General features: G+C 45.5%; 1 protein-coding gene and 1 long non-coding RNA gene across 2 annotated transcripts; one reads left to right on the forward strand and one right to left on the reverse strand.

Moving 5' to 3' along the window:
- Positions 1 to 2,429: 2,429 nt before the first annotated feature.
- On the forward strand, positions 2,430 to 46,914 carry Myh13 (myosin, heavy polypeptide 13, skeletal muscle). The gene is made up of 39 exons (NM_001081250.2): positions 2,430 to 2,633; positions 4,277 to 4,420; positions 4,502 to 4,658; positions 6,193 to 6,220; positions 6,311 to 6,422; positions 7,828 to 7,920; positions 9,876 to 9,939; positions 10,030 to 10,128; positions 10,226 to 10,329; positions 12,968 to 13,106; positions 15,650 to 15,768; positions 16,486 to 16,635; positions 16,742 to 16,912; positions 17,568 to 17,877; positions 20,132 to 20,205; positions 20,308 to 20,395; positions 23,216 to 23,333; positions 24,127 to 24,250; positions 24,897 to 25,033; positions 25,561 to 25,816; positions 27,281 to 27,523; positions 28,900 to 29,076; positions 29,974 to 30,119; positions 30,229 to 30,319; positions 31,130 to 31,519; positions 33,435 to 33,561; positions 33,648 to 33,766; positions 35,608 to 35,804; positions 36,576 to 36,759; positions 37,732 to 37,897; positions 38,514 to 38,638; positions 39,789 to 40,097; positions 40,179 to 40,382; positions 42,480 to 42,605; positions 42,884 to 43,054; positions 44,432 to 44,536; positions 44,636 to 44,731; positions 46,247 to 46,381; positions 46,815 to 46,914. The coding sequence occupies exons 1-39, from the start codon at positions 2,430 to 2,432 to the stop codon at positions 46,827 to 46,829; spliced, it is 5,817 nt and encodes a 1,938-aa protein (NP_001074719.1). The 3' UTR covers positions 46,830 to 46,914.
- Positions 24,098 to 25,779, reverse strand: Gm40029. The gene is made up of 3 exons (XR_879955.3): positions 25,332 to 25,779; positions 24,796 to 24,926; positions 24,098 to 24,388 (listed from the first exon to the last, which is right to left on the reverse strand). It is a non-coding gene; the product is annotated as a predicted gene, 40029 (long non-coding RNA).
- Positions 46,915 to 71,712: the final 24,798 nt, after the last annotated feature.

The following is a 71,712-nucleotide window of genomic DNA, read 5'->3' on the forward strand; positions in this document are numbered from 1 at the left end:
CATATATTACCACCTAGGCAACAAACATAGAAGACCTATAAAATCAATTAAATAAAAATTCAAGGGCTAGAGAGATTGCTCGGTGGTAATGCACTTGCCACACAGGCATGATACTAGCCTGGGCTACTCTGATTCAAAACAAAGTAAAATTAAATTAAAGTGCAAGCTAGACAAATGTGTTATAATGTAATCAAATAAAAATATTGATGTTTTCAGGTTCCACATTGCAAGTAGCCTTTGAGACTCTACATTTTGTCAAGTTTAAAGCAGTAAGTATCTAAGCATGATAAGCTACATTATTTGAATAGATAATTAAAAGATGGTTTGATGAGCCCAATCACTTATTGTTTCTTTCCTTCTCTAAATTATACTACTGTATAAAGAGACAATCTTCATTTTTAGATATAGATATATAGAGAGATAGATAGATAGATTTGCTTTAACCAATCTGACAGTAGACATGGCAATTAAGCAGACGTTGAAGAGATTGCAAAAACCAGAGTGCTGTTCTCTGCAATTTCTTAGTCTTCAAAAGTTATGTTTCAAAACTGTGTTACTTATGAGGAATTTGATAGTAACTTTTAAAGAATTCGTGCTTTTTCTCAATTCTAATTTCTCATCGGGTACACACTGGAAGTGCCACTGCCTTGCATTTTCATTTAAAGAATGCGTAGGGGTCCAACGCCTGCTAAGCCAGAGAACTGCGACCCCCTTAAGCCAGAACCAGGGCGACCCCCTTCAGGGAGATGGAAGGGAAAAAAGATGATTCTTTTCATTCTCTAGGAAATAACCAAGACATTTTAAAGCAGTGTGATGGCTGGCAGCCCTCTTTGAGGACACTATATTAAATCCCAGGGTGTTTTTTTTCCATTAAATCTTAAGCACGATCCATAGCTCACTTACAGGAGCCACTGGCCAAAATAAAACTGAAATGAAGCCATCAGAATAAGGCCCAGAGCTAAGGAAATCTGTCTCCCCATAGAAGGTGTCATCTGCAGCATGGCAGAAAAGATATTTTAACAGCGACTAATGGACAGCAGTTCCCAAAAGGCCAGATGGGGAGAGAGAACTAGAATGGGCTTGTCCTTGCTTTTAAACATAGAGTTTGAGAGATATTCAAATATTAGCTGTTTAAGAGAATACATGAAGATGAGTATGGATACTGTGTGTGTGAGCTTTAATTCCGTTTTATTTTAATTATATTTTATTTCAGTTACAGGAGAATGGGCAGAAAGAAAACGAGGAGAGAAAGGAAAGGAAGGTTGATGTGTTGGGGAAACACAAGGAGAAGATGAGGGAAAAATGCAAAGAGGGAAGAGAGCAGACAGGAGGAAGGGGAGTCACAGGTCCATGGTCCACACTTGGATGTGGTAGGCAGGAATTGTGTCTTCATTTTAAATAGGATGAGGCAGGAGCCCAGACAAGTGGCTGAACAAGGTCACCGCTGCAGGGACTTTAAAATGAGTTTTCTAGCTTGTAAGCAGAGAAAATACACACATAAAGAGAAAGGCCAAGAAACTGAGATGACTGCTAGAAAGCATGACAGAGGGGCTGGAGGGGTTACCCACACAGTGTGCAGTGTGTTCTGAGACAAGTGTTGATTAAACACTATCTCAATCTGGTACTACTATTCCCAAGTGGGTTTTGTAAGCAGTTGTTCTAGGCCCAGTATTATTCTCTCTGTAAGTCCAGAACTCTCCCTGAGAATCCTAATACCATGCAAATTCTGTCTTAGTTGTCTTACGGTCTGAGAGTCCATATTTTCTGACACCCCCCAACCCTGCCATGGGATAGCTTAAACCAAGAGGATGAAGTGACAGTGTCTATCAGAGAAAGCACTCTGGATTAACAGCAGCCACATCACCTGGAAACTTGCTAGAATGCCAGTTTTCAGCTCACCATATCCTCATGTAGCTGGCTGAGGCCCAGCTAGCTGCTTTCACTGGTCCCTAGAGGGATCCAACACATGTTGAGGTTTGAACTGCTTGCACTGGGTCAGCATGTCTTCCGTTAGTTACATTGTTACCTAAACAAGTGCAATGAATCTTTATGTTCCTGTCAGTGTGTGAGCACTGAGCTGTGTGAACTTTCTATTAGGTATCATTGGCACTCCAAAAGCTATTCCCTAATTTACATAACGGCCTGGGGTAGCACTGAAGTCACACAGTTCAAGCAGGATGAATCATTCATGAGGTGCTTTGCCTTCTTCACTGAACACTTGCCTGCCTTGAACTGGCCAACTGATGTTCCCCTAGACCTGGCTGTAGATCTCTCAGCCAGGTTTGCTCCAAGAGCTCCTGAGTCTTCACCCCCCCACACACACACACTGAATAGGAATAGGGGAGGGGCAAATAAAGTACTTACCCAAGCTCAAGCCTCAGAAGTCCCCATCTTTTCAGTCCCCATCCCTCCCTCCGCCCCCTGCAGTCATGAGTTCAGACGCAGAGATGGCCATATTTGGAGAAGCCGCTCCCTACCTCCGAAAACCAGAGAAGGAGAGGATCGAGGCTCAGAACCGCCCATTCGACTCGAAGAAAGCCTGCTTTGCTGTGGATGATAAAGAAATGTACGTGAAAGGCATGATCCAAAGCAGGGAAAATGACAAAGTCATTGTCAAGACCCTAGACGACCGGGTGAGTGTTGATCTTTAATAATGTAGGCATCGAAGCTTTCCTCTGGAATGGACTGGCTAGGCTTGCATGCTGGGCCAGAACCATCTGGAGACAGGATACAACTTAGGTTTTGCCATTCTGTGGTGGAGGAGCTAGAGAAGGCTGCCAGTGCCATGCCTTTCCTTCTGCCTCTTCCCTTTGAGGATTTGGGCTGTGAGGATTTGGTGGTGTTTGCTTTGGTGGAATAGAGAAGGTAACAGTAGAAGAGCCTGGACTACTTAAAAGAGAGTGGTGCTGGTTGCTGGGCCCACTCAGTACAAGCTCTGGCTGAAGAGGGAGTCCTACAGGGCAAGCTCAAAGGAGTGGATAATCACAGCACACTCTTTGGTTCAATCCTTATTGGACATCCACCAGATCTCAGCTGTGGTGTCAGTCACTCTGTAAATCTATGTCAGTTGTGGAACCCACTTCTTCCAAGTTTACAGTCTGATGTAAGAGATGTGGGTTGGGAACGAACACCAGTTTTAATGCTAGTACAGCAAACAGATCTCATTTATAGGTTTTATCATTGAAGTTAACCTCTGATTCTAACTCTTTTCACTGAACTGGGGGGAAAATAACCCTGGTCTTTGAGTCATTTTGGGGCTGTCCCCAGCTTCAGAGCTGTGCCCCATTTTCATAACCTTACAGAGAGTCACCCTGGACCCACTGCCTTTCTGGTGGATCACCCAGAAATGAGTGTCAGTTCCGAAACTATCAGAATAGAGAGGCCTCCTTTCTCTCCACTGTGGGCCATCTTAGGTGTCTCTCTGTAGGCTCAGATAGGATAGAAGGGCCTTCCTTCCTCATGAACTTTAACCTACACCAGCCAGTCTCCTTCCATTAACCTCAAAGCTCTTCTAAGGGCTTCAGTTTTAGGAGAATAAAAGCCAGAAAACCTTCTTGGCTCTCTCTTTTGCCCTACTTTCTGTGTCTCCCGAGAATGAAGTGCGGAGCCAATTATATGCTTCAGTAGGAAGGAAAGGTGGGAGAAACTCGGAGAGGTGAAATTCAGTAATTGTCTCCAAATACTTTTCAACCACGAACCATCGTACCTGTCCAAATGTTTAACGATGACAGGCAGAGATACAAGCAATTATCAGAGCTTTGAAGAAACAGGTGAAAGGAAATGGGGCATGAGATTGGGCACCTGAGTGGAGCTCTGAGGGTTTCTTTCTAGAGAAAACATCAATGAAGATATTCTAAAGAAGCCGATATGAACAGGACACAGAGGCAGGAAAGCCCAGAACACATGAGAAAGAAAAGTTCCTTAACATTTGTCTTGTCACAGCACTCAGAGCAACAGGTTAAACCAAGACAACGTCCCTTGACTTTAGCTATCCTAAGATCTATCTGGCAATTCTGAAGGCCAACTACTCTTTAGCTTTACATACCAGATATTCCTTCTGGGCACACACAATGCCAGGCTGGTCTGGGAGGCACCAGACTAGAATCAGGTTAACCAAGGGGAGTTATTGCTAGGTCATCTCCAGGCACAGAAATGATCCATTAAGTTGTGGCAACGCCCTCACTCTGCTGCAGTATCTCACTATGCCGCGCCTACCCCAGGAGAGAACAGGTCAGTGACGCTGCACCCTCGCCTTGCTTTTCCTCGTTCTACCCAGGAGCTCACTCTGAACAGTGACCAAGTCTTCCCCATGAACCCCCCTAAGTTTGACAAGATCGAGGACATGGCCATGATGACCCACCTGCACGAGCCCGCTGTGCTGTACAATCTCAAAGAGCGTTATGCAGCCTGGATGATCTATGTGAGAGCCTTTTGACCTCTTTCTATTTTGCTGCCTCTCTGAGGAAAAAACAAGATCCTTAATCTTTTGAATTTCCCACAGACCTACTCAGGCCTCTTCTGTGTCACCGTCAACCCCTACAAGTGGCTGCCGGTGTACAACCCTGAGGTGGTGGCGGCCTACCGAGGCAAAAAGCGCCAGGAGGCCCCACCCCACATCTTCTCCATCTCTGACAATGCCTACCAGTTCATGCTAACAGGTAAGTGAAGCCTTTGATTTGTATGATTGTAAGGCATTATTGGCCTAGTGTTTGGGCCCTTATATACCCCACACATCTAAACAATACAGTAGCAGCCAGCATGAACTTGGGAGCCTCAGATGACTTGGGGGTGAATATTCCAAGCCATGGCACTTTTATTATAGTAGTCATGGTGAAGGGCAAAGCCAGGGGTTCTTTCTGAAGCATTCTAAACCCATGCTCATTTCTGGGGGTGGGGGTGCATTGTAGAACACAAGGACACTGCTCTTCTATATTCCCAACTTACCCTGCTATGGGTACATTTAGACGAGACTCCCCAAACACTCGGGGAATGCAAAGTTGGAGAGATGCATAGAGCAGACTTCTCTGACCTTCCCAAGAAGTAGGTACGTGGTGACATTGTCACATCACTATGCCCAACGCCACTTGTCTGCTCAACTTTCACCCGAATTGACTTGCCACAAACAGAGGAAGTGAGCTGTTACGATCAGCTGTTACCTTAAGAAGCAAATGGCACCTTTACAGTCCTCACCATTTCTCCAATGCCTTTCTTCTACACGAATCGAATTTACACTGTTAAAGGGAAGAGTCACATCGTTGTTCGTATCGGCTTTGCTTTGGCCACTGTGATACAAAGCTACAGGCTGGGCATCTTAATGAGAAATACATTTGCCTCACTGTTGCAGAAGCTAATGGTCTGAAATCAAAGACATCATTGGGGTTGGTTCTTTGTAAGGATCATGAGAGAAGATATGTTCGACTTGTTCACCCTGCTTCTGTGCTTTGTAGGTGACTTTTGGTGTTGCTTGGCTTGTAGAGATGTCCCCTTCCTCTCTGCCTTCCCTTGCCCCGGTGTTCTCTCCATGTGCATACGCCTTCATTTTTTCTCATTCTTCAGAGACACAGTGATGTGGTGTTGTCTTTATGAGCACATGTCTTCATTTGTTCCCGTGTTACAAGGACACAGTGATATGGATCAGGTCTCAGCCTGTGCCAGTCTGACCCCATCTTTAATAACATCGGAGTCTCATTTATATTTTATTTCCAAATGAGGTCATGTTCTGAGGTCCTGAGGGTTAGATCTTCAATATAAAAATTTTTGAGTGCTACAATTTGGCTCACATGCTCTCATAAATGAAAAAAATCACTTTATGCAGGTAGAAAACCTAGACCAAAAAATTGAAATGGCATTCAATCAGCTAAAACGTGTGGCCTCTCAATAGCTCATATTGCTTCCCTTGTTAAAAGCAATATGAGAACACTCCAGCAAGGAGTGCAGATCTACAGACATAAATACCCTTTACACGGTGGGGCTCCATATTCATTTCCAGGCTCCTGCCCATGTCCAGCATCCCACTTTCAAGGAATCTGCATAAACTCCCCCATGATGCTTTGACATGCCTATGCCTCACCCCTAGCAGACAGCAAAGTCAGAGCTTGTGTTCTGGGAGTCCTGGAAGGGTTGCCTGTTTCTTAATCTACCTGTTCTGTTACTTATGCGATTGATTTGTTTTTTTTTTTTCTGTTTCTCTAGATCGAGATAACCAATCCATCTTGATCACGTGAGTTAGCCCATGTTCACACCACAATGGTTTTAGAGCCCGCACCTCCTCTTCTACTTCTTTTTAATCCCATTTATTTTTAATTGACAGTGGAGAATCTGGGGCTGGAAAGACAGTGAACACGAAGCGTGTCATCCAATACTTTGCAACAATTGCAGTCACCGGGGACAAGAAGAAAGAGCAGCAGCCGGGCAAAATGCAGGTAAGGAGTACTATGGTACCAAAGGCTTGTTAGAATAAATATACCTGAAATATTAGGTGCATATCAAAGGTATGAGAGATGCACACTCAAAAGAGATAGCTCAATAGGACCAGATTTTTTTTGGTCCCTTTGTGGTTTTATATAGAAAAACTTTCATACCATTGTGTACACATTTTTCTATAACTGAAGTATCCTCCAGTTCTCTGAAAATGCCAACCAAGATCCTACAGCTCAATTTAATTCTGACACTACCTTCAGGGACATAACATCACATCCCACAAGTTAAAGGCTCAGACTCCCAAGCCCCAGTTCCTACAACCTGTACTTCTAGCCAACTTCTTAAAAGTCAAGAGTTCCTGCCATCTTCTCTGTGGCTAAAGTGGCTCACAGAATGGGAGCTATGTTCCTTACATTGATTAATTTATCATAAAGGATAAAACTCAGGAACACTCAGAGGGAAGAGATGCACAGATTACTATATTGGAAGAGAAGTCAGGAGTTGCAATGCCCTTTATAGGCCTGTCACCTTCCAGGCCCTCCCTTGGTTCATCAATCTAGAATCTCTCTAAACCCCTCTGGTTAAGGATCCTCACAGGGGTTCCATTAGCTAGCGATCAGTGACCAGCTCAGACTTCACTCTCTCTCCCCCTAAACCTCCAAGCCTCTAATCATGTGAAGCCCTTGTCCTGAGGCTTCAGCTCAGCTGCAACACATATAACACCATATCATATCATTACTATACCACACCACACCACATAACTTCAGAAACCCCAAAGGTTTTAGGCGTGCCGGGAAACTGAACAAAGACCAAGATACATGTCTAAGTCACAGTCACATATGAGGTGGTCCTGTCTGTGCAGACCTGTGTCTACCTAGCACCAACTCCATGAGCAACAGCTGAGTGGTCTTGAACAACTTCACAGCGCCCTTTAAGGGAATGATTAGGAGAACCATGGGTTTTCAAAAGGGGACACACTCCAGAATCACCGAGAGGACTTCTTAACAAGGCTCGTGAGACTCTAGACTTAGGATTCCTTGCTGACTAGGTCTCAGGTGCACCTTCTCCTGTTTTACTGATGTGCATGTTCACAAAACAAAACAAAACAAAACATGATTTATGATGAAGCATCACTAGAAAAGGAAGCTTGTGGAAACAGAGGGAACAATGTTCCAGCCTGGAGTCTGCCACAGCCAGAAGTCACTCCAAGGCTACCCTAACAAAAGACTCTCCAGGAGGGGAACCCTGAAACTCCTCTGGAGGGCTATCCACACATCAGAACTGACAACTAGTCAGGGGTGATATCCCTCTTAGGACTCTGCCCAGAGCACGCAGTTTCCATCCACCAAACACCCATCCCAGAAGATAGCCCAGGTTCTCCCCATTCCTCTCTTGACTTGTTACTAGGGAACGCTGGAGGATCAGATCATCCAAGCCAACCCCCTGCTGGAGGCCTTTGGAAACGCCAAGACCGTGAGGAACGACAACTCCTCCAGATTTGTAAGTCCCAGATGGGTTTTCAACTCCCAACCCAATTACACCCATCTGTTAAATTCTAGACAGGAAAATTTGCTACAGATGCTAAGATACACTGAGCCTTGGTCTACCCTTACAAAATTCAGATCAATTGATCCAAGAGGAGTTAGAAAGGTTTTGGCTTATTCCTGGCCAAAAAAAAAAAAAAAAAGATTTAACCAACTCCCTTTAGCTAGTGAACACCCCTTCACAGTAGGCTGAAGTCACTGAGACTCAGTCAGGCTCCACAAGTAAGGAGAAATCATTTATATCAAATTGGCCTCTGTAGGTGGAAGAGTGTATTTTCTTTTTAAATTTCTCTGCAAGTGTCCATATGCACATTTGAGGAGGCTACAACAAGATATCATCTTTATCACTTTCTATTTCCCTCGAGATAGGGTTTCTCACTGAACTGGATGCTTTTGGTTTCAGCCACAGTCCTAGGCAGCAACCTCTCAGGATCATCTTGGCGGTGTTCTATGTATTACCCATGATGCTGGGGTAACAGGCAATTGGAGTCATGCTTTGTGATTTGAAGTATTTTTTTTTTAACGAAAAAGTTGGTTGACTTAGCCACAGAAACTTCAGTATGACTTAAATTAGCAAACTTGACCTCCTCCATCCAGGTCAGGAGACCCTGGGAGGAGGGGCCAGTGAGTGAGGGCAGGAAAGGAGACTAGAAACTAGAATGGCTTGGTATTACCAATACTGAAAGATATAGTCCAACGTCCAGAATTTCATTTAAGATGAGCTCAACTTATTTACTCCCATGCTTGCACATTAATAAACACTCATTCCTCTATTTAACTGTCCTAGCCAAAGGAACGAGCAGTCAGAGGGTGGCTGTTCTACACACCCAGGTCAGGTTGCTTATTGTGTGGACCTTTAGTGAAGGCAATGCCTTTGGGAACTTTGCATCAGTACACTCTTAGTCATGAGGCCTTTTCATCTGACTCAGAGTCACAATCACATCTGTCTACTCTCATCCAGACTAACCATTCCAGGCTAAGGGGTGACATCCATTGTCCTTTTCTGAGGACTTCTCTAGCTTTTCATAGATTATTCATGAAACTCTGAAAAACTTTTAAGAACTGAACACATTGCAGAATGTATAAGGAAATAAAAACGGCAAGACTTTTGCCCTCAGATGAACTCACAGTATAGGAGAGGGCCAGTTAAGTGCACCAGTGTAAGAAAAAAGTACATACAATGTGCATGCTACTCTTCTAAATTATACATCGATACAATTTTACAACTATGTCATATAAATAACACATAAATAGTTTGTTTATTTCACATTTTGCATATAGTGTTTTATATACGCGTGTGTGTTTGAAAGAGAGAGAGAGAGAGAGAGAGAGAGAGAGAGAGAGAGAGAGAGAGAGAGAAAGAAGGGATAACACGGAACCTGAGTTGTTCATTTGGGAGATAGGGAGACTGGCCTGGGGCTGAGCCTGGAAGATGGATTTGCCATTAGGAAATAGCATGTAAAACTGAGGTGAGAAATCTTAGAAGTAGCCTCTAGAGGCAAAACAGAAACCAGGAAGACAGCTTTTATGGATTCTAAGGTGTTAGGAAGAGTGTGAGAACACAGAGATGAGACAATTAACACAGACACAGTTCCAAGCAGAGAGTCAGCGAGTGAAGGAGGCAATCCATCAATCCTTGATGTGACCCAAGCAGAGAAATCAGAAAATGAGCCTGCAGGCTTCCCCACAGTTGCAGGAGCAGGGTCAGCACTTTGAGCAGAATTCTCAGAACCTTGGAGGACCCAGTCTGGGAACATGGGTGTCAGGGAACCAGAGAGGAAGAAAGTATCTGTGCTTCTGCCATCTCTCCCAGCCATGCCCCTCTACCCACTTCCTACTCATGGATGGTAGCATCTCTCAGAGAATCAGAGGCAGCAAAAGTAACTTGTTCGTCAACCTGTTGTTGGACAGGGGAAGTTCATTCGGATCCACTTTGGAGCCACAGGGAAGCTAGCATCAGCGGACATCGAAACCTGTGAGTCTACACAATGCACAAAAACAATGCTTAGCTAAATGTGCCTCTAAAGATTTTGCAATCATATGATTGTTGTTGTTGTTACCTTAGATCTCCTGGAAAAATCCAGAGTGACATTCCAGTTATCCAGTGAAAGAAGCTATCACATTTTTTATCAAATCATGTCAAATAAGAAGCCAGAACTAATTGGTAAGCTCAGAGGTGTTCTTAGCTTCTTGACCAGTAGTGAGAATGGTACCCAGACTTAACACTGCCTGAGGTGTTAAAGGCTCTCTATCTTTTACAGACTTGCTTCTGATTTCAACCAACCCCTTCGACTTCCCTTTCGTGAGCCAAGGAGAGGTCACAGTAGCTAGCATCGATGACAGCGAGGAATTGTTGGCCACTGATGTAAGCACGTATTTATTTGTTTGCATAGAGTAATACAGAGTTTGTGAGCTGAGGGGCATCTTAGCAAGCTCATGGGAAAATGGGGAATGCAGAGATACTAACCTGATTGGACTCACAGATTGCCCCCCCCCCCACCAAATTGCAATGCTTCAAAATGGGATCCACAAAGTTCTACAAGGCAGGCTACCAGTTCTACTCTCTACCATTTTGATATAAATCTCTTTTGCATTCATAATGTGTGTGGACATCTGTTGGAAGTCTTCATATTGCAGAAAAGTACAAAAAGGGCAAAAAGAGACCCTCCACTCTGCAGTGGAATCTTCATTTTCCTTTCTACCTTTATCCTAGACTCATCCCAGGCACCATCCTCAGCACACGGGGCAGACATGTAAGCTTTATCTGTAGGGATGCCCTGCAGATCTAATCACGTTAACAGTAATAACTAAATGTGTCGAGCACATCACAGAGACAACTAGCTTTACTTTTACAATTCAGTTAAGTCCTAAAAGCATCTTTGACATGTATATCACCATTTCCCCATTTTATGGATGTGGAAAACTGACTCTTAGAGTCCTAAAAGAAACTACACAACTTGCCTGAAGGTCTGTCTGTAAATGGAAACATGTCTAAACCCAAGTGTGCCCAACCAGGAGTGGAGTTCATCTCCGCTTTTCTTGGCTCCACTCTCATAGAAGCTTCAGAGGCTACAGAAATGAATCTTATCCTTCAGCAGGGCCCATCTAGCACCCGTCATCCTTAGCTTTATTCTGTGATGTTTCCAGGTAGAACTCATTGTCTAAAGCAAGTAGAAAATGTTCATGATCGAATAAGCCAAAGATAATGGTTTCCCCAGGCTTCAGTGTGTGAACACGAAGAAGAATCAGATTAAAAACTGGTGCTTCAGCCCCAGAGGAAGGATCTCCTACGGTGTCGATGGCAAATTAGTTTTCTGCCAATCCTTGCATCTTGATCCTTGGACACTCACATTCTTTCTGTGGAGTGTCATACTCTTTGCCCTCGCTCACCTGTGTACTTTAAGGACTCTTATAGACTACACTGCTTAAGTCAGTGTAAATGATACACAGTTGCATTGTATAGGCATGAGCGTAGATCATGCATGTGGCCAAAGGCAGCTGTGGATATGACCCAACACAAAAGCATAAACTTACTCTTAAAATTATCAGGTTGTTTTGCCTTTAAAAAAATTTCCCAGTTCTCAAACATGAACTTTATAGATTACAACATCATATCCAACATCAAAATATCTGGAAAATAGAAAAGCTTGTATAACATGCTTAGTGCAGTGAACTTTCCCCTCAAATAGTTTTAGTTGTTGTTGGTTGAATCCACAGATGAGGGCCCATCACACCAAAGGTCTCTCATGTCTACACCTTCACTCTTCCACTGTTCTCACTATTGGTGGCATTTCTCTTGAGTGGCAGTTAATAGCCTAGGAGAAGAATGCCTTTTGGGGATTGTGTTCCCAAGAGGTTCCCCAAAAAGTAACACTTTCTACTCATCCCTTCTAGAAATTAATGAAAGGGCCTCTCAATCTCCTGCAACAGCTCAATAAAACTTGCTAGGGACCACTGAGGTAAGATGTGAACTCAAGGATGACTACCATGGCCCCATGACCCTTCATTTTTTGCTAGATCCTTTCACGGGCTCTTCATCCCCACAGTGGAGTGTCATTCTAGGAGTGTCTCACTTCTTCAGTATCATCCCCCTGACTCATTTGGTCTATCCTACCAATTCAGACATGTCCAGATGTGTTTCAGCTCCACCAAAGGACATGTGTGGGCTGAAAACCTACTACATAATCAATGTGCACACCCCAGAGAAGAACATTTTTAAAAATCATTTATTACTTATCATTTTATTAGGCTTTATAGTAAGAAGATGGGCAAAATAGTTTTGAAACCAAGTCAGCAAAATCTGGATCCAGACTAGCTCTAGCCCCCATCCCATGGCATCCTCTCTGTAGGACCCTGGGTAGGTTCTCACCCTCAGAGAACCCTACTTCTTCACCCATAAGCCTGCATATCTACAAAGTATGTGGACATGAAGGGTGTACATACACACATATAGTTATACTTCCACATATACATAATATAAACCTACAAGGTATTCATGCAGACTTTATAACATATGGATAGCACCTCACCCAATATCTTATATAAAAGAGGGGTTCTACAAAAATGTGTCCTTAGATCATCTGGAAGTTGGTAATATCTCTGCTGACCTTCCCTTCCAGGTTTTAATATTCTGCAGTAAATTTATTAAATGACTGGCCATACTGGGATTCCCATGTTATAACAACAAACTGAAACTTTTGGAAATATCCCTCTATCACTGCAATTTTCTTCCTTCAGTATCATACGGTGGCTTCAATACCCTCATCCAGAAAATCACCTCATTTATATGTAGTGGGAGAGGTTACAGCTAGTTCTTATCTAATAAAAGAAAATAAATACTCCATTTTCTTCCCGTAATCTCCACTCACCTAAACAAACATATTTATAAAACCAGATTTTAGCTCTAAACTTGACACATCACACACATTCACCCACTCGTGTGAGCAAATGCTGTCTCGTCTGATACACAGTACGGATCCTTGAGCCCCTTCTCTTCCTTTTAGAATGCCATTGACATCCTGGGCTTTAGCCCGGAGGAGAAAGTTGGGATCTACAAGCTGACAGGGGCTGTGATGCATTATGGGAACATGAAGTTCAAACAGAAGCAGAGAGAGGAGCAGGCTGAGCCAGATGGCACGGAAGGTAACTGCCTCTGAGCAGGGAGAGAGGGGGGATTTGATTCCTTACCCATGTTCACGTGTGTCCCAAGCCTAGGCTGTGTGAGATACATGTTGCTGCTCTTCCAAAATTATATGCCCTGCATTTGAGTTGTCCAAGGTTTGTCCTGAATTCATGTCTTAAACCAGTCCACTCATTTCATTAAGATTTATGGTGTCAAATCATCATCTACTCTCAAGACATGCCTGATCTTTGAGGTGGACTTGAGCAGAAGACTATGGCTAAGTGAACTTCACTTTCTCTCTGTGCATACTAACACCAATGCCCAGAATACTGTCCTGATAATGTGAGCTTAATATGAACAACCTCCGCTAAAAAGAGTGTCGAGTTGTCTCCCTCTTATTGCTCCCACCCTGACATCTGCTGAACTTGACCCTGAAGCAAAAACTGGTGACCAAATCTCCCGCTTAGTAATTCTCAACCTGGCTGATGAAACACACACTCTTCATTACACGTAAAGCCACACCCTGCCATACCCACTGAAATCCTAGAAGTAAAATTGAGAGAAATAGGAAGAAAAGAAAGGCAACAGAACTCTTACCACACTGTACGGCCTATTCTTTGGACCTCTCTTCTCTCACATGCAACCTAAAATATTCCTTTACAAAGAGTGAATAATTGTGGGTCAACCTTACAAATTCTTCCTGTTGATTCTATCCCCAAAGTGTAAGGTTCAGGATTGGTTAAGTCTGGAGGCATCAAGAAGGCTCTCTAGCCATGGCTTAACTGTTAGGAAGATCTAAATGACCTTATCAGCATGCTGTTGAGTCTCACCTGATTGGTTTCTATCTGCCTGAATTTATCTCCCATTTGTCAACTTAAAGCCATCTGATGAGCAGCATTACCATGGGTATAATAGCCCACCATATTCCTAGATCCCACCTACACTCAATAGAGGATTATACAAGATGTGCTCCAGGGACACATGTCTTGGGAGCCATCAGTGGTACATGATGGGAAGAGATACTGAGTTCAGAACAGGAATCATGCCTGCCCCAAGATAACGGTGAAAAGCTTCTTGGAGTAGGGGACAGTGAATTGGGCTGTGAAGGATGGGTAGGATTCTGAAAGATGTGGAGAAAGAGGGACACACTGAGGTAAGTAAGGATACAAGAGAAATAATGTGGTGGGAACTGAGGAAGAGGGCTGGTCCACTTTGGCTACAGGGGAAAGAAAAGGATGTGGAAGATTTGCATTTGGAAAACTATATAAGCCACAGACACTCTTCATCAGTTTGTAATCAAGCAAATGCCCCATCCCATGACTGATCTGACAAAGGCAAAGCCTCCTTTGAGGTAACTACTTCCAAGGAGTTTCTAGTTTGTGTCAAGCTAACAGAAACTAACCGGCACATACAAAAGCCATCTGTAGGTGAACTCTCCTGTATAAACGGTGGTAGTTTCTGTGCACTGATGTATACCCTCCAATGTACTGTAAATTATCTCCAGATAACTTTGACATCTACTACCATGTAAATAGTCATGCTATATTGCTCAGGACAGATGCAATGCTGCTGCTGCTGCTGCTGCTGCTGTTGTTGTTGTTGTTGTTGTTGTTGTTGTTGTTGTTGTTGTTGTTGTTTTGAGACAGGATCCCTGGCTAGTCTAGAACTCACTCTATAGACCATGGTGGTCTGAAGTTAACAGTGCTCCACCTGGCTCCTAGGTGCTGGGATTAAAGGTGTGAGTCACTGTCACTGGCAATGCATGGTTTCTTAAGTATTACATTTATTTGGGGGGATGTGAGGAAGTTGTACTCCAGGGTCCATGTGGTGAGGTTTGAGAACAACTTGCAGAATTCAGTTCTCTCCTTTTATTGTGTGAGTCCTAGGGCTCAAATTCAGGTTATTGGGTCTGGAGCAAACACCCTTACCTGCTAGGCAATCTAACAAGCTCAGACTTAATTCTTTCTCTTAGCATTTTCAACTCATGGTTGGTGGGATCTACAGGTGTTACAATATAACTAATATGCTTTTTGGTTTGGGTTTTGTTGTTGTTGTTGTTGTTTTGAGACAGGCTCTCTCTATGTAGTCCTACCAGTCCTGGAACTTGCTATATAGACCAGGCTGACCTTGAACTCAGAGGTTTGCCCGTCATTTACTCCCAAGTGCTGAGATTAAAGGAGTGTACCACTGTTCCCAGATGACAAATGTGTTTATGAAGTTGAAAATTAGTAGGTAAAAAAATCAGTCAAGATGCATATTGTCTGGGCATGTAGCTCAGTAGTAGAGCATAGTAGACATCCTCGACACCATAGGAAATAGAAAAAGGAAGAAAAAATGCCAAGCTTACTATTTACAAAGCTTGCATCTAGTTTAGAAGCTCTTGATAGCAAAAGACCCCTGTTTGATGGGATGAGGTTTTACAGACAAGTCCATGCCTGTTACAGAAAGAAGAATACAGAGACATCACAAATGATTGAAAGACATTTTTCTGGGAGGAGCCTGGGCTAGCTGGACAGCCTAATGGCTTCTGTTTTCTATAACACCATGTCTCCTCTTCCTTCAGTGGCTGACAAAGCTGGATACCTGATGGGACTGAATTCTGCAGAGATGCTGAAAGGCCTGTGCTGTCCAAGAGTGAAGGTTGGAAATGAGTATGTCACCAAAGGACAGAATGTCCAGCAGGTAATAGAGTCTCAGCATCCGTTTTACTAGGACAGCCTGCTAGTCTAACCATGTCTGCAGCTGTCTTCTGGTTACATTCAGAAAGTTGTATGAAACTGCTTCAGCATCAAGGTGGAAATTATCCTTAGATCTCAGGGGGGACCCAAGGAATGCAAATGCATGCGTGCACACTCCTGCTAGGGGGGCAGGCAACCAGGAAATGAAGGCGAAGCAGCCTCTCTCTGACTCCTTTGCAGCTACAAATGCTATTATCTCTCTCCTCTAATGTGTCTTTGCTAAATAAAGTTTCTTTGCCCCTCCTGCCTGAGACCTCCCTCAGATTTCTCAAATTAACACTTCCATATTTCTACTCTCAACCTGAGATTCAGATCAGCAGCTTTTAATTCCAATTTCAAATCCTATAAGGGGATACTAATTCATCCAATCTACATCAAGGCTTCTCCTCTGATTGGAACTTGACAATGCCTGGAGTCATGTGCTATGGCCATGGCTGTTAAGAAACTATGTTTTTAGTGGAATTGTTATCAGAGAAAGAATAATATCACAAGGAAGACAGATGTTTTAAAAATAGTTAATAAGATACCGCATGATGTGAAATTGGCAACACTCAATTACTTTTGACCATCATGATGTCAATTTGATGCTTCAACTTAACAAAACTAATGAGTGTGGACTAATGATTTAATGTGAACATTAAGTGGATGGTCCTTTCTCAAGGTGACCAACTCAGTGGGTGCCCTGGCCAAGGCTGTCTATGAGAAGATGTTCCTATGGATGGTCACCCGCATCAACCAGCAGCTGGACACCAAGCAGCCCCGGCAGTACTTCATCGGGGTCTTGGACATCGCTGGCTTTGAGATCTTTGATGTGAGCTGTTTGGGCAAATGACTGGCTTTTTCTGTCTGCTTAGCTCTGGTCCCAAATTCATTCCCATAGATTTCTCAGACTTAAACTCTTTCATATTTGCACCCAGTTCAACAGCCTGGAGCAGCTGTGCATCAACTTCACCAATGAGAAACTGCAACAGTTTTTCAACCACCACATGTTCGTGCTGGAGCAGGAGGAGTACAAGAAGGAAGGCATCGAGTGGGAGTTCATTGACTTCGGGATGGACCTGGCGGCCTGCATCGAGCTCATTGAGAAGGTAGGGGTTGCTTCCTCCGTGGTTGGTACCCTCACATTCTTCTCTGCCTCTTCTCTGCTCATAGATGCTCATAGATGGGCATCTCTAATCCCTCTCCCTTTCAGACAGCTGAATTCCTCTTTGCAGAGAGAGTAAGATTGGAAAGAGGGAGACTCAGAAAGCACTCAGAACTGTTCTAACACCTAAGGAGGTGACTGAGGGGTTAAAATATAAAACCACAAGCATGTCAGTGGATTCTGCACATGCATTGTGGCATCTCTTACCTACTGACATGCTCTAAAATTCAAAGAGCAGAGACCAGGGGCATTGCTATTCTTAGTGGAAAGTTACTGTGAAAAGAAGGAATGATGTTAACTTTTATTAAGGACTTTGATACTGGGTCAGGGGATACATTCCTGTAATTCCAATGCTTGAGGGTCTAAAACAGAATGATTATTAGTTTTAGATTAATCTACCCAATAAGAGCCTGCTCTTTGTATCTACCTCTGTCCTGTTACTACATCATACCAGGAACCTTGTTCTCATGGCTCACAGTCCAGTGCTCCCAGCAGCACAGTGGTGGCACCAAAAGATTTCTCTTTGCTTTCTCCATCCTTGGAGCCACTAGCCTCACTTCTCGACTGTAAAGATACCATCTCTGTCATCCTCCTTCTAGCCAATGGGCATCTTCTCCATCCTGGAAGAGGAGTGCATGTTCCCTAAGGCCACAGACACCTCCTTCAAGAACAAGTTGTATGACCAGCACCTGGGAAAGTCCAACAACTTCCAGAAGCCTAAACCCACCAAAGGCAAGGCCGAAGCCCACTTCTCCCTGGTGCACTATGCGGGCACTGTGGATTACAACATCGCTGGCTGGCTGGATAAGAACAAGGACCCACTGAATGAGACCGTGGTGGGGCTGTACCAGAAGTCCTCCCTGAAGTTGTTGTCCTTCCTCTTTTCCAACTACGCAGGAGCAGAAGCAGGTAAGGTTCTCTTTCTCTCATGGAAGCTCTGTGCAATCACTCACACCCTAAAGCTGCTCATACATCAGACGGCCCAACATGAGCTTTAGGCTCTCGCCTCTATTTTCCTTCCTCCTACTCTCAGTGCTCCTCTTGAAGCTCCATGGAGGTAAGATGGACCCTAAGTGGACAAGGTAGTCAGTAACTCATTGTTCAATGATTTTCTTTAAATTAAGATGTAATTGAAATGCAATAAAATTAGTACTTAAAAATCCAGTGGGTATGTATGTTTGTAATGCTGGGCAATCATCACTACTATCTAATTTAAGAACATCTTATCACCCCCGTAATCCATAAGCAGTCTCTCACCATTCCTGTCCCCAGAGCCTGGCAACCTCTGATCTACCTTCCATCTCTGTGGACTATTTTCTTGAAGCTGGCCAGGGTTTCTGTAACCTTGGTATAACTTAGGAGTAACACCAAGAGTTTACTACAAGGACGTATGTGACTATGAACTTGAGAATTCCTGTAGAGCTGAGGCTAGCTTGAGGGTGTGTTTGGCCTTTTCATAGAAATGGAATCATATATGAGAGGGTCTTTCACTCAGGCGTGATATTTTCAAGGTCTGTGCATGATGTAGCAGTATCAGTTCTTGATTCCTTTCTAGAGACAATAATATCTCACTGCATGGGTCATCTTCACCTTGTCTCTGCTGTCACCAGTCTGTGGGTATTTGGACAATCTCCACTTTCTGGATTCTGTGAATAGGATTATCCTGTGAATAGAATTCCCTGAGTATGCAATTTTTTTTGTACTTATCTGTTGTCAGTGACAAGAATATACACCTAGGAATAAAAATGCAGGGTCACATGGTGTCCTTGAGTCTTTTCCAGTTGGTGTTATAGCCATGCAATAACTATGCTTATTTGTCTAAGAAAGGACTTCATAGTTTAAGTTAGCCTAGAATTCAGTATATAGCCCAGCATGACCCAAACTTGTGATCCTCCTGCCTCAAATCCCCATATGCTAGGATGTGGGAGTGTACTGCTACAGCCAGCCTCTGTGTCTAATCATTTGGGAAACTACAGAAGTTGTTCCCCATATGGATACAGAAGAGCCTGTACCAACTTCCAAGGTTCCCAGTCCTTTCATGCTCTCTTTACTAATAGATGTGGTACATTAAACAATTGTCCAAGACACAGTTTTAAAATATTGACCATTTAAGTACAAGCTTTTAGTAATTAATTTATTTAATTTAAAATGAATGCAAGATAATCATTCAGTAGATAATTACATAACAGTATAAGAGTTAATGTCTAGTTATACTTTGGGCTGAGAATTGTAATAAATGAGCACAATTTAAATTTGAATGACAAAATGATTTTCTTTGAGTCTGACCAGGGTATCTCTAAGAGTCTCTTAGGGACAATGTTACTTAGCAACAATGCCAAGACATTATTTGAGGAACCTATGGATGGATATAGATCTGAAAAAGGGGCTTTCTTGCCTTCCCTCCCTGATCCAAATATGCACTCCTGCTAACCTCATACAGAGAGGCCAAGTGACAGAGTGTAAGGAAAAGAGAGGGACTATTTCTCCCAAAGCTGAATAAAGATTAAGTTTCAGAGGCTAAATAGAAAAGATAGCTACTCAGTAAACTTAGACCAAGCATCACTGACTTCACACTGAGACAAGAAATTAGGTGGTTTCTCCCAGAAAAGGAGGGGGGAATAGACTATAGAATATTTGTGAGAAAAAAATAGAGTTTTGTTCTTTTCAGTTTCTTCCTCATGAAGGCAGATTCCAGGATACTGAGAGCTGTTCCTATGATCTCAGCACTGGGGTAGTAGAGGCAGGATTGCTACAAGTTCAAAGCCAGGCTGGGTTACATAGCAAGACCCGGTCTCCAAGATAAAAAATAAAATCAAACTATCAATAATAAAGGGGTAAATACAGGAGAGAGATTCCAATCATGGAGAAGAATGTCTCAACCCATTTGACTAAATGTCAGACTCCCCAAGAAGAGGACTGTCTTCCTACACCAAGAGTGTGTATTATGGCTCTCTGCTAAATGTCACCACATCCCACCCCAGCCTATTAGCACACTGATAAAATTGAGTGTCCCCAAATCAGAGAGAGCTTAGGTGTGTGCTAAGAACAACCCAACAAAACTTGGGCCAATGCAGTCAACATTCTTGCCACTGAGCTCAGAAGAGGGCGTGTATAGATCCTTCCCCTAGACCACCTGACCCCAATTCTGTGTGTCCCCCTGCAGGTGACTCCGCAGGAGGCAAGAAGGGAGGAAAGAAGAAGGGCTCCTCCTTCCAGACTGTGTCTGCTGTGTTCAGGGTACGTGGTTTCTCTTTTGATATCTTCCTCTTTCACTTGTTTCTCTGTCCAGTGAAATGGCATGCACTAAGAGAGATGTGCTTGCTTCTATCTGTGCCCCAGGAAAACTTAAACAAATTGATGACCAACCTAAGGAGCACCCATCCTCACTTTGTGCGATGCCTGATTCCCAATGAGACCAAGACTCCTGGTGAGTGACTCTCCAGGCTAGAATGGGACTCACTAAAATGTGTGTACATTCCTAAGGATGGGCTGAAGAGAAGAGAGGAGGAGGTGGCTTAGGAAACCATTTAAAGTTCAGAACGTGGGGCATAGAGGTGTGCACTGCCAATCCCGCAGTTCCTAAGGCTGAGGCAAAAGGTTGTAGTTTGATGTCAGCCATGGCAGCAAGACAAGATTCTGTCTCAAAAACCAAAAGGGGAAAAGAAAAAAGAAAAAATGGGTTTGACATATTCATACAAAGGCAATACAGAACTCTCCTTGGGCCATCTGGAAAGCATGGAAGGCTAGGAGCCAAAGACAGCATGATCCCTGGCAAGGCTCAACTCGGAATTCCTAGTGAGCTTCAGTGAGAGGAACCTGGGAAGACAGCCTCTACACTGTTGCTGCCTTGCAAAGTCTCCCACAGTTTCCTATCACACAATAATATTCTTTTTTGGAGTTTAGTGTGGCCTCCACCCCAAAAGGCCCATCACCAGATAAAGGTCTTTAAGTTTTCTCCCAGCTGCTCTGTAATTCTGCTTTTGTCCCTGCCCTTGACTCTCCCAGAGCTATAGCCTTGACCTTGTCTGCTTGCTTCTGGCCACAGCAATGACATGCCCACAGGGCTCCTTCCCACTAGCTAGGGGCTGCTTTAATCTGGTTACTCACTTCAACTCAAACCTACACCTTATGAGGTAGGAGCTACTGTTCTGCATATTTTACAAATGAAGAAATTGAGACATATTAGATTTCAAGAAATTCCTTTTCCCAAAGTCCAGCATTTAGACAAAAGCTCTGGCTTTTTAGAAGATAGTTTCTGCTCATTAAAAGGAGTCATTCTCCTTATCTCTGGCAAAAGAAGCTGCATGGGTTGCTCCTCCTTAACTGTGCCTGGGCTGCCTATTTAACATATCAAAGGGAATCATTGCAGGCTGGTCTCTCCCAGCACTGTCTGTACCTTTACAGAGTTCTGGCTCCTCCATGCACTTCTCACCCCACCCTACTCTCAACTTCCAACCCCCTGAGCCTCACTTCCCATCCCCCTAGCTTCTTGGACTCCTCTACAACCCAGCCATTTTGGCTATCATTCTCTTGGTCTCTTGGCCTCTTGGTCTCTGGGTTCCCAGGGAACTCTCTTTGTCCCCTCTCTCTTCTCTTCCTCTCTCGCTCCCCCAGTTCCATGACCAGGTTCAGTCTGCTGGTCAAGTTCAATCTGGACCATCCCAGTTGTCTGTGTCTCTTGCTCTCTACAATAAACCTTCTCTTCAACTCACACCTGGGGGCACCACGTCCTCATTTTTTCCCCAAGACACAGAAGGTCCCTTTCATGCGGTTGGTAAACAGCACAGTTGGGATTTGAACCAGTAGGAATCACATTCATGGACTGAAATACACTGTGTCTCATTAATATGCATAATCATGCTTTGTGCATTTGTTAAAAGTAAATAACCAGGGGATCCTAAGAGGAGATGTGAAAAATGAAAAATATAAACCACAAATATTGTGTGCTATAAAATCAAGAGAAATGAACACCAATGTGTTATTAAAGAAATAAGAAATTTTATTTATATATTTAAAGATTTCTCTAATATAACCAAGAAGTAGAAATGTTGGAAATTTGCCAAAAAAGAATAATTCACTTTTTGATAAAGCTGGAAGAGAAATTTTAACAGTACCCTAAGACCATGAGAATCATAAGAGTCCCTTAAATGGATTTTCTATTCAAGATAGGATGAAGCTATTACCATAGAAAATGGAAAGGAACCAAAACCGGTAGGAAACGAGGGAGGGGAAACCAGACTGAAAAAAAATGTCTACGGTTTCCTGCACAAATCCTCCTGGAATTCTGATAGGGATATTTCCTCCACGGTTTTTACCAGTCTTTCTGCAGGGAATTCCCACCCGGTGGACCTTTGGGCAGGGATGGCAGTGTCCTACATTTGCACAGTATGGTGTCGTAGCCACCAGCTGCAAAAAGTTTGGCTTAAGTCAACTAAGATGAATCCTTGCTGTTAATGACCTTAAGTGTATAAGGTCACACATAGATGATAATTACTGCACTAGAGGGGGCTCAGCTCTAGTCAAGCTGTGAATCTGTCTTAAAGATCTCTCTTAAGGGCAAGCAGGAACACCTGTAAACATTCTAGAAATTTCTATAAGGTGACATCAAAGCCAGAATTAGCTGTGCCCCTCCCTAGCAACTTAGAAAGCTTACAGTGAGAAACCACCAGAGCCACAGTCTCTCTCCTCTAACCTTCTGGCCAGGCTGGTTTCCAAGAGTGGCCTTGGCTTTTCAGTCAATAGGCTTCTCTGGTCCCTCTGGCCCCAACTATTCCACTCAACCCCTGCTCCCTGAGGCAGGTACTGAGAAGAGGGCCATCAGCCCAATACACTCAGCCTCCAACTCCTGCCTTCCTTTCTGTCTCGATTTTGTTTCACATCTGGCTTGCAGGTTCTGTACATTAGACATTTTTCACCCTTAAGCAGAAGTGGGCTGACTCTTCAGGTTGTCTAACAGCAACTCCCAGACCCTTTCCACATACCCCTGCTTTCCTCAGAGCATAGTTACTGAGGCTTCAGGAATGATAAATCTCTTATTCTCATGTTCATGGGGTGCCGGAGTCTCTCAGGAAGACTGGAGCGTTTCCTCTGTGAGGCTTATTATACACATTGCAGTCACTCCCAGACTCCCGCTTAGCGCTACTATCAACACACTTAAGTGCTGTTGATACTGAAGAAGTTCATGGGTGTCTCAGATCATCAAGACAGTGAAAAGCCACCAATGTCCCACACCCTGCCCTTTCCCCAGGTGTGATGGACCACTACTTGGTCATGCATCAGCTGCGCTGTAATGGGGTCCTGGAGGGCATCCGGATCTGCAGGAAAGGGTTCCCCAGTCGAATCCTCTATGCTGACTTCAAACAACGGTAGGTTGGCTCTTCTGTGTCTCTAACTCCTTTAGGGACAGTTTTTATAGACACGTTCCATCCAAAGTGGCCCAAGTGGTTGATAAACCAACAAGCTTCTGAAGGTTTTCTATAAACATCACTTTGCCATAAGGATGATCCCATGTCCAGTGTACATCTTGGAATGACCCAAGGTGGTCTATCAGTACAGTCAGACCTTACCTGACTGACAGGCTAGGTCTAACTGTCACTTTAAAGAAGGATGTTTCACCATAGGACTGATGGACATTTGGGACTCTGTGATCCTTCACAGAGAGGTGTTCTTGTACATTAGAGCATCCTAGCATCATCTCTGGCCTCTACCCAAAGATGCTGGGAGCAAACCACATACCACATTCCTGTGCTATGACCATCAAAGGCACCAGACATTGCCGGGTGTTCCCTGGGATCCAAGTCTTCCAGTTGAAACCCACTGCCCCAGAACAACTCTTTCTTTCCAGAAGTCCAGACCCCTTGAGGGTTAGGAGGGCTGAGGTCTCTAAGCCACGGTTTAATTCAAAGCTCTTCCAGGTCAGAGAAGAGCCATTTCCTCTGAAGGCAACTTTTCTGAGCTAGATGTTCAGCCCGCCTTCCTCCTTCCTTCATGTTTCTTTCCCTCCGCCACACCCTAGAATTCACCCCTGGACTCTCCCCTCACCTCAGGCTAGCAAAATAGTGCTTACCTTCTTAAGAGTGGAGCAGAAGGTTCTAGAAGGGTCTGGTCTCAGGTATAAGACCATGCTGAGAGGTCGGAACCAGTGTCTCTTCTCCTCAGGTACCGGATCCTTAACGCCAGTGCCATCCCGGAAGGGCAGTTCATCGACAGCAAGAACGCCTCGGAGAAGCTCCTGAACTCCATCGATGTGGACCGAGAGCAGTTCCGATTCGGCCATACCAAGGTGAGGACGGGTGGCCTGGAGACTCCTGCTCAGAAGGAAGGGTCATTCTTCTTCCAGTCAACTTGAGCAGCCTGGTCTTGCAGTCCTGGCAGAGGAACCCTGGGGCAGTGGCTGGGGGGCTCCGGCTCTGTTGTTGATCTTTAAGAGTCAAGAAGCTTAAGTCAGAAAATGGAGCAAAAAGCAGGGGAACTCTTAGGTCCTAGAGAGCCAGGAGAGAGACTCTCAAAGGGGAAGAAAGAGCCTCAGTGTGCATAGAAAATAGGAGAGATCCCAGAGTAAGCTTGAGAAGGGTAATGATAACCAATGGAAGGACTCCTGGTCACTGTGTGCGTGTATGTGTCCTGTGCGCAGCCACCCAGACATATATCACTGACTCAATCCTATCCTGGACACAGTTGTGCCCTGTGATTACTTTCTGGGTCTGTCATGATTGCCTTTACGTGACTGATGGACCTGGAAGCTACTTTAGAGCACACTGCCTTACCAGCAGCCCAAGAGGTACAAAACCAGAGACCACCCCCGCAGAACGGGAGGCCTGGAAATACCTCAGGTGTCAAGGATGGAATTGAGAAGAAACAGGCTCTATCACGAGGCTGACTGAACACCTGCCGAGGACACAGCTGGGCTCCTCTCTCTTTTAATGCAGGTGTTTTTCAAAGCTGGGCTCCTGGGGCTTCTGGAAGAGATGAGAGACGAGAAGCTGGTGACCCTAATGACACGCACACAGGCAGTGTGCAGGGGCTACCTGATGAGGGTGGAGTTCAAGAAAATGATGGAGAGGAGGTAATTCATCTCTCTTACCCCCCCCCCCTTCCTACTCAGCACCTGGAAATCACTTCCTTCTTTGGGTCTTTGCATGTTCATTCATTCATTCATCCATTCATTCATTCATTTGTCCAGTAGTGACTGAGCAGCCATCCTGTGCACTGGAGATAGGGAAACAAACCCTGCCTTCCAACAGTTCACGGATACATGGAAAGCAGACACACGCAGAGAGAGATTCAATACTTCAGACAATGGCAGTTTTATAGTTAGGCAAAGGAGGACCTGGCACAGCAAGCCTCTGGCCTGGTTCACATACTGGAGTTGGCATGGAGTTGGCTCAGCCTTCCTTCTTCCTAATCTTTTCCTGCTGCATCCAGTGCCCTCATTCACATAGACTCATAGGCTCTGCAATGCTTAGGTGTACCACCTCCTACCCAGCTGGGAAGGATGAAGATTCTGAGACCTGTCGGGGAGGGGTTCAAATGGAAAACGAACTAGCAAGTACAATACGATGGGTAATTAATCCAAGTCCTGTGGGTGCCCAGGGAGTCCATCTTCTGCATCCAGTACAATGTTCGTTCCTTCATGAACGTCAAGCACTGGCCCTGGATGAACCTGTTCTTCAAGATCAAGCCCCTGCTGAAGAGCGCGGAGGCGGAGAAGGAGATGGCCACCATGAAGGAGGACTTCGAACGAGCCAAGGAAGACCTGGCTAGATCTGAGGCTCGTCGGAAGGAGCTGGAGGAGAAAATGGTCTCCCTGCTGCAGGAGAAAAATGACCTTCAGTTGCAAGTCCAGTCTGTAAGTTTCTTCTACCCGAGAGTGCAAAGTACAGATTCCCAGGACAGTGAAGGAGCAGGGAGGGCCCCTTAGCTGTCTATTTAAGAGGCAGTGGTGCCACCTAGTGGTCCTACCAAGCATTGCAGCATTATCCGGTCAGTAGGAACAGGGCTGGCCTTGGTTTCCCCAGAAAACATGTTGGCAGAGTAACTTTATGCTCTCTCTGGTCTTTTCTCTGTCTTCCACAGCAAGAAAAACACCCACTCATGAACATAAAATAAGAATACTTATTTTAAATGTTTAACTCCACATTTTAAATGTATCAATAAAAATAAATCATTAAAATTATAACCCAACTGAAAACAGAAACCAATTTTCCATGCATGATTTTCAATATATGATTATTCTCTGAAAAATTCTTTAGAGAATTCATCTTTACCAAAGAAATGAGGGCGGGGGAAACGGAGCCACATTCACGGGCCACAATACTCTGGATGCATAATTGTTTCCTCTCCAGGAAATGTATTTTTTTCTCTTAATCAAACCCTCAGAGACTTCCCTTGCATCTCCCCTGATGTACAGTCATGTTCTCTCACTTACTCTCACCCCATGAGTAGAGAGAGTGCTCTCCATGGGAGCACCACCTTCCAAGGCTCAGAGGACAGGAGTTCCCGATCCAGCTGTGTTAACCTCCCAGATTCCCCCTCTTGTTAGCGTTTGTTAGTTCTCTTGTCTGGCTTCATGTTCACATCTGAAAATGAGCACCGTAACAGGACATAATGAACACCATAACAGTACTCACAGTGAATGGTTGTCAAGGAATCAGACGCACGTCAAGTGCCCAGCGTGTGCTGAGGCGTCGAGAGGTTCAGAGAGCATTAGCAAGGACTCTTCCCTGGCTCATTCCGTCCATTGCCCTGCACTGTGTGTCTAGTGCTCCAAATACTCTACAACGGGAAGGTGTTGGCTGATTTAGCTTTTGAGCATAAATAGCCAGTCTTGGTCCCATCCACAAGACTCACTACAGTCTTCTGGGACATGGGTCTATTCAGTCACCTAGTCCTGTGTGTTTTTACTCTCCCATTCTCTTGCTGGAGAAAGCACAGCCAAGGACATACGGACAGCCCCCTTCTGTTGAATGTTAACAGGTAGAAAGTAGACATTTGAAAACACCAATCTGCTTTGTTTCGCATGGAGGATGCAGATCACGTGGTTCTTGACTGGTGGAGAGGCTTTCTTGTTTACAATGAACCTGTAACTCCATGAGTGCCTTCGCATGAGATTACTTTGAGTGATTGGCTGCCAGTGAGGATGTCCTCAGTGGTTAAACAAGCACATAGGTGACATTTGTGTAAATGCCTGCGTGCACGTACAACCAGCCTACTTCTCAGCTCAGCTTAGGTGCTGGCTTTTTGAGGGTCAGGCTCTTTCTTTCCAGGGCTTACAAATAACTGATCAGAACTCACAGTGACCCGTCTCTTTCAGGAAACAGAGAATCTAATGGATGCGGAGGAACGATGCGAGGGTCTCATCAAAAGCAAGATCCAACTGGAGGCAAAGGTCAAGGAACTGAATGAGAGGCTGGAGGAGGAGGAAGAGATGAATTCTGAGCTGGTTGCCAAGAAGAGGAATCTGGAAGACAAGTGTTCTTCTCTCAAAAGAGACATTGACGACCTGGAGTTGACCCTGACTAAGGTCGAGAAGGAAAAGCACGCCACGGAGAACAAGGTGGGTACACTGAGGGCTCCTCACAGGCTTCCCGCCAGCCTTCACTCATCACCTAGAAGTGGGAGGCAGGAACTGGGGCCAGCCTGGTCTACATAGCAAGCAGCTGCCAGGTATGATTCCTCATTCTTGAGCTCCACTCCACAAGCTCTCCGACAACTCTCCCTGGGGGGTGGGGTGGGGGTGTTGCTAACTTGTGCATTTCCTTGGCAGTAAGGACTGACTACAGGCACCCTCAAGCCTTAGAAGGATGTAGAGAAAGCCGGTTGGCATTACTTAGTCCAATTAGGAATCTAGTGGCTAGAGAGACAGCTCAGCAGTCAAGAGCACTGGCTACTCTTCCAAAAGTGGTTTACAACAGTCTGTAACTCCAGTCACAGGGGATTTGATGTCTTCTTCTGGACTTTATGGGAACTGCACACACATGGTATACATAGGTCCTTATATGCAGACAAAACATCCGTACACATAAAACAAAAATTTCCAGGAGTAGTTGTGCATGTCTTTAATTCCAGAACTCAGAAGGCAGAGGCAGGCAGATCTCTGTGAGCCTGGGGCCAGCCTGCTGTACATAACAAGTCCTAGGAGAGCCAGAGCTACATAAGAACCTTGTATAAAAAGGAAGGAAGAAGAAAGGAGAAATAGAAAGAAAGAAAAATAAAGAAAGACTAGAGAGAAGGAAAAGAAAGGAAAGGAGGGGAGGGGAGGGGAGGGGAGGGGAGGGGAGGGGAGGGGAGGAGAGGGGAGGGGAGGGGAGGAGAGGAAAGGAAAGGAAGAAACATTCTATATACCCTACAACTCCAACAATTCTGTTTTTGTGTTAGACTAAGGAAGTTTCCCATCAAGGTTTTGGGAACACATATAAAAGTGTTTGCATATATAGGGATGCTTTCAGTAGCTTTGCTTGGGACAGAACTGGGACCATGCCATAGAATGTGGTAGAGTCACACAGAGAGCACAATGCACCACTGGGGCATCAGGCGAGGCGAATCAGGTATCAAAGATGAACATGAAGCCCCTGGTGCTCAGTAGGGGGAAGTGCAGATGAAATGAACGGGAACACTCTGTCTCACAAACCCCCACAAGGCTGGCCAGTACAGTGATCTGTGCCATTTCTTGGCTTCTTGGGAGGCCGAAGCAGAAAAATCTCTTAAGTCTAGGAGTTTGGAGCCAGCCCAGGAACTATCTGAAGACTTTCTTTAAAATAAGATGAAATAAAATAAATAAGAAAATGTATATAAAAATAACTGAGAAATGGCCTGCCGCAGAATGCTTAGAAGCTAGAGACACATAGGTAGCTAAGGCAGCCATAGGTTTTGTTGTTGGGGGCTGCTGGAGTCATTGCTTCACTATTAGATGAGTTGCTGACTTTCTCCTAGGTGAAGAACCTCTCTGAAGAAATGACAGCGCTTGAGGAAACCATTTCCAAACTGACGAAAGAAAAGAAGTCTCTGCAGGAAGCCCATCAGCAGACCCTGGATGACCTGCAGGTTGAAGAAGATAAAGTCAACGGTCTCATCAAAATCAATGTCAAGCTGGAACAGCAGACGGATGACGTAAGCACATGTGGCTTCCGAGCCTTGCAAAGATGGATCAGTCTAGAGAGCTCAGAGTCTGGAGTCAGAGCCTGAGTCCAGATTCCAGCTGTGCCCTGACCCCAAACACACAGGTCCAAGGTGACCAGCAGGTCATGTGACCTTGGGAGCCATCAGTTCCCACTGATGAATTAGGGGTACATACAAATAGCTAGACTTCAGAGGGCATCTAAGGAAAGAGTTCAACACATAGCATGTTCAGTAAAGCATAAACCATTGCTACTGTTAGCATCTACTTATAAGCATTCCAGGTTCTGAAACCTCTGATTCTTTTCCACCGTGTTTAGAGCCTCACGCTAGGCAAGGATGTAGCTCAGTGGTACAGCATGCATGAGACCCTGACTTCCACCTGCAACACCTCAAAAACAAAACAGAAAAACAGGCCAGGGGAAGGAACCTTTTTTTTTCCTCCTTCATGATGAGTTACTGTTCATGACACAAGAGCCAGGTTTCAAGTTAGCTGGTTTTATTCCCTCTATGGCTAGACCTTTCGCCTGTTTCTACTTTAATAAGGCCAGTGTGGGTGTGTTCCCTGATACACCCTTCTTTTCCTGTGCCTTGCACACATACTTAAGTTTCTTGCCTGACTACCCTCAGGGCTGAGTGACACAGGTGAGGGAGGGGTGATGGGCCCCCACTTATCCTTATAGGAGATTATGGCCTGTGACAGGCCAAGTGAGAATGATCTGAAAAGAGGTACCTGGAAGCCCCCAAGATATCCAACCCCTAAGATACAGAACACAGAAGTGGAGGACAGAAGGCTGGCTTCCTTCTTTCTGGGGCTGGTGGCCACAGGGCATGGGTGTGACTGTGCTGTCTGATGTGAGTAAGCCCGCTTCTCCACTTGTGTCTTCCCAGCTCGAGGGCAGCTTGGAGCAGGAGAAGAAACTGCGGGCTGACCTGGAGAGAGTGAAGAGGAAGCTGGAAGGAGACTTGAAGATGTCCCAGGAATCCATCATGGATCTAGAGAATGACACGCAACAGTTGGAGGAGAAACTGAAGAAGTAGATGATTGGTGTTCTATTCCCTCCATTCGAGCCTGAAAGCCAAGCATGCCTCCCTTAAAAAAGGGCCCATGTTTCACACTATTTAATTTGTTCAATCTGCTTGCAGGAAGGAGTTTGAAATGAGTCAGTTACAAACCAGAATCGATGATGAGCAAGTCCTCAGTCTACAGCTGCAGAAGAAGATCAAAGAATTACAGGTGAAGGTGCCAGGCCCTTCCTCGTCACGGACCTGCCTGCAAGCTCTCTCCCGTTCTTCCTTTCTGTCATTATATGCGGGTCTTTCCTTTTCTTCTTTCTCCTCTCTGCTTCAGCAGCACATCAGTTTTTTAAATAAATAGTTTAAATGTTCTGAGTGGCATATATATATATATGTATATATATATATATATATATATATACATATATATATATATATATATATATATATATATATATATATATATATATACATATCCTTGAAAAGAATCAGAATGTGACCTAAATGGCTAATCATTGTCACTAAAAGAGCATTGGCCACTGTCCCTAAACCCAAGGCCTGCCAGTCTTCTGAGAAGGAACTGACAGTTTCGGGTGGATATGGACCTTTGAGGATCCTTTTGCTATGTGTTTATGTATATATCGAAGACCTAGAGAAGACATATGGTGTATATGCGAAAACTCATTCACATTCCTTCAGATTTTCAGCATGAATCTTCATCCTAAGCACAGGATGCAACTTATCTCTTTTACATATTGGTGTGCTCTGTAGGGCTTTCCCTAGTAGATTTGCTGCAGCATTGAGTGGCTGCTTGACATTACAATAAGGTACTCATCAAAATGATTGATCATTCCCCTACTGATGGTTACGTAGGCTCTTTCCAAACAACTGCCATTGGCCTTTTGTCCCCTACTAAATCATAATATGTTCTTAACTTTGGGCTGCTCCCCCCTCCCCTTAGCACCTAGTTGCTTGTGAAATGGATTACTCTCTACCCTGACAACCTTCCTAATTGCAATGACACTTTCAGGCCCGCACAGAAGAGCTAGAGGAAGAAATTGAAGCAGAGCACACAGTCAGAGCCAAAATTGAGAAGCAGCGCTCAGACCTAGCCAGGGAACTGGAGGAGATCAGCGAGAGGCTGGAAGAAGCCAGTGGGGCTACTTCAGCCCAGATCGAGATGAACAAGAAGAGAGAATCCGAGTTCCAGAAACTTCGAAGGGACCTGGAGGAGGCCACACTGCAGCACGAAGCCACAGCAGCCACCCTGAGGAAGAAGCACGCGGACACCGTGGCGGAGCTCGGGGAGCAGATCGACAACCTGCAGAGGGTGAAGCAGAAGCTGGAGAAGGAGAAGAGCGAGCTGAAGATGGAGATCGATGACATGGCCAGCAACATTGAAACAGTCTCCAAGTCAAAGGTATCTGACGGACTCTCTGCTCTTGGCAGCCATGTCTTCCCACCACGTGAACAGTGGAATTTGATGCCCCAAACTCACTGTGTGTCATACATTGTTAACATCTTCCCACCTCTGTTTTTTTTCTAACTCTTCAAATTCTTTCAAGGCACATGCCCTAAATAACTGAGGCTACTATAACAAAATACCTTAGACCTGGCAATCTTAAAAATAACAGAAGTGCTGCTTACAGTTTGGGAGCTGGGAAACCTGAGATCAAGCAACCATTAGACTCATGTCTGGCCAGGGCACTCTCTCCTTCTCCCTCTTCCTCTCCCCCCTCCCCTCCCCCTCTTCCCCTCCCCCTCTTCCTCTCCCCCTCTTCCTCTCCCCCTCTTTCTTCCTCTCTCCCCCTTCTTCCCTCCTCTGTGCCTCTCTCTGTGTGTCTTTCTGTCTCTCTCTGTGTCTCTATCTGTATATCTTTCTTTTTCTATAAGTGTGTGTGTTACTTGAATTAAACACAGGGCCTTGCACATGATCTAGGCAAGTCTTCTACCCCTGAGCTATCACCACAGTCCCTTTGCCATCTATTTTTAGATTCTGTTTTATATAGTATTGCTTTCTTCTTTTTTTTTTTTAGATTTATTTTAATTGGGGGTGGGAGAACATTCATGTGCAGGGTGCCCACAGAGACCAGAGGAAAACGTTGGATCGCCTGGAGCTGTACTTACAAATGGGTGGAAGCTGCCTGACAAGGGTGCTGGGAATCAAATTCTAGTCATTCCCTGTCTTAGTTCATTTCTTATTGCTGTAGTAAAATACCCGAGGCTCTTTACTTTATAAAGCAGACAGCTTTATTGAGCCCCTAGTTGAGAAGATGTGCCAGCATCTTTTTAGCTCAAGGAAGGACAGCACATGATAACACATTGGTGGGAGCATTTGTTAGAGGAACATAGATGCCAGTCAGTTTTACATCAGCTCATTCTCATGCCTACTAATCTAATGTTAAGAGACCAGCATCAATCACTTCGGTGAATGGTACCCAAATGACCTAATTACCTCTCATGAAGCCCCGCCATTTAAAAGTCCCACCTCCCCTTGATACCACCACACCAGAGGCCAAGTTTCATCTCACAGCATCCTTCTTCTGGAATAGCTTATTTTACCACGTTCTCTCAACTTTAAGGTCCAGCCTTTCTTGGTTTACATTACTTTAAGTCATTGTATCCTTTGTGTTTTCTTTTTGAGACTTATCTTTCCTCTCAGACCCCGCCCCTGCTGGAGGTCTTCTACAAGCGCCATCCTCAAACAGGTCCTGAGCTCCCTGAGGACCATCTTTGATCTAATAGCCCTTCTGCTGCTGCACATACATGTCTTACACTTCCCAGTCTGAAGGAAAGAAAGCACATGCTCACTTTATTCTATATTTAATGGGGAGGGAAGGGAAGGGACATCTGAAACATGCACAGGAGTTTTGAATGAACCTCATACAACTACAAGCAGACAGGAGGCTGGGGTAGCGACATCCTCATCTCTATAACCCACCCTCCAGGACCCACTGTCGTGTTGAAAGAAACACTGCTTCATGTAGGCAGGGCTTGTGGAGAGTCTCCATCTTTTAATAGACTTGCTAATCTTCCAGCACGATCCCAGGGTTCCTGTGAGTGGCATCGTATCAGGATCTGGTTTACTAATCACTGGATGCATACATACCAAAGCTGGGACATCCCGCACTACTGCTGATTAAACAGCAACCACACACAATAATCCAAATGAAAAAGTAAATCCAAAACGATAATGATTCTTAAAACCAACTTTCATCTGCTCTCCATGGTTTCATTTAGTCCAACAAGAAGCCAGACAATCAAAACGTCCTGTTCATTGCTGGGCACCAGAAACCCACTTCCCCATTCCCACTGGCATTTTTGTTTTTTTTCAGAGTAACATGGAAAGAATGTGCCGGTCTGTGGAAGACCAATTTAACGAAATCAAAGCCAAGGATGACCAACAGACCCAGTTAATCCACGATCTGAACATGCAGAAGGCAAGGCTGCAGACCCAGAATGGTGAGGATGGCAAGCCTCCAGGGCCCAGTGGGGACGTGGTGGTTGGCAGTCGGCCGTGCTCAAGCGGAGCCACATCTGTTTGGCAGGCGAGCTGAGCCACCAAGTCGAAGAGAAGGAGTCTCTGGTTTCACAGCTCACCAAAAGCAAGCAGGCCCTCACCCAGCAGCTGGAGGAGCTTAAGAGGCAACTGGAGGAAGAAACCAAGGTGAGGCTGCCTCTTTAGGGAAACAGCTATCAGATAAACCTGAGCAGCCAAGTAATGAAACCCTCGAGGGAGGCTGATGCAAGGTGGGTAGCTTAGAGGGAAGACTGGTTGGAGGCAGTACAGTGTCAATGATGCTTCATCTCTCCCTGCCCTTCAGTGTCATAATAACTTGTTCCTGAATGACAGGACCTTGGCATTAGACCTCTCCTCGGGACTAGAAAGCCCTAACAAGGCACCCCATCTCCTTTTCGCCTCCATCTCCCATCGGGTGGCCTGGTAAACGTCCCCTCCAGTCAGGAGCATCGCTTCCTACTACTGCACTAGTTAGACCATCTCATGCAGAAATTCATCCCAGCAGCTTAGAATGTCATCCTCTTTGTGGGCTACCTCCTGTAAGATAGGGTCTTAAGTATCCTTTCTCCCCAAAGACTAAATGGCTTCAGGGAGAACCTTTGGGTGTTAACATAAAAGTAACATCAACTTCAGCATCTAGATGCAGTCTGTAATACATGTCTACCCACTGATCTGGAAACCGATAGGAACGGTCTCCTCTCTTCCCACACTGTAGCTGAGAACAGTAAATAAACTCTCACTAGAACAGTGTCCACAGTAAGTGCTACTGATGCTAGTGTTGCAGGCATTACCATAGGAACCTAGACGTTCAAAATCCCGCACGAAGGAAGTTTGCTTTGATCTGGTTTGAGACTGCTGTGGCGTGGAAGAGATTTACAAGGCAGCCTTTGAAATTCCCTTTATCTTTCATTTCTGGCAGAGAACAGTACTGCGTTTATCTCTCGTCTTTCTATTCTGAGGGAAGGTTTTTGGTGGGCTCCGGACCAAGGAGGAGTGGTGAGAACCAGAGACCGATCAAGTAGTGCAGGTCCCTGGAGGCCAGAGGCTGCCCTTCCCCACCTCTCACTGCAGCAGTGAGGCTCCTTCCTTAAGCAGAGTCCTGTGTTTCACTGTCTCTTCTAAAAATGATGAAAATGCAGACATCACGGTCCTGGGTCAACAGAACTCTTCTCTTGGGTGGTGGCACTGGTATTGGAACCATTAAAATTATAGTGAAACCTTTGCCCTGTCCAGAAGGTAGTGAGTGTGAGAGGAGACTCCAGGCATCAGTTCACACCAGCACCAGTGGTCCTTAGTGTGGGGATGCTGGCCCCTGGAGACCCCAGAGGATGCTGTAGCTGTTTCATGGTCACAGTATCCCATCATACTGCACAAAGTAGCAAGATGATTAACTTTTCAACTGTTTCAATTCTTGGCCATTACAGCCATTGAAAGGCTTCAGTGTAGACAGCATCCCTTTAGCCGTTACTATTACTCAATTAAGAACAGAGGGCAAACTTCAAGCACAGAGCCACAACATGCAAGCTGTCTAGATAGATGCTGCTGCCGCTGCTGCTTTATGTCTGTGGTATAAATTTCTAATATTTCTTATGGCAATTTGGGAGGGCATTGAGGGAGGATTTTACAATGACCTAGAACTCACCATGTGGCTCAGACCGCCCTTGGATTCACCATCCTCTTGCCTCAGCTGTCTAAGTACTAAGATTAGAGATATGTGGTGCCATGGCTGGCTAAATATTAATAACTTTCTCTTTACTATGGTGCAACAATTTCTTTCTATTTTTTGCAACAATTTCCTATAAAAGTAAATATAATCATGGAGAGAATTTCTGAAAGTCAAACATTAGGTATACTGAAAAGGCAAAATCTGTGAAGCAACGTGGAAATGTTTCAAATTGGGGAATCATTCAAATTGGGGGAAATGATTCATATCTTCACTGGGAAGAGGTCCATGTGGATTCGCAATTGGTTACCATTGTAATCCCCAGGCCAAGAACGCGCTGGCCCACGCCCTGCAGTCCTCCCGCCATGACTGTGACCTGCTGCGGGAACAGTATGAGGAGGAGCAGGAAGGCAAAGCCGAGCTGCAGAGGGCACTGTCCAAGGCCAACAGCGAGGTGGCCCAGTGGAGGACAAAATATGAGACGGATGCCATCCAGCGCACAGAGGAGCTGGAGGAGGCCAAGTATGACCCAACTTCCCCAATGTAGAAAAGGGCATAGAAATAAGGCCCCAAAGGGCAGTCTCTGCTACCTGGAGAGGATTTCTCTCTTTCCTTGTAGTTTTTCAAGATTTCAGCGAGTATCCCCCACTGTCCTGGGGACTGTCTTTTCCACCTGGATAATTGGTGACTGACTATAGACCGACTTTGCCACTAAGCATTTCAGGATTATTCTGGTCATATAGACATGCAGCGTGACAATGGAATGTGTTCTGAGAAATGTATCGTTAGAGATTTTATTATGAAAATCTTCAAGAGTGAGTCTGCAAACCACAATGGTATGAGAGCAGTCCTCCATATGGTCTCTTGATGGGATCAAGAGTCTCAGTATTCCTGACTCTTATGAACTGCTACTGACTTAGAAAAGCACGGGCACTTTATAGGAGGCCTCTCTTTCATAAGTAGAACAGAAAGTGTAGCACAGACAATACCTAGCCCTGTGACACGGCTGTTTGAAGTATGAAGTACTCAGAACCTATACAATGTAGCTTTGCTACAATGGTTACAGTGTTGCTAGGTGACAGAGATTTTTTTACTTTTCCCATAGTGTTACTGGACCACCATTGGTTATGTTTTTCATGGCACATCATTATGTGCACATGACTACACAGGACCCTCCACTCACATCTGGGGTCTCAGTAGCCTCTTCTAGACTGTCCAGTCTCCTTCAATGTGATAATTACTTGCTAAAATATCCCTCTCTGCTGAGACAATACCAATATCTTGTCCTCCTAGGAAAAAGCTGGCTCAGAGGCTCCAGGAGGCAGAGGAAAACACCGAGGCATCCAACTCCAAGTGTGCCTCCCTGGAGAAAACCAAGCAGAGGCTTCAGGGAGAAGTGGATGACCTGATGCTGGACTTGGAGAGGGCCAACACAGCCTGCGCCACCCTGGACAAGAAACAAAGAAACTTCGACAAGGTCTTTCCCCAGCTGCTTCATGGACATGGTGGTCTCCTCTGTAGTCTTTCACACGTGCATTCTAAGCTGCACACAACCAGATCCTCAATTACTGGTTGGAAGACTGAGGGAGTTTCTTGACTTTTCTAATGGTTTCTCCAAGGGAAATTTTAATCTAAGCTAATTCAAAGTCTGATGAGCTTGTCATGTAGACTGAATATCTTTAACCCACACTCCAAGTCTAAAATTTTGAGCACCATGTCTCTACAAAGGGAAAAACATTCCATGTCCAATTTCATGTGATGATTGGTAGTTAAAACATCGGCATGCCTAGCTGGGGAAAAGGCTCAATGGGTAAAAACACTTGCCACTCAAGCATGAGAATCTGAGCTCAGATTCTGAGCGGAATACACAGCATGATCATAGCGCTCCTACCGGATGATGGGAGGCAAAGACAGGGAAAACCTGCTTGCTAGCTAGTCTAGCAGACTTAGCATCTCCCTTCAAGGTGGGAGGTGAAGACTAATATCCAGGGCTGTCCTCTGACCTTTGCATGCTCACACCTACATGCACATACAAATTGTCCCTCACAAACATATTGTACATGTAAACACACACATGCACATCATATACTCACATACAGCCTCATGCACACAAACATGCTCAAAGTACTATTTCTTATGGCCGTAATGTAGTCTCATCTCTAAGGTCTCCTATGTCTACACAAATTCTCCAGATATTCTGAAATCTGAGAAAATTACCTGTTGGATCAGTAATGCTCAGCCTGTATTATGTTTAAGAACTCAGCAGGGCACCTGTAGAGACATCTGGGTTTGGAGTCCCTGGTCTAGAGTAGAGCCAGCCTTCTTCTGTTGGTCCTCAAGGATGGGAAGGTGAAACCTTAACATTGCTCACTGCCTGTGTTTGGATGGTCTCTCCCAAGCCCCCTCCTCATCTCTTCTGTTTCCCATGTTTCCCATCCCCTCATTGCAGGTCCTTGCAGAGTGGAAACAAAAACTGGATGAGAGCCAAGCTGAGCTGGAAGCTGCCCAGAAAGAGTCCAGGTCTCTCAGTACTGAAATCTTCAAGATGAGGAATGCCTATGAGGAGGTGGTGGATCAGTTAGAGACACTGAGACGGGAGAATAAAAACCTGCAAGGTGAGCTCCCTCCGGGGCATAGCTGGGTTATACTGCTCTCCTTTCTCCTGCCAACTCCAGCCCCGACTAGACACAGCTTCCCATGACCTTATAACATCCTCATCCATCAAACCTCAAATTTACTAGTGTTCCCTAAGGCTCAGACCCTCTTCTTCATGCAATGGCCCCTGATTCTTCTCTTGAGGACTGGAGCTACCTAGTGAACTGCTCTTACAATAAAAGAGACTTCAGGGATTCTAGTCTTCAAGTGACCTTGCGTCCTTGAGCACATTACTAGAGCTCTTAATAACTTCAGGCTTCTGATCGATAAAATTAGACAGCATCCAGGTTCCCCTAAGTCTCTGCTGATTGTGAAAGACTCAGAGTCTGAGTTTTCTGGTCCTTCATGATGTGTGTACGTAAGGTCATAAAGAATTCTCTTCTTGTTGTTCATTCTCTACATAGTTCAGGTGAGGCAACACTTCTGTGTCCATGTCTCCACGTCATTAGAACAGCTTTCCGTAGTCTCTCCTCTGTAAATGGCATGAATGAACTGCCATCCCCTAACTTGTCTGGCAAACGCCTATGCCGTGAGCTGGAGCCTTTTGAAATCCTAAATCAAGCCCGTCTTTTGCAGAGGAGATTTCTGACTTAACAGAGCAGATTGCAGAAACGGGCAAAAACCTCCAGGAAGTGGAAAAGACAAAGAAGCAAGTGGAGCAGGAGAAATCTGACCTCCAGGCTGCCTTGGAAGAGGTGGAGGTAAGTGGCCTGTCTGGAATCAGATAGAAACCGGAAAGAGCACCCATCCACCACATGGAGGTTTTCCAGCCAGAGGCTTAGAGTCCTCACTAGGAAGAGCAGTCAACCAGCCCTGGGCCATTTATCCCCTGGTGTCTTTTATCCTATGCCCCCCCTTTGAGAATAAATGTATTCTTAATGGCCTCAATATCTCCCTCTCAAGGAAGAAATTGTCAGTCATCAAGTATCCCAAGAGCCAGCTCAGTTTCATACAGAGTCACACCGAATCTTTGGGTACCAGGAATCCAGTGTCATCAAAATAGACACAGAGTCTCCTGGTTTCATGATCAGTAGGGGTCTGTACAAACAACCAGTCAGCTGAGATGTGTCTGGAATTTGGCTCATGCAGGATAACGGGAGAGCAGTTGTCCTTCATGAACCTACAGAGACTAGATAAGCTCCTGAATTATAGTCACTATTAAATACACTATTTGTAAAAAAAAAAAAAAAAAAAAAAAAGTATTTACCAGCTCAAACGATGTTCTGCCCCTTTCAAGACATAAGATTATTTAATAGCAGATACAAAGTAGTTTTATTTGGATTTTCTCTACTCTTGGGGACACTCACCAACCCATCAAATGCTCAAACCTCAGAGCACTGTCCTCTGTGTGAGCATCACAATGCCATATTTAGCATAGTTTGAAAGAGAATGCTCACTGAAGGTGATACCCAGGTATAGTGGCCCACACCTGTAATCCCAGCATCCAGAAGGATCATGTGTTTAAGAACAGCTTGGGTTGGATGTGAGGCAATCTGACTGTGATGTCTGTCGCCCATTGATTACTAGGGTTGATCCCAGCTGACCTAGCAGGCAGGTCAGGTATCTCCTTCCTCCCTCATGGCTCCATGAGCATCCCTTCCAAAGCTGCCTGCTCAGTCAAAGAGGACAGCTTCCCCCAAAGAGGAGGACCAGTCTTAGGTCAAGGGGTGTATAAGTAGCTGCTCTCCCCTGCTAGAACCTCCAAAATAGGTCTCAGGAACAGCCAGAGTTATATAGTGAGTTCCAGGCTAGTCTGGACCACATCACCCTATCTTGAAGAGCGGGGGGGGGGGGGGGGGGGGGGGGGGGATACAGTGTTACTCAAAATTTCTGTTGCTCCTTTGTTCTTAGGGTTCCCTGGAACACGAGGAGAGCAAGATCTTGCGAGTCCAGCTAGAGTTAAGCCAGGTAAAATCTGAGCTTGATCGCAAGGTCACAGAAAAGGATGAGGAAATCGAACAAATAAAAAGAAACAGCCAGCGTGCTGTGGAGGCCATGCAAAGTGTGTTAGATGCAGAAATCCGAAGCCGCAATGACGCCCTGAGACTGAAGAAGAAGATGGAGGGTGATCTCAACGAGATGGAGATTCAGCTGAGCCATGCCAACCGCCAGGTGGCAGAGACCCAGAAACACTTGCGCACGGTCCAAGGCCAGCTTAAGGTGAGCACCAGCCAGTTTGGCAGACCTGTGGGCTCATGGTTCACCCTGAAGCTCTGCCATCACTCCTGGTTTCCCTTGAAGGATTCCCAGCTGCACCTGGACGATGCCCAGAGAAGTAACGAGGACCTCAAGGAGCAGCTAGCCATTGTGGAGCGCAGGAATGGCCTCCTGCAGGAGGAGCTGGAGGAAATGAAGGTGGCCCTGGAGCAGACAGAGCGGACCCGCAGGCTGTCAGAGCAGGAGCTGCTGGACTCCAGTGACCGTGTCCAGCTGCTCCATTCCCAGGTATGCTGCCTCCTCAACTCAGGTCCACCCTGGGTCAGATAGGGCAGTGGCTCAGCCAGATGCTTCCTCTCTCCAGGTAACTCCTCCACTACATCACACACTCCCACCGCATGGTCCACGGGGTCGGAGACAGGGGCGGGCGCCTGAACGGCAAAGTGTGGTGTGGCAAGGAGCCTTGGCAAGGAGCTCCCAACTCCTCCCAGACTAGCAGTCAAGACCAAGCCAGGAAAACTTTGACTCTTAATTGATAGAGCTCTGAGCTCTGTTTGATCAGAAAGAAAGATGAAAGATCTCGCAGGCTGTGTGTTCTGGAATTGGAGCAAGGAAGCAGAGAAAGATTCGTAGAGGAAATGCAGGTTTAAAAACCCTTAAAATACACTTGGCAGGTTTACTCAGGGCAAAAGTGTTTCCGCTTTGGGATGGTTTGCATGTGTGAATATTTGCACAGGCCTAATGAGAGATAGTGGAGGGTGAGGACAAGCCTAAATCTGAAACCTTTTTTTTTTTTTTTTTTTTTTTTTTTTTTTTTTTTTTTTTTTTTTTTTGAGACAGGATTTCTGTGTAGCCCTGGCTGTCCTGGAACTCATTTTGTAGACCAGGCTGGTCTCTAACTCAGAAATCCGCCTGCCTCTGCCTCCCAAGTGCTGGGATTAAAGGCGTGGGCCACCACCGCCAGCAACTCATTTCTTTACACACAAACCCTAAAAATGATTTTGACCATGGCTCATTGCATGAAGTTTGATGTGGAATTTTGCACTTTGATAGAATGCTGCTACTCAAGGTTTTAGATTTTGGATCTTATCTGAATTTCAGAAGTTCAAATGAGAATGAATGCTCAGCCCATAATGTAAGCTGACATCTTAGGATACTAGAACCCCCCCCCCAAAACCTATTTTTATTAATTTCATAAAAAATCAAAGATACCCCCATCTAAAACATATAAAGCATAAGCAAAGAAATAGAAGGAAAATCAAATGCTCACGCATTAGGATGCCTCATTCTTAGATCTTTGTGAATTATGTAATATTATACTTTTGCAAAACTTATCTTCCCAAACTTCTTCCTTTCATTTAACAATGTGTCCAGAATATATTTCTAACTCTTAAATTAGTTTTCAGTGTTGTGGGTTTCAATAGTTTAAAAAAAAGAAAGCAGGCTATGAAAATTGAATATTATGACTGCAATCAATCCTTTATGGCTGGCTATTTCAAATTGTTACCAATAAAATTCTTTACTCTTATAAAGTCTAATTAACATTGTCTTTAATGACTACATTTTTGCATTCATCTGTGATAGCTATTGCCTATATTTCTCAAAGAAAATAAATTTCAGGGCTAAAACAGTAAAGGCATTTATATATAACCTTTATATATAACCCATGTAAATTACTTCTTAATACTTTCCCAAGTTTTATTCCCAACTATTGCCTCCTGAGGACTCTTCTAGAAATTTGAAAAAGCCCCTACCTCTTAAATCTCCACCAACTTTATTGTTGAAGCAGCCACCGTTGGTTGTTTATTATTATTATTATTTATTATTATCATCATTATTATCACTGTTAGTTATTTTTTACTAACGATGAGGTAGATCATTTCATCACTTGAGTGTCCGTCATATTTCTTATGAGTTCCCACCGTTTATTCTCCTTGCCCCCTTTTCTAACTAATACATCTTATTTATATAAGGACGAGATTGTTTTTCAAAGATAGATAATGTTTTCTAGTTTGTCATCCCTGCTCCCATTTCAATTCCATGCATGGCCTATTTTAATCAGTAGAAATATTTTTCATTCTGTGTATAGATGTGTCTATCAGTCAAGTTCTTGTTCCCATGCCTTTTACTGAATAATCTATCCATCCTCAAATGTTTGAAATTCTCCCTTTATCATTTACCCAATTTTCTGACGGACAGCTCTTGGCTCTGTTTCAGAACTTTCTGTTCAGTCAGGAGTGATATTGTCCCCAGCAGAGCACTCATGTGGAAGATAAGAAGCGATCATGGCTGTGATTCAGTTCCCTCCCCGCCCACTGCCCTCCCTCCCCATTGTTTTAAGTGCCCATATGAAACCTTCACCCCCAGATCTAATTTTTCTCGTAGAACACGAGCCTGATAAATACCAAGAAAAAACTAGAGGCCGACTTGGCTCAATGCCAGGCAGAAGTGGAGAACTCCATCCAGGAGTCCAGAAACGCAGAAGAGAAGGCCAAGAAGGCCATCACTGACGTAAGCATCACTCTGCAGAGATGGCAGTGGGAGACGAGAAAGAGGGACTTCAGACCCAGGGAGGGCATGGCAAGGGCGTTTCATCTCTTCTGAGCACAGCCAGTCTTTGGTGGCTTCCTGCAGAGATGTAGAGAGAAATAGGGTCACTAGAGAGGCAAAGTGGAACATGATGACTGGGAGGGGAGGCTCATCACTATGCTCAAGATTACAGCATTGTCTGTGTGCTCTGGGTGGCGGTGGGTGGGTATCACATTGATGTGTCCTGTGAACTGACCCAGGCCGCCATGATGGCGGAGGAGCTGAAGAAGGAGCAGGACACCAGCGCCCACCTGGAGAGGATGAAGAAGAACCTGGAGCAGACGGTGAAGGACCTGCAGCACCGTCTGGATGAGGCTGAGCAGCTGGCGCTGAAGGGCGGCAAGAAGCAGATCCAGAAACTGGAGGCCAGGGTGGGTGATTTGAGAAGGCACTGGCTTTCCGTGTGGCCTTGTTTCAGCCATCTTGGGTAGAGCCATGAAACAGAAATTTAGATTTAGATTTAGATTTAGGTAGTGGGAAAGCCTCCCCTCCCCTCCTGAGGGTCTTATTGTGTAGAACTCACAGTGTCGATCAGGCTGGCCTCTAATTCACGGAGTTCTACCTACCTCTGCCTTCCCAGTGCTGGGATTAACCGTGTGCACCAACACACTCGGCCAAGAGAACGTCTTTTGATGTCACTTCTTCTTGCCCATGTAGATTCATGGCTATACACATATGTAGGAAAGATGCTCTATGGTCGTGAAATTCCCCACTTGGGCATGGTTTCTCGTTCTGATCAAGCTTCGTTTTGATAAGCAGTGCTCCTGCTGTTCTCTGTCTCTTCATCTCAGATTGTTCTCTTTCCGGCTTTTCTAATCTCTATATGCAACTGCAGTTGTGGGGTACATCCCATGCCGTCCGAAAAGGAGTTTAATTGATGTATCTCCCTCCAGATTAGTACACTGGAGAAACTTCACCTCCCCCATGCCAGAAGTCCCGCACTTGCTTTCTGCGTGTATTTCACAGTGACTCATTTCCATTGCTGATCACTGTTTTGTTTTCTCAGCCTCTTGATTTTTCCCTTCAGATCTGTGTTGGATTATTTCAATCATTTTTGAAATGGGCTGCATAAACAATTGACATTTCAGAGATGGGCTGCGTGGAGGAGGTTGTTAGGATATCTCTTTTGTTCCAGGGAAGGAGAAAATGGAAGAGTGGGCAGGGATGAGGAGGAGGAGGAGGAAAGAGGAGAGAATTTTCCCAACAGGACGTCCGTGGTACAATTGTTCTTTATCCGAGCCTCCCTAGAACATGGCTGCTAGGCACATGGTTCCTTTTAAATATGCAAAGGTTTTTATGTTCTTACCCCTCTCCTCCAAATTAAAAAAAAAATGCTTCCCTTCCTTTCCCATAAGGAGGCGCTTAGGCCCATCCTCTTGGAGCCCCTCCTGAAGGGAAGGACTAAGTCCCATAGCTTCCGGGTTTTCCTAGCTTGGCCAGGAGCCTGCGGTCACCTTACCCCCAGACAAACATGTTGAGTGTCCTCCAATCCCAGATGCTCAGTTTTCACAAGTCCAATAAAATTTACAGAGGCCTGGAGGGCAAGCTGGGGGTGGGAAGTTACAAGACCTGACGAAAGAAGATGGGGCTCTGTTTGGCAGAGAGCCCAAAAGAAGCCTGCTCCCCCTGGCAGCTTTCAAAGTTGATCTAATGAGTCTCAAGGTCACCTTAGGATGACTAGCATGAGTGTCTGTGAGGGAAAGATAGCCGTGACCTCACTTCTGGGGTATACTCTGCACCCCACACAGGTGCGGGAGTTGGAAAGCGAGCTGGATGCTGAGCAGAAGAGAGGAGCTGAAGCTCTGAAGGGAGCCCACAAATATGAGCGCAAAGTTAAAGAGATGACTTACCAGGTAGCAAGCTCCAGACCCCCAGGCCTTGCTATGTGGGGCTGACCCCAGCACTGGGAGCCAGAGGCTGAAGGTCTCTGCTGTTGGTGCTCTTGTTTCTAGGCCGAGGAGGACCGCAAGAACATCCTCCGGCTCCAGGACCTGGTGGACAAGCTGCAGGCCAAAGTGAAGTCCTACAAGAGGCAGGCAGAGGAGGCTGTGAGTACAGGAGGTCCCCGTGTACCTTGTCACCCAGTGGGGTGTCCTCATGAGGTCTGAGTGGGAGCCACAACCTGATCAGAATTACTCAGAGTCCCAGGTCTGACCTGGCACCTGCAGATCACACACAGAAACACCCACCCTTCCTTGCTCCCTTGGTCTATGGTTTGGAATCTTCTCCACCTCCAAGTTTTCTATACCCTCATAACTCCCCAACTTCTCCGGGCCACCTCCTTCTCCAACCTACATCTCTTTATCCAACCCCATCCCGGTTCATTCTATCCATCCCAGAGCATTTTAGTTTACTCTGATGACCTTGCAGCATCCCAACTCTCCCTGACCAGACCAGACCAGACCAGACGACCACCTACTGGCACTGGTTCCTGCCCTTCTGCTCTGAAATACCCCATCTTAATGCTTATCATCTCCTCTCTCTCCCCTCCCTGCACTCTACATTCCTGGTCCCCATCCCACCCCCCAGCCTTCCTCAGCAACTCCCTCAACACACCCTCTATCCCTGTTTAACTGCCTCCTGATCAAACAGGTAAAATCAACAGGAAAAACAGGAAATGGACCAATACCAGTGCTTTGAAAGATGTCTTCCCTGGGGCATTGGGCCTGAGGGCTATAAATAGCAAAATTTTGGGGCCAAGATGAGAAGTAGCTTTTCTCGTTATAGAAAATAAATCATACAGGCTGGTGACACTGGCCTGTGATCTTCAGCATTCTCCAAACGGAAACAGTCTGAGACCAGCCTGAACTCCATGGAGATAGCCCGTCTTTAAAAATTAAATGAAAAGAAAAATATCAGCATAGTAAGGTTAAACTAGCTGTCTTCAGGAAGTTCTCTGATTTTATAGCTAAATATGTTAATTAACTCTCCAAAGTAAAAGGGCCCTCTAGAACGGAGCCTTTCCTGTACTGTCTTGCCTTTGGGACTGTAGTATTGCCTGCAGAGCATCTCTCAAGACCAGTGTTTGAAGGAAGAAATGACTGGTGTATGGCCTTCGCCTTTGCCCTCCTCCTTCCCTGCTCAGGAGCCTGGTCAGTTACTTTCAATAAGAACACCAGAAACAGTTAAGAGTAGGGGGATTGTGCACATCAGATTCGTAGAGTCCCAGCAGGATGATGCAGCACCATATAATACATGCCCAGATACATGGCAATTATCAAAAACAAAACAGAAGGGGCCTAGACCTTCAGGTGCTGCGAGAGTACCCTGGAGCTGGGTCATCTCCGGATTATGTGCATGGGAGAGCTATTGTGGAGAGGGAGTTCAGGGGACCATGTGATGATCTTTGGAAGAAGAACAAGAAGAGCTTGCAAGGAGCCCCTAGTTAGCATAACACCCCAGCTCTGAGCAGGATGCTTTCATCGTTCTCAAAAGAACTCATCTTCCCTCAGGACTGTCAGAGGAACCAAAGCTCACACTTTCCTGGTTCCCCTGACTCCTCAGAACCCCAGAGTCACAGAGAGGTTCTACCGCTGAATAGCCTCCATCTTCTTTCCATGCAGGAGGAGCAAGCCAACACACAGCTATCCAGGTGCCGGAGGGTCCAGCACGAGCTAGAGGAGGCTGAGGAGAGGGCAGACATCGCTGAGTCTCAAGTCAACAAGCTAAGGGCCAAGAGCCGTGATGTGGGAGGCCAGGTAAAAGCAGACACCTGAGAACTGTGTCTTCCCAACAGGTTCGTCATACCTAAGGACCAACAGACCAACCAGGGAGAGCTTAGAGGATGCCTTTTGGTGCCTTCATTCTTGCCACCGGTCAAACAGGCACTTACACCATTTTAGCATAGACTTGTATACCAGGCTCTTGCAAGAGGCACAGGGAGACAGACATGTTGTCCCCCTGTCTCCCTGTTGATAGAGATGCAGTCTAGGAAGCCTCTGCTTTTCAGGTGACTTGTCCTGTCCCTAGCAGCTTACCTGGTTTCTTTGTCAACACAAAGAGAGACGAAGCCTATTCCTTAAAGCTATTTTTCTGAAGTTCCAGAGTTTGCACCTGCTCCACTCGAAGGGGATGCTGGGTCTCCCGTGGAGTTTGACTCACTTCCTGTATACAATTTCTTTTCTCCCACAGAAGATGGAAGAATGAGGCTCTCCAGAGGCACGTTGCCATGGGCCACCTCCGGGAGAGCAAAGGGAGACTTGAGAAAAATAAACCCTCCTGCAGATTCAGCATCCATGCTCTGCTGTGTTTGTTATTGTGGGGTTGAATTCCAGATTCCTGCCTGCTCTGTTGTAAACGGAAAGAAAGTGAGAAATGGGGAGACATGTTCACTCCTTACCTCGAGTAGACCCAGCCAGTTGCCAGGTGAACTTCCAGTTTTTACAAACACCTTAAAATAAAGACCAGGCTAGGGGTGTGGCTCACTGGGAGAGCATTTGCCTGATTTGTGGGAGAGACTCTCGTTTCCATCCTCAGCACCACACACAAAAGAAGTAAAACTCAAACCAAAGACCCTGTGTCAGGCCACACTGGATGCCTGTTAAAAATTGTTCTTCCCAGAAAGATGAAAGCTAACAAGGGTGGGCGACAACAGAGAGATACAGAAACCCAAGCACACTGTTTCTGAGGAAGTGAGTGGGCTCCGCCACCGTAGAAAACAGTGTGAAGGCTTCCACAGAAAGCAAAAGCGGTGCCATGGTACTGCCCTGCCATCTTCTGAGATCAGGATCTTGACAATGAAATTGCACTTCTGTTTCCCTCTGACTTATTCACAATACCCAAGATATGGAAGCATCCCTTGTCTAAATGTCTGTGCTGGGTGAATGCAGTTTGCAAATCTGTTGTCCAAAACAATGGTGGCCAGGGCTGGGGAGATAGCTTAGTAGGTAAAGTGCTTGCTGAGCAAGCCTGAGGACTGAGCACTTGTGTATAAGCCTGGGAGGGGTAGTGCACACCTGTAACCCAGTACTGAGAGGCAGAGGCAGAAGGACCCCTGGAGCTTATTAGTCAGTTCATCTACCCAACTGGTGTCCTCCGAGTTCAGTGAAAGACCTTGTCTCAAAAGATATGATGAAGAACAACAAGAGAGGATGTCATACCTGGCCTCCACATACTCACATGTACATGTATACAATGACCCACACACATATCGTGCAAACACATACAACAGTTGTGCCCGGATATGCAACTGACTATTCTTCAGCCTTTAGGAAGAAGGAAATCCTGTTGTTTGTGGTAACATGTATGAACACAGAGAACACCAGGCTAAGTGAAACAAGCCAGACACAGACAACCCTTAAATGATGTCACATGTGTGTGGAATTAAAACAATCACACATAGAAGCAGAGTGGTAGTTAGAAAGGGTTGGAAGTTGGAGGAAATGAGAAAATGTTGGCCGAAAGAAAATAAGTTTCAGGTGTACGTGATGAATAAGTTCCAGAGATATGGTGATGTGCACAGCAACTCAATATTTATGTGAGGTGCTGAGTTCAAGAGCATCGCACATAAAGAAACAACAACAAAACAAGTTATATACCTTAGCACTATAAAACTCCTATTTGTCTATTATATATTAGACCTCAATATACTTAAAAAATAAATTCTTCAAGAAAAAAAAAGAAGGTCGGGTGTGGTGGTGGCACAAGCCCTTAATTCCAGCACTGGGAAGGCAGAGACAGGTGGAACTCATGTGAACTCAAAGTCATCCTGATCTACATAGTGAGTTCCAGGACAGCTAGGGCTACATAGACAGACCATGTCTCAAAAAGGTGGGGGAGGGAGATGGAAGGGGAGAGGAAGGAATAGAGGGAGGGAAGGAGAGAGAGAGAGAGAGAGAGAGAGAGAGAGAGAGAGAGAGAGAGAGAGAGAGAGAGAGAACACGTTGGGTAACTATTATTTTCTTCTTAGGAATACATAAGTCTCGCAAACTGGATTTTCTATCTTCTCCCCTAAATGATCAGAAGGTTTAGTGGGCTCAGATGACTAAACATTCTACTCATGTCCAGGGCAGAGTGGAAGATAGTCCCTGGAGATCAGACTCCCAGGTCAGTGCTCCTCCTCACTGAGCTACTCTGCTTTTTCTTCCCACACCATTTAGGATCTGGGCTGTACAGATCTCTGGTGCCCACTAGAGGGCATCTGAGCAAGCAGTAGTTATCATCAAATCCATTCACTTGCAGCATGTCAGACACACTGGGGAAATGTAGACTGGGCCTTGGTCCACCACTCCCTGACACGGGCAACTCCTCCACCTGCCTTCTTCCTCTTCAGGATGCCCAAGGCAAAATGTCAAAGGAACAAACTGGACTTGGAGAACTTCTGAGTTTCAAAGTTCAGGCTGAGACCGGGTCTAATCACCATCCCCTCTCTACCCAAACAGAAGCCTGTTAGTCTCAAGTCTCTCTTGGGTCCTAAAGGGCCCAAGATTTTCGATTGTGCTGATTGGCTGGTCCTGGAGGATGGTATGGGATGAGGACCATGACAGAAAGCTTATGAGCCAATATTAAATACAGACCTCAGCCTGGCCCCTTACAGGCTCTTCCTGTGCGACCTTGGATTAATGTATGCTCTTTAGACTTGACTTTCCTAGTTGGCTACCTGATCTGTACAGGAGCACAGGCTCTGGCATCCAGCAAACCTCAATGGAGGAATTCTGATACTGTCGCATGTAATCTGTCTTGCCTTGGGCAAGTGGTTCTCTCTTAACCTTAGTTTCCGAATTCTTTAGGATGGGAGAAAAAAACAATTACAGCCATGAATCTTTGTGCTGTAAAGATTTATTTGATTTGATTTGTGTATAAGTGTTCATGTACACATTTATATGTCTATGTGCACATATATGTGCATGTGCAGGTACCCATGGAGGCCAGAGGAGGAGGATGAATCCTATGAAGATGGAGTTATAGGTATTTGTGAACCACCCAGTGTGGGTTCTGGTGTCTGGCCTCCAGTCCTTATAACTGAACAGCACTACACCCCCGACTGGGTCTCACCCTGCCAGAACTCCCTCCTTCCCAGTCTAAAGTTGCTTTGTGACTTAGTCCTCAGTTTTTCCACATGCTAAATAGGGTGTAATCAAGCACTTCCAAAGTTTATATTTGAGATGCAAATAAAAACATGTAAGGAATACACTTGGCCTGGAGCCTGACATACAGAAAGCACTCTAATATTTTACTATTGTCATGGGAAGGGTTGTGATTTCACCCTAGGAGGTTGGAGGAACACGGGACACAGGCCTGGCTGGGTAACAGTCTCTGAGTCTGTGACTTTCTCTATGGGTCTCCCGTGGTTTGAGGAATTAACTTGCCAAGCTTGGAGTCTGAGAAATTGCTATGGAGCCATCATCCCTCTTCAGTAGCCCAAAAGATGCGATCTGAATTTCCACTTCCCCGATATCCCCCCCCCCCCCCCAGTTTACCTGGAGCTCCGCGGGAAAAAGTTACTCTTAAGTCTCTGCACTGAGTTTCTGGTCCCTGCCTGGGTCTCTGTTGAAGGATAAACAATGCCTATATTCTTCATAGAAGAGTGTTATGTCTTTAATCTCACATCATGAACCCCAGTTGTGCTCACCAACCCGTCCTCTCATTCTGCCCCCTTCCTTATGATCTCCCTCCCCCAAAAAAAAGAAGGAAAGGAAAAGAAAAGAAAAATATAAAATGAACAAGATCATTTTGTGCTGTCCGTATATTTATTGGAGCATGGTCAAATCCCTAGTATCCAGCCCTCCAAGGGAAGGTGAGTCTTTCTCATCTCCGCCCCCACCAGAAGCCATCAAATGAGGAGAACTGTGCAGCCACAGAGAAGAGCAACTTCCCTTGCCCAGGGTTATCAACATGGCTTCAGGAGACAGCCATGAGCATGACTGCAGCCCCTGGCCACATTAGGACCACCAACCCACTCCTGGATGGCCCTCAGCTCCCTTAGAGGGCTGCACATGCCGTCCACACCAACGCCCATCTCCAGGCAGCAAAGTCCAAGGATGTCACCAAGGCATCAGTCAGCAGCATGGACTGCACAGGTCCACATGGATCTCAGGCTTCATGGTGGCTTGGGGCAGCAACATGGACCACAGACACCAACATGGCCTCTATAGTGGCAACGTGGACCACAGTGGTCCTTCAAGGAGGTCCAATCCAGAAAGTGAACCTTTCCTTGTCTTGGGTCTCTGATGTTGCCCAGAACTAGAGTGACGTGTTCAGGGGCTGAATCTGTATTTGTGTAAGCTCCAGGCTGCTGCTACCCTACTGTGCAATGAGAACATGTTGCCCTCAGCATCCCCCCTCTTGCTCTCTCTCTCTCCTGTCACAACCATCATGCCTCCAGTTCTGCCTCTCTCCATACCACACACGCTGCTCCATTTTCTCTCTCCTGCTTCTCCATTACATATTTGTTCATCATAGGAGCACCCTTACTGTTTTATAATCACTATTCAGCTTACTGAATGATAGGGAGGAAGAAAGACTGACTGACAGGTGGAAGGATGGACAGATCTATAAACACATGGCAGTCTTATATGCCAAGCTAAGCCACCAAATATACCCTGTAAAAATTAAGTAACATGATAATTTCCTTCCCTGGGGCTGAAAGAGAAAGAGTGAAGACGAGGTTCGTGTCCTGAATTTCCCTCCTCTGCATCTACGTGTTAAGGTCCAACTGGAAACTGGGACTAGTCCTGAATCCTTGGGTCCTTTTGGATCCCTAACTCTCCTTCAAAGTGCAGATGAAGAGGAAGGGAGCCTGTCACAAGCTAGGGAATACACAACATGGAAGCAAGAAAACTTAGTTGTCCTAGTACATCTATACTTCCCAAAGTCTGTGAGCAAGTCAAGAAACACCTTAGCATGGAATAAGAAGTCTGATTATCCATCACCTGCCTGCTTGTTGGAGTTGCTAAAAGATTCCTAGGTAACAATATGCAAATGTTTCCCAACTATAAAACCCTGCCCCAAATGAAGGTGGCATCATTGCTGTTACTTGGCTACCAATAATGATAATGATAGTTCTGTGGTTATTATTATTAACTATTCAGCATTAAAACCTAAGTATCAAAGGTGGATTTTGAGTCCTACCAAGGGCATTGAGGTCTCCTACCCAGGTCTAAAGCCCCCTCCAAAACAGGACTTTGCTGCCACCTTCTGGCTATGGAAAGAAATGCTTTGCCTTATGCAAATGACCTGGGGGTTAAACACATGATTTCTTGGAAGAGTGGGGGCCAGAGGTGTCCTTGAGAATCATGATTGTCTGTCTGTTCCTGGTCCCTGGTTCTCCACATGAGAAGATTCAGATTGGTAATGGTACCTGTGAATCTGTTGGGACAGTGTCAGAGCCAGACACCCACACCAGGTCTATTGGATCCCAGACCAGGGCTCCCTGAAAATGATTATCCAAAGACAAGGGCCCTGCAAACATCAATGAGACTTGTGAGACCAGTGGACCATGCCATCAGACATAAGAGCTGGTAAGGTTGAGCAAGCCCAAACCCCAGGAAATCTCAGATTTGAGAATGGTGGGCATGGGGCCAGCTCCCTGCCAAAGTGCCTGATCTGGAACACATAGCGATGATACCCCACTGCAAAGACCATGACATTCAGTCACATAGCATAAAAACCTGGAGTTCTCCATGTTAATGAGGTATCTAGCTAGGCCCCGAGTGTTTAGCCAATAAGCTTCCCTCCCTGGGCATTCCTTCCCTCAGAAAGTATCTACTCCCTGGTTCACCCCAAGTAAGATATATACATTCACATCTTCAATCAAATAAAGCAGTTTGGACAAGGAAGGACCAGATCCTTCATCAAGGATTGCTGCAATGGGAGGCCTTTATTATAAAGAGCTGCAGATAAATATCTTGGAGAAGGCTTTCTTTCTTCCAGACCCTCCATGCTCTCAGCACTCACTGGTGACCAAACGAGATTCTGCCCCCAGTCCTGGGCTCAGCTATCCCCTTCTTGCCTGGTGCATAGGGAAAGCACAGACCCTCAGACCCCCGTTCTCAACTCCCCATGGTCCACAATGGCATCTGTGTACACAGGAGTCTGGGGACAGCAATATTCATTACAGACCTCACTGTTTCTCCCCTGGAAAAATTCAGGCGGGGGCCCCCTATCACAGACTGTGCTCTGCCTCCCCTGAGAGGCTTGCAAATGGAGCTCAGGCACCCCAGTGGCAGACATGTAGCTCAACAGAGACTGTTGTTTATGGATGGCCCTTATTTCACAGGTAGGGGAGCACAGGACCGCAGCCACAGCCTGCTCCAACAACCCCTTTCTCATCCAAGGAGCCTCTGTCAGACCAGAGATGATGCCTTGGTCCTGCAGGGGAAGCCCCTGACTTCTAGCAAGGATGAGTAGAAAGCAAACAGCAGTTCCAAAGGTAAGTTCTCTTTAACTTTTCTCAGACCCAAGAGAAAAAGATTAGCTAGCTGTTGACTCTGCAGGGCTATACCATTGCTATCCCTCCCCACCCTGTTCAGAGCACCCAGGAGGTTGACAATGATGTGCTCCACTGTAGTTTGGCTTTGGTTGGGTCCTGACAGCAGGGAGGCAGGATTGGAGAGCAGAGGGAAAGAGGAGATTGCGTCCAATTTATCCCCAGCATTCTTTGTTACAGCCAAAGCACTCATCGCCTATCAGGTGTCCCAGTCTTCTCTTGTCTCCAAGTTCTGGTAGGTTCTTCTCACTTCCTGAGAGCACCGATACATTAATGGCAACCTGAACTTGTCAAATAAAGCCCTGCTGGGCCTGTGGTGTCCTACGTTTGGGCTACACCTTTGTATAAAGTCTCTTCCTCAAACATTCTCCCTAGTGCACTAACTTAGATGTGCTATTTGCTTCCTATGGAAAATGGCTAATGCAAGATCTTTCCTATTCTACACATGTACATTATGGGCCGATAGATTTTTTGATTGAGGTGCCTGAGCCAGGAAGAGTTCTTGCTGCTTCCCAGATATCAGTATACCACAGTCCTATGCAGGCAGGTAACAATGCATTCTGTTTCCTTACATATTTCATCCTGTCCTCAATCCTTACTAAAAACTGTCAAACCTACAAAGAGGCCATTCGTCCCATCAGAGTGATGTCAGTGGTGAGCGAGAACCAGTTTGCAGCGCCAATTATAAAATGCAAGGATTCTGTGAGCCAGCCATTGAACTCAGGCATTAGTAAAAATCTCAGGTCATAGAAACTTAGAGTTAAATGACTTGCATTAAAACAAAAGCAAGATATTCAAGGCCAACCCTTCTTAATGACCTATGACGTTTTATTGCCTCAAATCTCTTGAGATTATCTACCATCATGAAATCTGTGTGGTGGAAAAACTATCTAATGATGTGCTTTTTCATCTCCCCACTTGGTCACGTGACATCGCTTCCCTGAAATTAATTGGCCATGGTGAGAATATCACACCATGAAAGTTGGCAAACACTACAAAGTACAGGTAGAGGCTTGTAAGCCCATTAGCAGCATGTCGCTGACAGGAAACAATGAAATACAGGCAAAAGGAACCTACATTCCTGTCTGTGAGAGATGCTGGAATACGGAGAGCCAACCCCCAGCCTAACCCCCTAGCCTATGTCAGCTTAAGCAAGGTAGCTCATTGAAAACCTGTGAGAGGAGCGATTTCTTCTGTCTTCCTCGGGGCAAGGTTGGAGAGAGGACAGAAAGGACATGGAAGAAGGCTGCTGTGAAATCCCCTCTGTGCTGTTCTGCTCCAGGCCTGAGGACTGAGTCCGCTGTTTCAGAAGGTCAGCTCCAAATATCTAGGTGAAAAAGAAATTTACTAGCTCACCTAAACGAAATTCCAAGAGCAGTCAATCTTCAGGCTGCCTGCCTTCTCCAAAACATCATGTTCAGATGTAGGCATTCAGATGATTCATATTCTCTCTCTCTCTCTCTCTCTCTCTCTCAATCTCTCTCTCTCCCCTCTCCTTCCCCTCCCCTCTCTCCTTCCCTCTTTAAACCAACTGTATTTCTAAAATTTTTATTACATTTATGTGTGTGCACACGCCTATATGTGCACGTGTGTAGGCATTCATGTGCCATAGTGAACCTTTGGGAATTACGGGAACACTTCTGGCAGTCAGTTCTCTCTTCCATTATGTGGGTTCTGGGGATTAAACTCAGGTCGTCAGTCTTTTAGGCAGTGCCTCTGAGACCTGCTGAGCCACCTCCCAAGCCCTAAGTCAAGTGCACCGCCGAAAATAAATAAATAAAAGCTGCGACCAAATGGTTCCAAAATGAATGAACTTATAACTGACATTTTAAAATCCGATGGTTGCATACAGGCACTTGCAGGAAAGGGGAAAACAAAAACAACAGAACTGCTTTGCTTCAGTTGCTGCTGAACATGGTCCCACGTTCATGGGCAGGAGGTGGTTGGAGGATGCGGAGTCTGGCTGGTCAGGTCTGGGTCACAGGTCCTGGAAGTGTGAGTGTCATCAGCTCCTCCCAAGCTCCATAAACTGAGAGTGAGGAGGGTGGTTCCTAGCCTCCCACTGGGTCAGGTTCCTATTTCCAAAGAAACAGCAGGACAAAAGCAGCAGATGTTCCTTTTGTGGCTGGAGACCATGCTGAATGAATGAATCTGCGCTTCTTAAAGTTGGACCGACTCTGCCTTTCCTATGGGTCACTGGAAGGGCAAAGTGACACAGTGTCTGTAACCTCACAAATGCCAGCGGCCACTTCCCTTTCTTTCCCACTCACCCTCATTAGTCTCTTTCCCGGGGAATGACAGTGCCACTCCATAAGACTCTGACAATGTGGGACATGTCTCTCTCCTTGCTCACTGTTGAATCAGCCAGCGCTCAGGGCCAGCAGACAACTCTCATCTTTCACAGCTTGTACTAGACTCCGGCCTCTCCTAACATCTCATCATTTCTTCCTCAGCTGATGTCTCCAGTTGAGCTCAGTGCCGCTGGCTGCCGACAGCAGGAGGGAGAGACTCTTGCTCAGAGTCAGTGTCCCATAGTCAGGAACTTCCTGTCCCATGAGTCAGGAAGGACAGATGTGGGTGGGGCTAGACAAAACATCTGGACCCACAAAAAAATCAGGACATGGCTTCCATCTGAACCCAGGGCCACCCACAGCCAGCTGCTGGCTTGGGCAGGAGGATTGCTCTTTCTGGAGATATGTCAGCCAACTCATTTGATTAACAATGAATTAACTGAGGTCCTGTGTCCTGCCAGGAGCTATTCTTGGTACTGGGAAACAAACGGTTAAGTAAACAAGACCAATTAGTGCCTTCCTCTCAAAGACATAACCTGCCTCAGTTTCTTCCATCCTCACACTGCGTCCTGTAGAAACCCTTGCTCCGTTAGATTCATGCATTTCTCACCACAAAATTGCCAACTGTGTCAAGAGCCGACAGGCTTACCACCTTGTATCCAGCATAAAGGGGGCTGTGCACATACAGGAGAGACCAGATAGGATGGGTGTACATAACAGCATTGTTATAATTAAATAGCTAAAACTTAAGATGCTCGGTAACAAAGGTCTGCCTGAGTCTGATATGGTAATAAGCATAATAGTTACAGCCACAGAGTTAACTGGGTGCATATTACATCCTCAGTGCGCTTTCAAGAGCTTTCCGTGGATCATCTCATTGCTCACTATAGCCTGGCACTGGAGGCTCTTACTTTATCCTTATTTGACAGATGTGGCACAGACTGTTTAAAAGAATCTGTCAATATCAAAGTTTCTCTCTCTCTCTCTCTCTCTCTCTCTCTCTCTCTCTCTCTCTCTCTCTCTCTGTGTGTGTGTGTGTGTGTGTGTGTGTGTGTGTGTGTGTATGTTTGCGCATGCATGCCTGGGTTTGCAGCCACCATGCTGCCCTAGGATTGTGCATATTTTAAAGGGCAAACGCACAAGTGACATCAATATGACCACGTGAATGCTTATACTCACAGGTACTAAACAAAGAGTCCATGTTAATATGTACATGCTAGTCTTCATCATGTGAGAACATAGGGCTTTGTCAGGAAAGCCCACGGTGTGGAGAGTAAGATGGGGTTTCTACTGTACATGAATTTTTATTCCTTTGCAGGGTGTGAATAGCTTTTGTAAGTTAGCTGCCTGAGGGGTTCTGTCCTCAGGCCTCAGCAAATGACTCTCTAATTTGATAGAAGAACCTATTTATGACTCAATCCCTCAGCCCACTGTCAGGAGGCACGTCCACATAACCTCTGGAAACAAGGCTTTGGATCAAGGCCACCTTTGGGGGAGAACTGGCCATAGGAAGTGCTGGGGGGCTAAGAAGAGGTTAGGTGTCATTGAGACCGTCACAAAGAGCAACAAGGTCATAACAGCTATTTCATCGTGATCTTCTGCAAAGGAAGGTACCCTCTCACTGTTCGATTCTGTCCCCCAGTCCCTGAGTTCTACAGGGTGTCTAAGGGTGAATAAACACAGGGAAGCTCAGATTGGCAGTGTCAATAATGGGGAGTCTGGATGAGGTGAATCAGGATGGAACCTTCAAGAAGGTAGAGGGAACAAGAAAGCCCTGCATGGCAGATGCACAAGTTATGCAGTAGATATTACTGTCCAGCCCTGTGGTGGTTCCCTTTTTCTACCCTTTGGGGTTCCAAAGATCAGTAATATGGAAATATCCACATCCCACCCACAGCTGGAGCCACCCCAGGAAGTGTGAAAGGAAATGCCTGCCGTGCCAGAGAGAGGTGGGGAAGGAAGCTGGGAGAAGGGAGGCTGTCAGCTTGGGGGTGGGGATGGATGGTATCCATACAGGCCCACCCGAACTCGAGTCAAGGATATGAAGACGGTTTCATCAAGAGCAGTTGAGGGAACCTGTTTTGACTGGCCTCAAGGTGAAGCCTGGGAAATGGGAAGTGATAAGAGACTCACATCTTTGACATAGATGTTCATGAAGACAGAAAGCATTGCACATTGCTCTAGTCTAGAGTCTTGCTATTCTAAAGTGTGGTCCATAGTCCAGCATCAATATCTGTGGGTTCTTAGAAGTGAAGAATCGCAGGCCCCTTCCCAAATGTAGTGAATTCCGGGGCACCAAATCCCCAGGTGGTTTGTGGACATATTAAACAGTCACAGATCCAGAACACTTCTATTTAAGTTATGGTCTTGGACCATGCTCCATCTCTGAACTGTTCAGTAATGGTCTTCAACAAGACACAAATAGAAACAGTGTTTGGAGTTTTGTTTGTTTGGTTTTTTAAAAAACAAAACAACTTGACATTGCTGTGACATCCATGCCTATGGTCAGGAGGTCCATCCATGGTGTGGAGATGCATGTTCAGTACTGCAAGATGAGGCATAGGCTGTGCCTTACAGATTCATTCAGAGTGTGGAAAAATCCATCATTGCAGACATTTGACTTCAAACCAATGGCCCTCAACTTCTAGCCAGGAGAGAGCTGGCTAAAGGCCAGACTGTCCCAGTCAGTCTTTGACTCTCTAGTTCAGAGGTGGGATCTGAGATGAAGTTACATTTCTGACAGACTCCCTCTTCAAGCAATGCTGATATTACTGGTATAGGGACCACATGGAGACAAACAGGGCTCTCAACCAGAAATCCAACCCCATATACATGTTACCACATCTGACCAAATAGTTCTATTTCAAGTAAATTAATTTTTAAAAATTTCTGTTTTGTTTCCTATTCAAGTAAATACCAATAATAGGACCCACCAAAACCATAGGACCTTCAGTGTCTTTCAGCAGGACACTGAAGAAGCCTGCTGTGGACAGAGCCCTGGGACACAGGGCAGATGCCTCCTTCCATCCCTCTCCTAACATTAGTTAAACAGGTGAAGACAGCGTCCCAGCATGGTTCAGGAAAAGGACAGGAAACCTTTTCTCCCTTCCTTTCTTGAAATACAGCTTGAGAAAAACCTATCTATAAGTGTCAGGAGAAGTATCACACCCTGTGCTCCCAAACAGATGACTGTGGGCGTTTTGATCCATGTCACTGAAGGGGCTGCAAATGTCAAAACTAAAGAGAGAAGAAAGAGATGGAGGAAGATTCCTGGACACAAAATAAGAAGCATTTATCAGAACATGGTACTGACATTGCTCTTCAAGGATTCAGTAAATAGCTTTGTAGTAGGTATGAGTTTAGCTGCTAGGTTGTGGGGATTCAAGCCCGTGGCTTTGAACAATTTCAAGCCTCTCACTTTTCACCATGCACATAGACAGTTATGCCCACCATGCCATATGCTACGATGTTACAAGGACTACCTATCCACTGGCCGAAGAAACAACCAGCATATAGAAGCTCCTGTATCCCCATTACTCCTAGCATTAGGAAACTCAGAAATGATTAGTCAGACACGAGCTCTACTCAGCAGTTAATCGCTAAGGTGACCCATGAAGGACCACTTGCGGCTCTAGGAAGACATGGTGTAAGACACACTGAAACATTCAAACCGAGATTGTCCTATTTTGTAGCTTCAGGCACCTGTGAGAGGAAAACAATTAAGGGAAAGAATAATTCCAGTCTTAGCCAAGAGTTCCCAGAGAGCAACAATGCCAATCAGTTTTTCTCATGAGGCCAATATCATTCTGATGTCAAGGTAAGAGTTACGGGTTAGTTTCTCTCGTGAGCCTCAATGGGAAGGAATTCTAGAAAGCACCCTGGCCAACACAATCCAGGACCATTTAAGAAGATAATATATCCTGAGAAAGACTGAGTTTATTTCAAGATTTTAAGTTTGACTCAACGTTAGGAAACTTACCAGTGGGCCTGGGGGGGGGGGGACAGCTTAGTTGGTACTGTATAAGGACTTGAGTTTGAGCCCCAGAATCCATTTTTTTTTGTTTTTTTGTTTTTGTTTGTTTTTAAAGCAGAGTATAGTGTCACTTGCTTATAATACTAGAGCTGGGGAAGCCAATAGAGATTGCTCCATGGGGTTCACTGGCCAGTTAGCCAGTTTCGCCTACTTAAAAAATAAAGTTATTCAATAAAAGTCAACAAGCAAGCCTAGTACAGTAAAGGCCTACTACAGTAAAGCACAGTTGTGATAGAACAACATGGAAGGGTGACAGCAGAAGGGTGGAGCATTGGAGACCAGCCCAGCTACATATGCTGTCTGAAGACCAAACCTGCCACCCACACCAAAACTAAAACAACCACACACACACACACACACACACACACACACACACACACACACACACACAAAACACAACAAACAAACAAACAAACAAACAAACAAAAAAAAACCTTAGCATAATACCTGACATAGAATGCCTTCAATCATACTCATTCAAAGTGGATATGGTATAGTGACTCATGTCTATAACTCCAGCATTCTGGAGACTGAGACAGGAGGATCACTGTGTGTTCAGCAGAAGCCTGCCGACAGAGAGTTCCAGGAGAACCTAGACTACAGAGTGAGTCACTATCACAAACAAAACAGCTAATTTCTTAACCGTTAATTTTGTTTATTTTACTTTTTTTTTTTTTTTTTTTTTTTTTTTTTTTTACTTTGCAGAGGCAGAGACACCTTTTGTGAAGCCAACGAATACTCCAGATAATTTTCCATCCACCATTTGTGCACAGACAGGCACACCAACACCCCTGAAGTTTCAGGACAAAAGCCCCAGCTCCTCCGGACCCAACAGAGTAGGTTCAGCCATCCGACCTGATACATCCATTAAAGAATGATTAAAGACAGAGGTGGGAGATTTGCTTACGCAAATCTACACTCTAGGATGAGCACGGAAGGGACCTGGTGACTCCGTGTGCGTCCTTGGGATGTGACATGAGCTTTCAGTTTCATAGAGGAAGAACTGGTACAGCAAAAGCATACATTGCCAGACCAGCAGAGAGGGCCAATGTGTGCTCTAATGGGCCATGGTCTCTTCTGTTTCTGCAAAGTAGTTTGATGAAGCGCTATTTGCTTAAAGGAAGCAATCTGGTTCCCCTGAGATGAGAGTTCCCATTTCGGGGCGATCTCATCATCTGGTGATAAACCCTCAAGGCTCCAAAGTTCCAAACAATAGCCATGAAAGCAATGCCTTGGCTACAGTTGAGCCTCTCCTGCCTTGGTTCTACTCCAGAGAAATTAGGACGCCCTGAGCTGGACCCAGGGGACCACTGGGATACATTGTATCTCCTTTAAGGTTTGCATTACTCACCAGCATCTACCAGGTTCAGGAGATGCGAGTGGGAAGGAATGGACATAGCTGGGGTAAGCAGGATGGGGATAAATTCCATATGAGAAAACTTTCAGTGAGTTCTTGTTCTCATTTGGTGCCAAGAACACACTGGAAATTCCCAGAATACTTCTCTTTGTTTTTTCCTCTTCAACATCTATGCCCTTCTCCAAGCTCCTGGCACCTAACAACAGCTACAGAAACTGGTTTTAAATCGTCCCCTTATTCCTGCCTGTTCTGGAAGACTCCAGAGAGGAAAATGGAGCAGGGAGCAGGGAAGGGGAGGTTCCAGTGTCTCCCAGGAAAGAAGACAGACTTGGGGTGGGGAAAGGGCAGGGGGAGGTCACCAGACATCCAGGGCACTCCACTAATGCCACTTAGGGATTATAAGTTTTGGAAAGAAGTATGGGTGTGAGCTTGTGTGTTTCCATATGTGACTCCTAGCTGCCATTACCCCAAGGCCATCCTGCTCTTTCAAAAGGCTTCCTTTACTCCACACAGAACAATAAAAGATCATGAGGGGTCCCAGATTTCACTTTAGTGCTGTCCCTAAACTGCACTGCACTGGAAATTTTGGCTGCCGTTGGAACTAAGGAATAAGCAAAATTATGTATTCTAAAGGGCTGTGCTTATTTCCCTTGCCAAACAACCCCAGGGGTAGTGACAGTGATGCATGGTGGTGGTGGTGGTGGCAGTGGTGGCATCGATGATGACGATGATGATGATGGTAAGAGTTTAGTCTCCCTCCCTAGCTTTGGCAGCTTAAACCATGTGTAATTCCAGCTCTATGGAATCTGTTTCCCTCTTCTAGCCTCTTAAGTACCTGCACTCACATTCATGGACACACAGTCATATACATAATAAATAATAAAATAAAGCTTAATAATAATAGCCAAGTATGGTGGCACATGCCTTTAATATCAGCACTTGGATGGCAGAGGCAGACAGGCATATGTAAGGTCAGGGCCAGCCTGCTCTTTGAATTGAATTTCGGGGTAACCAGATGCTACAAAGTGAGAGTCCATTTTAAAATAATAATAATAATAATAAAGTAAAATAATAGTAACAGTAATGATTGTTGATAATAACAAACAACAAAATGTGAATGACATGTTTACTGGGTCTTGATTTGTCCCACCCTTCCTAAACTATTTAATCTACCTACAGCCTTACAAGGCTGATATGATGGTGCCCACTCTGTAGATGCAGAAACAGGTTAGAATTTGCTCAGGGTTCCACTGCTGGTGGAGCCAGACCTTTGGACTCCTAAGGGGCTTCCATGGAGCAGCTGAAACCAAAGATCCTCTCGAAGGAGTAGACTCTTTAGGTGCAGTCCATCTGGGCTTTGCCCCATCTAGTTCATAGACAGGGGTTCTCTGTCCAGCTGAATGTGGTGGGTCACATGGGATCGATCACATTCAGGTCATTTCCTGTGCTGCAGGTGCAGTCTTCTGTAGTCTCCCAAGCCCAGCTTCAGCATGGAGATCCCTATGCGCACAGGCGCAGACACAGACATAATGGGCAGAATAGAATAAGGAGTGCCCCCCCATACCCATCAATCACACAATCACCCAAGAGCCCCTTCTTTCCTGCAGACCACAATGACTTCCCTGATCTGGCACAACAAAGGCTTTTTAAGGGAAGCCTGTACCATCATTGCCAGCTATTTCCAGCCACTTGTAAGAATTCCTTTCATTACCGGCTGGCTCCTGGCTGCCCTGACAATGTGGGAAGGCTTTTCTGCAAGCACTCTCCGCTCTCCCCTGCTGCTGGGACACGTGCACCTCAGCACCCCTGTTGCTCTCTCCACTTTGCTCTCCCCTCTTCATGCTTTCTTTTCAAGGTGAAGATTGATCTCTGCCCAGCGGGTGCTGGGACGTTTTTCCTGAGATGAGGCTTTTATCTGCACCTGCCTCATCTGCCTGGGTTTTAATAGTGGTACTCTATTCAAGGCTCCATCCTCTTCCCGTCCAAAGACCAGGAAAGTCCCTTTTAGACACATTGGGTCCATCTAGTCCACTTGGGTGACTTTACCTTCTGCTGTGGTTTGGATTTAATTTGTCTCTCTGTATGTTCCTCTATGTGTCTCTGTGTGTCTCTATGTGTATGACTGTGTCTATGTGTGAATATGTGTTTGTGTGTGAGCATGTGTCTATGAGTATGTATGAGTGTGTATTTGTGTTTATGTGTGTCTGTATGTGTAGCTCTCTCTGTGTGTGTGTGTGTGTGTATGTGTGCCTGTCTGTAGGTATATATCTATGTGTGTCTTTGTGTGTCTGTAAGGAATTGGACTAGTCAGCACCAGAGTGAGTTGTTAGGCATTTACAAGACCAGCTTGGCTTCCTTAGCCATTCCCTTTCTCTGGAACCAGCCGCCCTGCTCAGCTGTGCATTAAGGACCCGCAGTTCTTTGGATCTTGAATGTTCCCACAAAGGCTTGTTCCTCAGCCCTTGATGCTCCTTAAAAAGTGATGGGAGCACTTTTTGTTTAGAGGTGGAGCTTGGTGAGAGCGAGATCAGAGGAGTAGGCTTGCCTGCCTGCTCTCAGAGGAGATGCTGGGGGCTCTGTCTGCTTCCTTTGCTTTCTGATGGCCTTGAGGTGAGCAGGTCTCTGCCATGATACACTAACCCACCTCAGGCCCAAGCAACCCTAGACTGAAACCTCTGAGACCATGAGCCAAAGTAAACCTTTTTTTCTATTCAGTTGGTAACCTCAGGCAATTTGTCACAGTACCAGAAAGCTGACTAAGTCAGTGCCTCAGCAGACACTGGTGCTGGGTTCTGGGGGCTTTCCAGCCCCTAGGACTATGCATGAGTCGAAACATCTTTTCTTTACAATGTATCCAGCCTGCAGTGTTTTGTTACTAGACAAAGAGGCTGGAGCACCTGCTTTGGGACAAGACAGGCAACTCTACAAGAACAGGTACCCTGTGCTCAATACCCCAGCCCCTGTCCCCAGGACAGTACCAGCACTAACAAGAGCTCAGAGAGTGTTGGCTGAATGTGTGAAATCCTCACCTATGAGGTCACCAGTAAGTACTGTAAAACAGTCCGAAGCATGTGGGAAGCGGGGAGTGCGGGCCGACACTAGCAGCAGCCACCTTTGCTCAGGCTACAACTCCAGAGCACCAGAAGCCAAGAGCCCAGCACATGAAGCAGCCAGGCAAGCTGCTGCTGTGCAGAGGCTCAAATGAGGGGCTGGAAGCTCCCCAGGGTCAGAGCAACTATCCTGGTAGGGAGTAAGTTGGCAAGGTCCCTACCCCGCTCTTGAGAGCAGAGTAGGAGCTTGCCAGCCCAGCAGAAGCACAGAACACTTTAGGCTTGGAGTTGAGGTACAAAGAGGAAGGCAGAGGTGAGGCCGGAGTGGGGAGGGTTAACTTTGGACTTACTATCCAAGACCCAATACCCTCTGCTTAAAGTACTATTAAATTAGAATAAAAGAAGTGTCCACGTGGGCTGTTCAGGTGTCTCAAAATATCCTTTAGCCGGCGTTTCCCCTTCCTGGACCAACTTCAAGGCCCAATTGCATTTCCCCTCATCAGAACCATATCTGGAAATTCACAAGGGAATAACAACCTTTTTCAAGATCATTCCCCCCCCCCCCAAAAAAAAATTGGTGCTTTTTTGAGTATTTTTATGTGTTGACATGGTAGAGCTAAGAACTTACTGGAAGAATGATAACCACCTTCAAAGTTCAGAAAACAAACAAACAAAAAATTATGGCCTTATCATAGGCCTCTTGCCTCTCAATCCACCAAGCTCTGTCTTTCAGATTAAGAACTCCTAAACACAAAGATTCGATAAGTCATTCAACAAACAGTGAATGGGCTGCTACTACATGCTAGACACTGTTTTAGCCTTTGGAAGTAAACACTTAGCCAGACAGTAGGAAGCTCATGCTTGAGAAGTGATTGCAAGAGACGATCATTTACTAATCATACTACTGCCGGCACAAGGCTCTTTGCCATGATAATAAGATTGCCTATAAAGGAGCTTCATATTCATATTCTAGGCCAAACGAGTGGTAGAGCACCTGTCTGGCAGGCACAAGGCCCTGGGTCTGAGCCCAGCATCACAAAACAAACAAGCACAGTACCCGCAAGCCAAGAGGTGTTTGGTGAGGAGAAACGAAGCAAACTCAAGGAGGAAAATGGCTGAATAAACTCTTTCATCAGTCCACTCCCCACATTCTCATTTTCCACCATCTTGGTTCTTTTCCCAGATGTGTCTCCCCCAGCCAGTTCATGTTAGTTTATGCATGACTCTCAGCACTCACAAGGCTAAGGCAGGAGGATCGTCACCAGTTTAAGTCCAGCCTGGGATGCATAGCAATAGCATATCAAACAAATGTAAAACTAATAACAATAATACATCCGTAGTCTCACCTTTTTGTCCCTTACCAGCATCCTTCAAAGCACTGGCGGACAAGGTCAGCTAGGAATGTGCTTAGCTGGAATTATCAAAGAAGGGGACATAAAAAGATTTAAGCACCTTTACCCTCTAAGCAATCTTGCTGGCCCTCTTTTCACCTTTCTATTCCTCCATTCCAGTGTTTGCTTGTATCTTAAGTGTCTTCAACATCATGGTCCCCCAATGGCTGCCAGAGCTCTATACCTCTGAGATGGGAGAAATGCAGGTGAGGTAGTGTCTTAGTTACTTGACAAAATGTTGGGATAAAACACCCTGACAAAAGCAACTCAGAGCAAAACAAAAAAGGTTGATTTTTGCTCTGATGATTGGAGCTCAAAGTTCCATCCTGGTGGAGAACTCAAGTCAGCAGGAGCCTGAGGGCAGCTGGTTACTTTGCATCTCTGCAGGAAGGATGCAGAGCACAATGAATGCTTGTGCTCACTGGCTCACTTTCCTTTTTGTACAGTCCAGAATCTCATCCAAGGGAATGATGCCACCCACAGTGGGCAGGAGCCTCTCCTCTAATTAACCTGATCAAGGTAACACCTCACAGTCAGGGCTATAGGCTCATCTGCCAGGTGATTCTCAAATTCATCGGTTTGACAATTAAGATTCACCGCCACCAGGAGCATAGCACGTCAGCCTGCCTTCTACACAAGGATGAGAGGATTCTTTAGAAACCCCTAATAGACTTCCTCTCTTTCTCATTGGCCTCACCCAGACCACACGATTGCATGCAGTGCATGGGAGACTAGGAAATTCTGTTTTCAGTATTCCATAATCAAGGGCTGTAGGAGAAAGAAATGGGTCAACAATGCCTTGTGGAGACAGTGTCTGGCAGAAAAGCTTGGAAGTGCCTATGGCATTGGGGCTGAAGGTTGCTCAATTCATCTTAGGCTGGGAAATCATTTTTTTAAAAAAATTGAGAAAAATAGTACACTTCAAACTGAGCCTAAACATTGTGTTTTGGATCCAAGCTGGGCCAGTTTGGGGGAAATCCAAAGCTGGAAAACCCCACTGCTGTAGGGGAGGCTCACGGTCTCAGCTGTGTGACCACAGTCTCTGCATAGCAAGACAGTGTCAAAAAGGAAAGTGGTACCTATTCTTGGGCATTAAGGCAGAAGTGGGGGCTATCTGCTTAAAACTGCAGCTTCTTCTGCTGCTAGTCTCTCCTTCGATCATCAAGAGAATCTTGGGCACCTTTTGTCAGGAGTAGATGGAGCTAAGCACTAACCAACCCCATCCTTTTCCCTAACCAGCTGAACTTGGCCCTCTACTCAAGTTACACAACAGCCTGATCCCACTGTCATTATGAGTCAAAGTGTCAGTTCAGCCAATCCATGGGGCTTTGGGCTCCCACACAGAGGAAGTTGGAAAGTGACACTCTAGTCAAAACATAAGCTTGGCATTGCAGAGGAAAAAGGAAAAGAGGAAAAGAACCCAAACAAAATTCTCTGCGCCTCTGCCCATGTGTTTGTGGGAAAACAAACCCACATGAAATGTCAAAAAGGCCACACTGCTCTGATTACATCCTAAGTCCAGGCTTGTCCTTATAGTACTTACTGCATTCGGAAATTTTACTACAACAAATGGTTTTTTATTCCCACATGCTTGTCTTTCATGTAGACACATTAAATTAAGCTGTTCTGTAAAGAGAGTATACTTCATCATGCTTCCAGGATTTGGAAACAATCTTGGTAAATGAGTCCTGGCTTTGGTAAGCTGAGGAGATTTCCATCTGTTCACCTAACTGCCTGCCTACTCATCTACCTATGTACCTGTCTGTCTAGCCATCCATCTGTCCACCCATCCACCTGTTCATCTACCTACTCACCCACCTACCATTTACTAGTCCATCCATCCATCCATCCATCCATCCATCCATCCATCCATCCATCCATTCCTGCATCCATCCATCCATCCATCCATCCATCCATCCATTCCTGCATCCATCCATGCATATTTTGACCCCTCTGCCTTTCCATTCACCCATCCAAGCATCCAACCATCCTTCTAGGAAAACAGCTATCTGTCCATATATTTCTTCCTAAATCCATACCTATGCATTCATATATCCAACTATCCTTCTATCAAGCCATCCATCCATGTAACAATTATGTATCTACTCCCTTGGGGGTATCTCTACTCTTTTTTCTTCTTTGCCTAGAAATAATGCACTTTTAATTCCCCCCCTCCTGTTTTTTGTTTTTTTGTTTTGTTTTGTTTTTGAGACAGGATCTCCTATGTTATCTTGTCTGGCCTGGAACTTTCTACATAGACCAGCCTGGTCTCCAACTTATAGATATCAGCCTACCTCTGCCTCCTGGCATGTGCCACTATGCCCAGCCACTTCTTATTTTTTAAATCTTTCTTTTTCACATGGAATGCTTTTCCCCCTGACAATGCCTAAAATCCACATTTATCTTCTTTTCAGAGGTCCTCCATGGAGCACCTTTCTTTGAGATGGCAGTGTTATATTCCACTTTAATCCTTATGTTTTATGTCCCTCTTTTATGATAAATTGCAGCCTTCTGCATCTCGTCAATCATGTTTCACTTCTCCTATAGCTTGTGATTGGGATATTCTGCTGTATTTCTCATCTCTCCAAGTAAATTGCAAACTTTGTGAGATGAAAGACTAGTTTCCAGTCCTCTGCAACCTCCCTCCACAGCTGGTGTCTTACCTAATAGTATGCAAATTTTAAGCACTCAGCAAATGTACCACATTGATTGGATGAGGAGTCTTCATACGTGACGTGGGGACAATATTGGCACTCTAGGAGTAGTGTGAGATCCTAGAGTGGCTATGAGTTTCACAAACTGCAAAGTCCTAAATATATCATCATTATTAATGAGATCACTTTCTTCTATTAAGAGTAAATACAGTCACTAGCCATATGTTCTCTACAACTCAAGTGAACAAGAATATATTCAGTGGGTATTTTGCTAATACTTATAGGATGTTTACATCTCATACAAGGCACAGGAGCTACAAGGATAGCTCGAGTTTGATCCCTGTCTTTAGGGAGCCCATGTTTTAGTGACAAGACAGAGGCATAAGCACTTGCCATTGTACCTGATTCTGCAGAATCACCGCAACACAGACAGAAGATGCTCGAGAGCGTTTAGGCACTCTTGATTCTGCCTGTGAAGATCAGGAAAGAATTCACAGAATGACTGCCACTTGGGTAGAGCTTGAGAGATGAATAGAAGTGTAGCAGACGGGGAAGGGATAAAGAAAAAAAAACACATTACAAAAGAAGCAGATTGGATGTGCGGCTGTGTGGGCAAAACGAAGTGGGGCTGTCTGACAGTAACGCGATGCAAAACAGACAGCTGATACTAAGCAAGGTCCATGTTAAAGACGGTGACCTCAGTCCTAGTGACTGCAAAGCTACATAGAAGAAAATGATGAGATTTGCATTTCAGCTAGATGGCTACCAGGGCCATTACTTTCCTTTGAATAGCTGCAACCCAATAAGGCTGGATTGGGAATAGACATAGTGTCCCAGCACTTAGGGCACTGAAGCCAAAGGATCATACTGTGAGTTCAAGGCCAGTTGTGTGTGTGTGTGTGTGTGTGTGTGTGTGTGTGTGTGTGTGTGAGGAAGGCTCTGGAGTTGCATCACTGATCCCATGTCTGCACTGTGCAAACTCTACAAGCACTTGCTGGCATTATTCTTGAGTGGTTTCAAGATGGCAGTTCTAGTGATAAAAAGTCAAACAAATTCTAAAGCATCTCCCATTCCCCCAACCCATTACAACACACTGGGTCACAAAAACCCTGTGATAAGACACGGCATTTGCCGTGGTTTGTCCCAAGCTGCCTGGAGACAGGAGACTATCTAAGAAGATTCTGCAGACTACTAGCATAGAACAATACAAGCAAGCCTGAAGATGTGTCTGTAGACATGAAGGAAGCAGGGCTTAATATTAATATTGTCTGTGAAACAAGACTGCATTTTATGCTCTGTAGAAGAGAAGCCAGGCATGGTTTCAAAGGAGAGTGGCACTCTAAGTTTTAAATCTCGTGTAACAAAGTGATGAGTGCCCCAGTGCTGGAAAAGAGCGTTTGTGTGGTCATTTGGCATAGTGTCAAGGCTACCTGACAAAAACTTGAAACCACGAGAAAGGAATTCACCCATCATCATCCTTTCCTAGAGACAGTAAGGAGAATGTGGGAGGATCTGACTGGGATGTCGCACCACCCAGCCCCTTGTCACTTATAGGTTGAGAGCCTCAATGGATTTCAGTCTCTTCATTATGCCTAGCTTGGAGGTTGTTAAAGCACAGGGCAAGCATGGTACCTGGTGTAGAAGGGGCATTGTAGAATGATAAGGATGGAGTTTGGGGTCCCCACCACAGTTCAAGTGCTTACCCATTATGTGATCTCAGTCCAATTACTTCAGCCAATTGAACCTCAGTGTATGTGCCTATGACATGGGTGAAAACCCACTATGAACCTATCAAATGAGAGCAATACCCACTCGTAGGGTATTGGGAGAACTGGATATGCCCACTGCTGGAGTAGAATGCCACTGAGGCTAAGCACATGAGAGAGTCCTCTTCTAGAGAAGTAGAAGACTCCAGGAACTCCTCTCTTCTCACTAGAAGTTGGGGATGGCAGTTGCCTAGACTTGGTTCATCAGATGCATGTGCCCAGGCTGTGAATAAGGATGAGGAGAATAATTGGGGCAAGGAAAGTTGCAAGAACATTCTTAGGATCCCTCATGTTTCAGAGATCACTGTGGTCTTAACGATCTCCTCAGGGTCCAGTGTGCAGGCCAACATGGTCAGTGGTGTTCCCTCTTGGTCTCTGAATTTAATGGTATAGGCAACAAGTCCTGTGGCCAGATTTATGCTGCTCGTTGACCACAAAACACCATTTCCTTCCTACTTGCTCATTTTACCTACCCAGTTATCTAATCTTTCTGAGAAATCTACAAACTGACCTTTCATATGAATTTTTAAAAAACTGTTTTAATCAACACTAGTAATTTTCTGGGTTTGTGACTAGGGATTCTAACTGCTGAAGAACCAAAACTGAAGAACCCCAAAACTGTTATTGGAAATTAATACTGGTTTCTCTTCCACTCAAGCTTTTTTTCTAACTAGACACATCTCATTAGTGGATGGGAACATTCTAGTTTGTAAACAAACATGGAGACCTTCCATCTTCTCATTTCCCATAGAAGATCATCCACAAGCTAACAAGCATGGGCTGAGGGCTAATAAACATGAACAGGCAGGCAATTTTCTTGTCTCTTAAACTTTTGAGGGCAAATACAGGGCTGTGGGTGTAGGGGAAGAGAGGAGTAGGAAAGAGCGTCCATCCAGCCAGGGTCCCTGTGCTCTGGGCAGGCAGACTCGGGAGGACTGCCAGACGCTTTCCACATGGTCCCAGGTGGGCATCTGGTTGTGTGAAGCCACTGACCCCACATGACAGGGATTGGACAAAGGACGGCCCCAGGTACCAGGTTCTCAGTCTCTGGCATCCCACGCTGGATATGGCAGAGGAGCTGAAAACAGAATAGGGGACCCGGGGGTGACACTCTCGGCCCTGGAAATATGGGAAGAGGGCAGTGGGAGAGATTCCCATGCAGGCGAAGAGTCCTTAGTCCAGCTTCGTAGCTGGAGCACAGGAAGGCCTTCTGATGGGAAGTTAGAAGCAGCTTGTTAGAAGAAAGCCTATTCCATTGTCCAAGCACAGCAGGCCTTGATGATCAAAGACAGTCTATGGTTTTAGAGTTTTATTGTAAAAAGGCAGGGGGGAAGAGAGAAGATAAAAGGAGACAGACCAGACCAGCCATGGCCAAGAGGAGAGAAGTGGGAGGGGAAAGAGAGAAAGAGAACTAGAGAGTAAGAAAGGTGACGGCTTAGAGAGAGAGTAAAGAACGTAAAAGCTTAAGGGAGTAAGAGGGAGAGAGCGAGGTGGGGCCAAGCAGCCTGCCTTATAGTGGACTTGTTATCTTGCTGTTGTTAGGTAACTGGGAGGAGTCTAGCCTGATGGTCAGAAGCTTGGGACATTGTGTATGTGACTGCTAGCCAGGAGCCTCTCCTGTGGGGCCTGTGGGGGTGGTAACTTCAACAGGAGCCAGGGGTCCAGGACGCCTTCCTTCCTATGTAAGTGAAAATTATCACCACCAGGTCCTATCAGAGTTCACGACCTCAGCTCTACTGGAGACTGGGCTATCTGTGCATAGTCCATTGCCCCACACAACACACGATAGTAAGGAAGAAGCAGTGGGGCCTTAGAAGCAGAAATGGAGGAACAGAGAGACTGAAAAAATCATTTACACAATGTATAACTGTTGCACCCCTATGACAAAGATGCTCTTGACAGCCACTCGAGGGAGGAAGGATCTCTTTGGCTCACACTTTTCCAGGTTTCAGTCCATGGTCACGGGGATCCATGTTTCCCAGGGGATTATTGTGAGGCATAGACATGGCAGGAACACAAGGCACCTTGTGAGCATCGTGACAGATAAGGAAGAAAAAGAGG

The sequence above is a fragment of the Mus musculus genome, chromosome 11 (genome assembly GCF_000001635.26).
Source record: "Mus musculus strain C57BL/6J chromosome 11, GRCm38.p6 C57BL/6J".
Taxonomy (NCBI): Eukaryota; Metazoa; Chordata; class Mammalia; order Rodentia; family Muridae; genus Mus; species Mus musculus.

Bases quoted from the DNA above. Each gene is read 5' to 3' on its own strand.
- Myh13 (NM_001081250.2), top strand. From the start codon at position 2,430: ATGAGTTCAGACGCAGAGATGGCCATATTTGGAGAAGCCGCTCCCTAC. The intron at 9,940-10,029 runs GTGAGTCTACAC...TTGTTACCTTAG, and splicing joins ATCAGCGGACATCGAAACCT to ATCTCCTGGAAAAATCCAGA. The intron at 33,767-35,607 runs GTGAGGCTGCCT...TGTAATCCCCAG, and splicing joins AACTGGAGGAAGAAACCAAG to GCCAAGAACGCGCTGGCCCA.